Raw genomic sequence first — 58,290 nt, forward strand, 5'->3', positions numbered from 1 at the left:
TTAGTATCAGACAACAAATTTACTAATAATACAATCAAAAATTTAGACATAAATAAAAATCAATACAAAGACCCAAAAATCGGCCCCAATCAAGGAGGAATGTAAATATATTGGCGAACAGCATAAAAATTTATTCATTTTTCACTTCCTTTTTTTTTATAAAACACTAAACATGAAGATCCAAACGGAATTTTTGTCCTTCCAGTTTCCAAAAAGCGCGTGGAGAGACGCTAGGCCTTAAACCTTTCCCAACTAATGGGGATTAGAGAATCGTTAAGAAGGATTCAGTGGTATGAGGAGTCTCTAACCCATGCGCACGCGCCAAGAAGTCACTCTGCCCCACGCCCCACTCTCCCAATAATTGTCCTTCTACACCAACAACAAAAACCTCACGGCACGTCCTGAGCCACATCGTCCCTCCTTGGCCTCTCCTTCACTCCCCCCTTATCCCTCCTGCTATATAATAAATCAAACCCCAGGCTTCTGATTCATCTTCAACTTGCCCACGAAGAATTAGTTCTCGCTGCCCTTCAACTTCCATTGAAAGATTTTAAGTTCTGAAACTGGGTTTGGTTGGTTTGTTCGTTTGTTTGACGTTTTTAGTTGTTGCTTAGGTGGGGGGGTAAAACCCGGGCAAGCAAGTTGTAGACATCACGGCTATACACAGAGTAACGCGGCTTCAAACTCATGTCCGAACTGTACGACGCAAGGGTTGTGTGATTGAGAGCAACCCTTCGCCGCACGGCGGGCGTGGCGCTCTGCCTTCCGAAGGCGGCAGCCCTTCTGATCTCCTCTTTCTTGCCGGCGGCGGTCTCGCTTTTTCTTCTTTTTCTTTGTATTATTAGCCTAGCTCCGTAGATTATACATACGTAAGTTTAAACAAGTATTTTAGAATTAAGCTATTGCAAGCATTAATTAGATCTCAAGAGAAAAAAAAAAGAAAAAGAAAAAAGAAAAAACCTTCGTTGTTCTTGTTCTTTGTTTCTTTTGTTTTTTTTTTTGGGAAATTTCATGATGTTGAGGATCAAGAGGGTGCCGACGGTTGTTTCGAATTATCAGAAAGAGGAGACGGAGGAGGCTGCTGCTGCTGCTCGTCGTGTAAGCGGGTGCGGGAGGAATTGCTTGAACAAATGTTGCATTCAAGGTGCTTGTTTAAAATGCTTATACGAAATTTTGTTTATTGTTTTTGGTTTTTTTTTTCAAAATTTTTGACTTGTTTCGGGAGTAATTTTATCTGGGTTTTTGTTTAAAATAGGTGCAAAGCTTCCTTTATATGCTTTCAAGAGGGTGAACAAGTTTAAAACTGAAATGGGTGTGCATGGACACGAGGTTAGAGAGCCCGAGCCTCCCGTTGCATTTCTGGACTCGCTCGTTCTTGGGGAGGTAAATTTTGTTAAGCAAATGATAAAATGAAGATTGAATGTTGAGTTTATGTTGTGTGTCCTTGATAGCATTTGTTTACCTGTAACCAAGTATAAATTAGTTTCCAATCTCATTGTAGTGGGAGGACCGCGTACAGAGAGGACTATTTCGCTATGATGTTACTGCCTGTGAAACCAGGGTATCTTTTTGGTTCCTCTAAAAATTGAATGTTTATTTGATTTTGCATGTTGGTTTTCATTGAGATTTCTTTACTATACAAATGTTCGTTTAGGTCATTCCTGGTCAGTATGGTTTCATTGCTCAACTGAACGAGGGCCGCCACCTGAAGAAAAGGCCTACTGAGTTCCGTGTTGATAAGGTCCTCCAGCCTTTTGATGGGAACAAGTTCAACTTTACCAAAGTGGGGCAAGAAGAGGTGCTCTTCCAGTTTGAGGCAAGCGAAGATGGTGAAGTCCAGTTTCACCCAAGTGCCCCCATTGATGTTGAGAATTCTCCAAGTGTTGTTGCCATCAATGTATGTTCTTTGTTCTTAGTTTTTATAGCTAAGAGAGTATGTTAATGTTGAGCAAGAATTTAATTAAATTTTTTTTTTGGGCACAAAATAAAGCGAGCCTAGGAAGCTAGTTGAGCAAGGATGTATGCTAATAATTTATCTTTCCTGGTGTATATAATTTAACAGGTGAGTCCTATTGAGTACGGGCATGTGCTGTTGATCCCACGAGTTCTTGAGTGCTTGCCACAGAGGATTGACCGTGATAGCTTCTTGCTCGCACTTTACATGGCTGCAGAAGCTGGGAATCCATACTTCAGGTTGGGTTACAACAGCTTGGGTGCATTTGCTACCATCAACCACCTTCACTTCCAGGTTTATATCTACTTAAATTACTCAGCTAATTTTCTCAAATGCGGATTTTGCTTATGAATAGCTATCCGCAGTTACTTAACAGTGGGTAACTAAAATGCAACTCACTGATTTCAATTGCCACAGGCTTACTACATGGCCTTGCCTTTTCCAATTGAGAAGGCTCCTACCAAGAAGATAATCTCTACTGGCAGTGGTGTGAAGATCTCTGAGCTTTTAAACTATCCAGTCAGAGGCCTCGTCTTTGAAGGTGGAAACTCTCTGGAAGACTTATCCAACACAGTCTCGGATGCGTGCATTTGCCTTCAAGAGAACAACATTCCTTACAATGTTCTCATTGCTGATTGTGGAAAGCGCATATTTCTCTTACCACAGGTAGTAAATTTAGAATCACTGCCGAAGTTATTTTGTTTTTGCCATGTTGTGCATGGAAATATTTTTCCAGTTTCACTTTGATTTACAATTTGTTCAAAACGAACCAACAGTGCTATGCTGAGAAACAAGCTCTTGGGGAAGTGAGTTCAGAGCTTCTGGACACCCAAGTGAACCCTGCTGTGTGGGAGATTAGTGGGCATATGGTGTTAAAGAGGAAGAAGGACTATGAAGAGGCATCCGAGGAAAATGCTTGGAGGCTGCTTGCCGAAGTCTCTCTCTCTGAGGAGAGGTACCAAGAAGTAAATGCTCTCATCTTTGAAGCCATTGCGCGTGGTGATGATGCCAATGGAGGTGTTGCTGAGAGCGTAATTGGGGAGGCAGATGCGAAACCAAAGTCTGGCGGTGAAGTGGATGCAATTAATAAAAACTCTTGCCCTGCCATGGTGTCGGGGACTCCAGAATGCCTGGTTCTTCAGTAAGATCCCTGGCTTGGTGACCAGACCGGTTGTGTTTGTCTGGTTCATGTATGATAGCTTAAATAAGTGACTGTGTTATGGAGTGTGGCAGTAGCCTAAATAAGCAAACTTCGTTTGCGCTGCTTTGCGTTTAGTCTAATTTGCCGCCTATGGGCGCTGTGATGTATGTAAGATATTCTGTTTGCTGATGAGCCTCTCTGTTGATGCTCATGGAATTTATTTCTGTATAATTATATGCCGCAGCAGCGGCAGCAGGTATTGTGGCTTGATGATCCGCTATTGCTTCTACAAACTTGCATCAGCAATGACGTACTGACGGAATGCAAACAGAGAATCTATCTTTCTTATTCTACATGTCCCTTTAAATAATGGAAAACTTTTTGACCTGCCACGTCAAAAATTCCCAGAGCTACCAAATAGGACGAAGAAAAAGAAAAATGAATAATAAAAAATTTAATTAAAAAATTAGAAAAGAAAAGTGCTTCTGATGCTTCAACGGTGATCAATAATAATTATAAAATAATCTAGCGAATTGAGACGCCTCATGCACCAAACATTGCGTCCACACCCAAATAGTTAATTGCCGTTCCATAAATATATAGCGTTTATTTGAAATTCTCAAAAAAAAAAAAAATTTGAAAGTGTCAACTTCCAAGTCAAGACTTCTTTTATTTATAATTTTGATATCATTATTTATTTGTTTCAAAATAGGACATGAAATGTATATTTAAATTTTGAAGATTAAATTAAGGGGAAAAAAACACTTTTTTACAATGGCAATTCTAAATAATACTATAGTTTTCAGTTAAATCATTAATTTTATAAAGACAATCGTTTTCAGAATCTGATGGAATCTGGAAAAGGGAAAATGGACTTGTGTTAAAATATTTATAAACTATGCCCTTATTTGTGATTTGTAAAAATGAGAGGGAGCCAGATATTATTGTCTCAAACCATATCATGAGCTCCATCCATGTTCACGGTAGTTTCAAAACTTTTCGACAAAGGCTTGGAGACTCGGGTGTGCTTGGTACCATTGAAAATTTGTTGTTTTTTGTTTTATGAAAAGGAAAATGGAGAAAATTTGTTTGGTGAGCTTATTTTGGTAGAAAACTGTACAATGATTAAAAATAAAACAATTCCATTTTTTAATGTGTACAAAGAAAACAAGAGAACGCAATTATAACGTTCTCTGTTTTATTTCACTTTTACTCTCTGCCAAGAGTCCCAATATCTTAACTTTTATAACATAGTGTAACAAATTATGTGGGCCCATTTAATAAAGAAATAATTTAATAAATAAACTATTATAACAAATATTTAAAAATAATAGCAAGAGTTTATTCCTTAATTACTTAATATATTACCCATATTGTTCTAAATAAAAAGAAATATCATATAATTATTATACTAAATTATTACATTGTTCGACCAATATGCAGTTATTTAAAAACTATTACAAACTTTCATATATTAATGAAAATATATCAATAATAAAGTTACATTCTAACAGCTAATATAAATAAATATATGATAATTATGAAATAATTTAAGATTTTCTCAATTAATATTATATATTATCTTATAACTACAATTTATTTACATAATTAAAAGCTTTTAAGAAATTATTAAAATATCTTCGAACCTATATGTATTTATAATAATATATAATACATCATAATATAATAGCTAAATAGATAAATTATTTAATGATATAAAATATATATTTAAATTCATTGTATTATATTATTCTTTCATAATAGTTTCATTAAATAGTTCTCTAATCTCTCTCTCTTTTTGTCTTTATTTTTTTAGACAAGCAATCAAACACTTTTTTCATCTTTTTATTTTCAAGTATTGTTCTTAAAATAAAGGGTTATTATTATTTTACTACTTTAAAATTTTTCAAATATCAAATGACTACAACAAGTATTGTTTCATATCATTTTCTTACTATATCTTTATAAAAATATCATTTTATTACTTTTCCGTTACAACAAATATCATTTTACTATTTTTCCGTTACAACCGTTAGTTAACTCGTTAGTCGACCAGTTAGTTGACTAACAAAATACTAATTTTACCCTTCATGATTAAAAATATAAGTTTCATTAAAAAAAATAATAAGACAAATTTATTTTGTAAATAAGCTTCATTTTCATAATTCCAGCAAAAAGAATTATGTTGGTATTTTATATCCATTTTAATAAATATATTACAAATTTATTTTGTAAATAAGTTTCAAGTAATTTTTTTTAATCATAAAGGGTGAAATTGGTATTTTGTTAGTCAACTAACTGGTTAACTAACGGTTATAATGGAAAAGTAGTAAAATGATATTTTTATCAAGATATAGTAGGAAAATGATATGAGACAATACTTGTTGTAGTCATTTGATATTTGACAATTTTTGAAGTAATAAAATGATAATAACCCATAAATAAACTACCAAACATGTTTTTATTTTTAACAAAAACTAATCATTCTTATTTTATAGAACAAATTCAAAAACACCATTTAAAAAATGATACCAAACGCACCCTCAGCTTCCGCTCACTGTGAGTTTTCAAATCTCTCAACATACTTATGTGCAAATAATTGGGTTTCCATCTAGAACTTTACACCGTATGTTTGATTTACCTTTTGAATGTACGGAGTATGAATCAACCCTTGATTTGTTTTTAACCCATAATAATAATTATTATTATTTTTCGAGTTACCGGCAGATTAAGGGATCCCAGCGTTGATATTTGCCTCGGGTCAAACCCAGCTAACGGAAGCATAGGTCGTCGTTTTCGGCTCTTTTTTTTTTTGTTTCGTTTTGAAACGGCACCGTTTCTACTTCTATTTTTTTTCTTCTCTCTCTTTGTTTAACTTAACCCAGCTGCAGACCCCTTCCTTCTTCCACTTCGTTCTCTTCATCCACCGACAACCACATTTGTTTGCAAATCCTTCAGAACCCAGCCACTCCTTTGTTTGCCTCCTCTCCATTCTCAAGTCAAACACGCAACTTTATACTTTCCTGCACAGTAACATATATAGCTGCAAAGTCTCTTTGTTGTTGAAATGGATCAAGACATTAAAACATATGAGCACAAATTTTTTAGCACAAATTTTCAAGGACAATCTCCAAGTTCAAAGGAAGAAATTAATGGCAATGAAATAATCATGATGCGAGATATGATTCATATAAACACAACCCAGAAGCATGTATAAGTTTAATAACTTATACACATCAATCTACACTATGCTTCAAATTGAAGAAACCAGGGGCACCATTTTTCAATTCAGGTATATTGTTGTTTCTCTTCTCTTCGTTCACAGCAAATCAGAACAAAGAAAAAAAATTAAAAGCAGAAACAATGTGATGAAGAGAATGAAGAGAAGAGAACAAAGAGGAAGAAGCAAGGGGTCTACAGTTGGGTTAAGTTAAACGAAGAGAAAGAAGAAATCAGAACAAAGGAAAAGAAAATGGAAGCAGAAATGGTGTCGTTTCAAAACGAATAAAAAAAAATAACAGCCAAAATGACGACCTATGCTGCCGTGTCGGGGTTTAACCCGGGACAAACATCATTTTCCAAGGGATCCTTGTCTCTGAAATTTGAATTTTTTTTATAGATGGGTTAGCGAATGTTGGTTCTTACTAATATGTTTGATGAAATACCTGTGAGAAATTAGTCTTCTCATGTAAAACATTTACACTCTGTTTGGCCAGGAGGATGTTTGCAGGGAGGGAAATAGTGTGGAATTTTATAATGTTTTGAGTCCCAATAATAGCTTGACCTTTTCTATGTTCTTAACCGACGACTATTGCCAGAACCTACAACATCGGGTTGGAAATTTTTATTGCAAAATTGAGTATGAAAATTGAATTAATTAGAAAACTTTTTTGGTTGGAGTTTAGGATTTAGAGGCATGCTAGTGAGTGGATGTTTCCAATTTCTATGTTTTGAAAATTTAGAGAAGAATTTGTCGGCAAATAGACCAGATGCCAATACTAATATGTTGGAAAGTTCTTGTATTAATGTGTCACTATAAAATCATCTGCCATGTATATGCTCTTGAAAGACTAGTTTGGATATCTTATATATTAACCTCAAGGGTGATTTATGCATTAAAGATAGATTAGATATCATAGGTTTTGGATGTATTTCATTGTTTTGTTATGAGAATTGAGGTTTACCTATTGGTTGAATGCATACATTGACAATTGCTGACTGGAGCTATCTACTTTGGATAAGCAAAGGTAAACCTAATTTTCATAAAATCCACGCGCGTCAGTTAGAATGAGCCTGGATGGAACAAACATTTCTTGAAGCATCTAAAAATAATTCACCAATAAATAAATATAATATTTTCTTGATGCATCTTAATAGTTATTTATTTTTTTGCTACATGCTTACATGTGCCGCTACATATCAAGTGGAAACACTTACATGAGATCTCACTTATCAGATTCCATTGTGGAACACACCATTTTTTCTGAAGAATTCGCCATGCTCTATCTGATCCATCCATAATATCATGAAAAATGGATACAAATTTTTTACTGCTACTTAGTACCAGTAATAGGTCTGAAAAAGTATTTAAAAATACCAAATTTAGATATTTGTGCCCTGTCGAAGTAAGGAACCATGGCATATATGTTTGGAATCGATTCCATTTTGAGAGAGTTGAAAAAGCATTGTCTCATTGAAAGGTTCTAGACATCTGCCATTTCTCAACGCATTTCTTTAGACAAAAATTCTGTTTTTTCCTCTTTCTCTTTTTGGATAGTTGATAAGTGCATATTTTTCATATATTTTGCTATTAATTTCTCTATCTTTTTCTTGTTTTGGTCTTAAATATTCTAGTTATTTTAGTTAATTTTTAATTTAGTAACTTATATTTTATTGTGTTAATTTTTATCTTAGTTTTATTTATTTTGTTATTTTAGGTATATTTTGGAATTAAAGAGAAATTAAATCAGAGCATTTAAGAAGAGATCTGCTTGAAGGAATTAGAAAAGGGAAATAATTAGTGATTTTTGAAAACCAAGAAAACCGAAGCCAACAAAATTAATTCATGCATATTCAGAAGATTATGACCATCACGTGGAGATTAAAGAGGGAATTGAATTTAATTCAATTTGGCGACTTCATTTAATTGGAATCAAGAATCTTAAAGGGTAATAACATATGCAAGCATTAAAGTGGCTTTGGCTTGCTCATTGGTTAATATGGGAAGCAAATTGAACAATGAAGAAAAAGGAAGCCAAGCCATCACTTGAAAACAAAATTGGAAAACAAAGATTGCAAACCAAAAGTGGCCACGTGAAAGGAAAGAGAATAAAGCCTTTTGGCTTTAGGAAATCATTATTGGCTTATTAATTGAAGCATGAGGTGGCAGTTTTGAGCTTGGAATTTAATTCTCTCCAGGCAAGGATTTAAACAAAGCCACAATTGAAGCATTATAAATAGGATCAAGCGGAAGCAATAAAAAAAAAAAAGAAGAATTCGGGCAGCAAGAGACTTTGAGGGCAGGGCAAATCCAATTCGGCAAGAAGAAGAAAAAAAATCAGCAGCCGGAATTCAATTGAAGAAAAAGGCAGCCGCTTGAATTAATTTCCATGACTGGTTTTATCAATTTTCTTATTCCCAATTCAATTATGTTAGGCTAAATTTTTATTTGGTTGAGGGTGAATTCAAAACCCTAAACATGCTATGCAATTAAATTTAAATTCTATCATTCAATTTATTTAATTGATATTGTTTATGTTCTTCTATAATTAATGTTCATAGTTTATTCTTGTTTGATTTAAGTGGCCAATTAGATAGAACTTGAATAAATTTTATTGCTAGATTAAAATTCTTGATCCGTAATTGTCTTGATATTTTAATCATTAGTAGCAAGCTGGAATTAATGATTTCAATTGGAGAACATAACCTAGGTTAAATAATCCGAGCTTGTGTGTTTATTGCCTAGATCAATCTAATATCTTTCTTTGTTTAATGCTTCTATTATCTTAAATTTAAAGAGCTTATTTTAAATTATTTAATGGTTAGAGATTAGGTGAAGAGCTTATTTTACCTAACGACACACTAAGGAAAGATTGAGACTAACAGAGCTTATTGTTGTCTATGGTTGTTAGTTTCAATATAAATTGATAATAGAATTGATATATTATGTGCATGTTTGGTGGTGGCAAATGATCCTTTAACCAAAGTTTTCATCATTATTATTTCTTTCTCCTTTAATTAGAGTTTTTATTAAATTCTTGTTCGTAATTTTAATTTCTCTATTTCTTACTATTTAGTTAAAAATTCATAAACCCCTCTTTTATTTTTAATTGGTATTTTCTTTAGTTAGACTAATTTATATTATTATTACTATTACTATTATTTTATTTTAAATCTTGCTTTGGAGTTAATAATAAATATAACTAGCATAGTCTCTGTGGGATCGATCCTTACTCGTTCTGTACTAATTATTTATATTAGTGGTAAGGTTTTAAATTTGGTGCACCTTAACGACACTACCAATAGTAAATATTTCTAAGAACATGGAGTGTGAATCAAACCCATATTTGAATTGAAATTGAGATACTGATGCAAGTTCTTCTCGTCTGAATCAGATTGATTCATATCTGAAAGACATTGACAATGAAATATTTAGTTCTTTCAGCTGTATGAGAACTGAAACATTTATCCAATCCAATTCTAAAAATTTCTAAGAACATAGAGTGTGAATCAAACCCGTGTTTGAATTGAAATTGAGATACTGATGCAAGTTCTTCTCGTCTAAATTAGATTGATTCATATCTGAAAGACGTTGACAATGAAATATTTAGTTCTTTCAGCTGTATGTGAACTGAAACATTTATCCAATCCAATTCTAAAAATTTCTAAGAACATGGAGTGTGAATCAAACCCATGTTTGAATTGAAATTGAGATATTGATGCAAGTTCTTCTCGTCTAAATCAGATTGATTCATATCTGAAAGAGGTTGATGCGTAAATTAGCAAGCGCATTAGTCGGCACAAGTAATATAATGAAGAGTAGAGTGACATAGATTGTATATCCTATTAATTACTAAAATTATTCTAACCATAATTTATTTGAATAACCGAATAAATGAATTTAGAATAAAAATTAAATAAAATAAAATAAAATAACTAAAAACTAAATAAAGATGCAGACAGTAATAGAAATCACCAAGAAATTAAGACATTAGAACATCCGATTTCACCATAATCAATCCAATTTAATTCTCCATCTATTCTATTAAAGTTTATTACCCATGTTGACAGTGAATTTCTCTAATCTATTTAATATCTTCTCTCGAGTAATATCAAAAATATCCTTACATATTAACCCACTATATCTCTATATGAATTTCAATATGCAAAGATTCATTAAGTTATATGGAAACTCTTAGAAAAACTGCATGAATCACGTTGGCACATCTCTGTCTTTCGTTCAATTCATGACATCCATTACACAGAGCAAAAATACATAAATTTCCTCTCGGTCTCATTATGTATCCTCAAATCATTTAAATATTGGCCATATATTTAAAAGCATTAAGCACAATAATGAACTCTCAATCATGAAATAATAAACTAAAAATAATACAGATTTATGGAATTAAACTTTCATAGTTAGGCTGCATCATAGCCCTAGTAAAATAAATTAGTTCATAGAAATATAGAGAGAATCCATGAATTTAATTGGGAACATTCAAGTAAGATAATAGAAAAATAGAAAAGAAAGAGTAAACTCAGGAAGCTATCTCTCCAAATTGTTGCTCCCGGATTTGCAGCGGCAGCTTCACTTCTTTTTTTCTTTTCTTGCTCTCGGTTTTTTTCTCAGTTTCTCAATTTGTGCGGCTGCTCCCGTCCTCCTCCTCGGTTTTGCTTCTTTTTCATTTTATATTATTGCTCAACCCGCGAATCCTTAAATCAAAAGGATTTAAAACAAGGATCCCTCTATGTTACATTCATGTAACTTACAACCCTCTCATATAAATAGTAAGTAGTGTGGCGTTCATTCACTATTTAATATTCATGTGAGAGGGTTGTAAGTTACATGAATGTAACTTGACATTAGCCTTAAAACAAAACAAGCCTAGCCTACTTTTTAAGTCCATGCACGTGAATCCCACGTGAATCAATGGTCAATGTCCTTTTTAACTATTCACGTGAGTTGTAGTGTTGTACACATAAAAAGCCAATTATTGCCCTTTAAACATCCTTTTTCTTCTTTTCTTTTATTCTTCACAAGTGACAATTATTTCCATAAATTCTAATTTATTTCGTTTTTAAGCTCCCTTTTATTTTAATATTCCCAATATTCCTACAATAATAAAATATAAAAATAAAAATAAAAATTAATATAATAAAATATAATTTAACATAAAATTAAGTTAAATTTTTTTAAAAATAATAAATAAATTATGAGTACATCAAACGTTGACAATGAAATATTTAGTGCTTTCAACTGTATGCGAACTGAAACATTTATCCAATCCAATTCTATGAGTTATTGAGTACCTCTGATATGAGCCTGTCTTGTGTAGTTCCTATTGGTTTTGCCCCTTATTGAGAAAGAGCTAAAGCATTTCAAAAGAAAAACCTCCAGCTGTGCCATTTAACATCAATAGACTCCCTTCACACTGTTTTCTTCCTTAACATGGTTCACATTTAATGTGTTTAAGCAGTTTTTAATTTATTTTTTAGCAATATATTTAAATAAATAACATTGTTTTTATTTGTCTAATAATTGATCACTGCATATACATTGGTAAAACAATTATCCTCATTCCATTGTTGTTTAGCTACAAAACTTTTTTAAAATCTGAATTTCTGTGTAAAGTTCTTTTCATAAGCTTCTTTTTAATTTGCAGATTTGGAGAAAATGAAGAAAGGACTGCACCCTCAGATGCAATGGATATCCTATGTGACTCAGAGTGGCAGACTGATGCATGTTATGATGACAAAAATACACAATGTTGGCAAAGTTTACCATTTTAGGGCCAGGCGCCAAATGGCTCAGAGTATTGGACAAGTTGCCAAGTTCAGGCGACGTTATGAACAGCAGGCGGACGCAGAAAACAATGAAAAATGAGGCATCTAGAACACATAGAGAAGTTAGGTATCTGTTGTTGGATTTGAATTGCTTTTAAGAAATAAGCATAAACATTGTGCTCTAAATTCTGAAGCAAAGTTTGTTTTCTGCTCCCTTAAGGCTTCAATGTTAAGTGCACATTTCCATTTTGATGATTCGGGTGATGTCAACGATAGTTATAAAGTTTTTGTGCAATACCAATCGGCTAGTTTGATTGCATGTTTCATACTTACATTTGGGCTTGAGTTAGAATTGGTGGCATAATCCTCCTTTGCGCTGTGGTGTTTCTAGCATTTGGCATTGTATATGCAAGCAAGGGTGCATTATTACATTTTAACCCCCATTGCTTTGCAAACTTTTGTTGTTTATGCTACGTAATGCAAAACATTAATTAGTCTTTGTATTCACCATCTCAAGTACGGGTGTGAATTCGTGTAATGGTGTCGTATTCGTATCATGTCTATTCATATCGCATAAAATTTAAGCAAAAACGGATATGACTCGATTTATTAATCATGTTAAAACATCAAAATAAGGATACGATCCGTTTATTCATTGTGTTAATAGCGTTGACTTGTTAACATACTGAATACATAATTATTGAAAATCAATCTAAAAATAAAATATATGTCGATATTATTCTTAAAAATAGGTCATAAATAAATTAACATTACATAAATATGACATGAATAAATTTATAACATAATATGAGTATGACATAAAAAAATTAATTTAGCGTGTAGTATATATAATTTAATTTTTTTTCAATAATATTAATTAATATTCATGTCATAAATATAATTATTTTTAAGTGGTCTACCACGAATACAATACGATATTTATCGTATATGTCATGTCAACGCATTTTTTAATAATATCAATATTTGAAAAAAAAAATCCTCTATCGTATGATCTCTGTTCCAGTTGTTTCCTCTCGGGGTTTATAAAAGTAATGGGCCTCAGGTTTGCCCCATAGGAGGACCAATTCTTTCCAAGAAAAAAGCCCGTCCAATTTTAATTTCAAGGGATTTGATTGATCGCTGCCGACTTTATTTCTAATTTAGGATTTGTTACAGCTAAAGCACCTACATGCACGAAGCAAAGCATAAATCTCCTGCCTATCACGTAATTAGTAACAACACAAGACTGGAAATCATGAAGCTCCTGTAAGAAAAACATGAGGCTCCTTAATAGTAACTGAAAATCACTTTTCTTTTTCTATAATTTTTTTGTTGGTATAAATCTCATTTAGGACTCTTCTTACCTCTAATGCAAAGTTCAAATGATCCGGCTGGCCAATGCCCTAATAGCAACCATCTTGCAACTCTCACTCGTTGTAATAGTAGAAGCGACTTCAACACACAAAGTTGTGCAACAAAATGCCATTGGAAATGCCTCTACATCAACATCATCGCCATGGCTCAATAAAGTAGCAAACGGGGGCCGGCGGCCGAGGCCGTCCGGGTGCTGGAACAGGCAATGGATATGCAGACAAGGAGAAGCACCGGGGACCCAAATGAGATGCTGCAGAAACCGTTGCGTTGATGTGTTTTCTGATGTTAATAACTGTGGCTTATGTGGAATTCGATGTCGATTTTCTTGGCAATGTTGTCGTGGATTTTGTACCAACACAAATAGGGGCCCCTTTAACTGTGGAAGATGTGGGAATAGATGCCCTTGGGGTGTCAGGTGCATTTATGGTATGTGTGGATATGCTCAGCCATGGCCAAGACCAAGGCCAAGGCCACGGCCGCAGCCTCCGCATCCTTCTCAACCTAAACCACCTAGTCCTTGCCCGCCAAGGGGTGACCAGCCACCTAAACCACCTAGGCCTTGGCCGCCACGGGGTGATCAGCCACCTCCTATGGGTTGAAGTTCATCATATTTCTAGCTGGCTATATGGTTCTCATTTACAGTGAGCTATTAGCTGTATCATTGCCTCTTAGTTAATGTCTGTTTTGAGTCTTGCTGTTGGTGAAACTAGTCGTATATTTCTCTCACTTTATGTTTAGAGAGCGATCTTGTGTTTCAACTTTCATAAATACTAGTATTTTGGTGTTTCACTTTCATGCAATGCGAAGGTTAATTCAGTTTGTTTATAATTGGCTTTCCATGCATGGCGTAGACGCAAGCATACACGCATATAGGGTTTCCTCCATTGCATGAATAATCCCTCTATTTCCCTCCAAGTTTGATTCACGCTCTAGTTTAAATTCATTGTGGATTGCAGATATAGATTTCGTTTCATTTATCAAATTATCCTCTGCATTTTATTTTAACTCCTGCTAGCTCCACAAAACTTGCCCATTTATACATTACTTGGGGTAATTTTTATTTTTTTTATTTTAAAGAATTATGCAACCAAGTCATTAAACTGCCCCATAAATTTAAACATCATTAGGAAGCATCATAAAGACATAAACTAAGGGATATTGTTATTGTACGAATACAGTTTTAGGTTTAAAAATAAAATAAAAAAAGGGGCAACCAACTGCATCAACTTTGCAAAATGATACATTAGTTTTCTCTCCCAGGTTCGTAGTTTCAGAATGGAAAAATAGGTCGGAATTACTTGTACTTCTCTGCAAGTAAATGGAACTCAAGTTAGGTCAAGTATCCAGCAGTTGAGGCAAGACTTGTTCGATTGCAGTCGCCTATTATTAATAGACAGGAAAACTCGGATCCACATCATTTGCCCAAGACTCCAGGCCTCCAATAATATCTCTTGCAGAAGTGAAACCCAGCTTGTGAAGAGCTTGCACAGCTCTCTGTGAATCATTGCCTCTTCTGCATACTACATACAGGTTAGAACCTGAACTCGCATTTGATCCTCTGTGCTCTTCCTTTTCTTTCATTGCCGATGAAATCTCAGGCAACCTGGATTCCAAATCTGAGAGAGGGATGTTTATGGAGTTTGGAAGAGAAACAATCCTGAAGTGATGTGCTGGCCTGACATCAACTAATATATGAGCTTCTCCATTAACAACTTTTTCTTTGTACTCCTTGCTGCTTATTCTAGAATCTGCTGAGAGCAAATTCAATTTCAAGGGAAGCTGTATATAATTGGAATGTCAACGTATTAGATTTTAGCGATATAATAATATTGGCAGTTAAATTAGCAGAATGCAATACATACCGTAGACAGAGGTGACTGAGTGAACTTTTCATAATCAAAATTTCTGAAGTGGTCTTGGGTAAATGTTGAATTTTCTCCACAAGCTTCACATTGTGATGATCTGCCTCTAATCTTGACCTAAGCAATGATATAGAGACAAATATCGGCATGTAAATTAAATGTCAAGAAGGTTCAGTTTAACTATTACTTGAACAAAATGCGTTTAAGGTATTCACATCAGAAAGACAGAAACCATACAAATCTAAATCCATTTTGGTTTCACCAAATATGGTATATGCTAAATACAATTACTGAAGCTTGTAAATTGTTAAGAATATTAATCATGCTTTCCAAACTAGAGTTGACCAGTAACAAACTTTGAAAAATAAGTAAAATGAACATACAATTCGGATTCGTGCTGACAATGCATCAAACAGGAGCATCCGTCCTGACAGTGGTTCACCAACAGCACTTGCAACCTTAATGGCCTCTAAGGCTTGGAGACAGCCAATGATTCCAGGAACTGAAAACGAAAAATTAAAAGCATTAGTATTTCATAAAGCAAACGGCATTTCAAGAGCTTGAAAATTGGGCATTATGGTATTGAAATATAACTTCGGCTGTACCAAATGAATTACTAACCTACCTACTCCAAGGACTCCACTATCAGCGCATCTTTGGCATGCTGTAGTTGGTGGTGGGGTTGGAAATAGGCAACGATAGCAAGGACCTCCATTGTAATTGTAAACTGTGAGCTACAGTGCAAATTTTAACAATGCAGTTATGCTAGAAGCTCAGGTACTATACATGAGCCAAAACTAAAATCTCTACAAAATATCTTTTATATGTTTCTAGCTAGAAGAATAGCACAAAACTGCGGCTCAATTGCATACCTGCCCTTCCAGTCCCAGTGCAGCACCTGATACCAGAGGCTGCAGGCATAAACATGGATTAATAATTTTTCAAAGCAGGCAATGGCAGAATATCATATGTTTCTCACATGTTGAAACACATAAGACATTGCCTCAGCTGCAAGCCTCATTTAAAACGAAAAGCAGAAATGTAAACACAGTACACATGTTAGCCCAGTAACCTCGTTATCTGAAATTAAAATTGAATCTCTTAACAATTTTAAATGCATTTAGGGATGAACAGAATCTATGCGAACCAAAATATAACTTCATTGAACTCCAATTGCCCCACTTCAAAACATTATTTTGAAGTCAATTTATACATCCTTACACAATCATGCAAGACGATCAGCAAGTCACAGAGTCAACTTACCTTTCCCAACACCACACAACAATCACTGATCATGTAACGGCTTGGAGCATTATCGGTTGCATCTACAACTATCTCATATCTAAAATGTTACAACAGTTACGGAACTCTCGAGATTCCAGATGTACTGACCCCAGTGGTAAATGGAGGGAAATTTTATTTCACAGAGAGAATTATTCATTCAACTATTTCCGAAGGATACTGACTCAGTATTTCCAAAGCATTGGATGTGCGTAAAGCTTCTCTGTGCTCAATAATGTGAACAGTGGAGTTGATCCTGGAACACACATTCATATTAGATAAAATCAAGACAAAGCCAATACAACAGAATAAGCCCCACCAAACTCTCAAGTGAAGACAAAAATGAGTTCAGCCTTCAGAATAAGGTGAGCTAATGCAAAAAATGCAGAAAAGTAACATACGAACGACAAGTAGCAGCAGCAGATTTCACTTTTGATTGACCAATATATGGTTCGGTGTGGATAACCTGAAATATGCAAATAAAAAAGAAACTAATAAAAGAATATTTATAATCACAATCACAATCACCATAAGTAATTTTTCTTTTCTTTCTTTCTTTTTTTTTTTTGGGAAAATTCGAGATGACATTGTAGAAAGAGAGATGCAGAAAATAAAGCAATGTAGATATAATTTTTATAAGCATTGATCATCTGCCTACATGTGCCTGTTACAGGGGGAGTTAAAATGTTTTTGATGGTGAGAAAGACACTGAAGTGACACGCGTGTATGTATTCAAAGTCATAAGTAATAGCATCAGGTCAATGGTGATAGCAAATTGACAGAATTCTACAGATCAACAATAGTAGCAGGAATAGTGGAATACCATATATCATAGAAACAGTAAACACGAATTTCCTATTTTTACCTGCCTGTGCATGTTGTTAAGCTCAACTACATCATGATCCACAATACCCAATCGCCCTGAAGAACAATTCAACAAAAAAGTCAAGCTAATGAAACATTCAAAAGACATATATAAAACAGCAGCCATTTGATAATCACATAAACAAACCATTCAGCATAAATCAAAGTGGATGCAGTGGGGGGCTTTTTGCTCAGCAAAAGCCCTTCGGATAGTAAATAAGGCGTTGATATCGCCTATTCAAAAAAAATTTGATTGAAAAGAAACACTTGCAAGAAGAGCTACTTAGTAAAAACATTACCAAACACAATTTAAACCATATTCAGTGAACTCTTAAATCATCTTACCAACACCACAAGCTGCAAGATACAGCAGAGCCGGCGAACCCAAGCCCCCAGCTCCAATCACTAAAATCGAAGACTTGAGGAGATTCGATTGCCCTACAACAAGAAATAAATCCAAAATTTCAAATTTAATTCAATAAGATGCTAAAGGAATGAAATTCTGGAAACAATTGATTTAAAAAGTCAAACCTTCAACACCGAAAGAAGGAAGCAAGAGGTGGCGACTGTAACGGTAAATCATATCCGGTGATAGTCCATAATCAACGGCAGAGCTTGGACGATAAGAACCATTAGAAACGGTGTCGGTTTGGGGCTGACTAACAGTCGTGTCACGAAGCTGAGCTTCAAGAGCGGAGATTCGATAATCAATATCACTCTTAGCAGCCTTTAAGGTTTCAATTTCGCCGAGGACTCTTGCCACGTCAGTGCTACCTCCGTTTGTCTCCATATTCTGAACAACCGAAGACGTCCAGTGAAGACTGTGAAGTGGGGTCAGAGGTGAAGCGGCAATCAGAGGAACCCTAATTAGACAGAAAAGTGACAAATTCAAAGAATGATACCGGTGAGCTGGAAACAGGAGAAAAAAAAAACCTTAACACATCCTAATTTCAGACTCCTAACGCAAGATGGAAGAAAAAGACGAAATTACCCTTGAAGGAGATTCCAGACGTGTTCGATGTAATTGCTCTCACCAAATCACAACCCGCCAGGGATGATCCCTATCGTGAGACCAAAAACGGAATGGCAAATGAATAAACAGCCACGTGTCTCGTTGGCTCTCGGACTGATATGTCTATAAATATATCAATCCGAAGTCTGATCATTCCCTCTCGGCAAAGTTAAACCATCCATCCGATCAGTCGCAAGGGGCGTGGCTCACTCACAAATCCAATATTAACAATAAACGATGTCGTTAGTGTCGCAAATGAGAGGCTTCATCTTCCTTTACTTCAAATCTTCACGACCATCTTCTATCAAGCCTTTGACGGCATATCTCTACAAGCCCTTCAAGGTACGCGCATACGCATAGAACATAAATAATCGCAGTTGATTAGTTAACTATAAGATTAATTTTTGATCTTATTGTTTTTTTTTTTTTTTTTTTTTTTGGGTTCGTGTCTATTACGTTATTTTGACATAATTAAATAAATGAATACTGTGTCGTATCAGAGGTACGGTAGCGAAGGAGCAAGCAATAAAGATCAAAATATTAGTCTTCACCCCGAGAGGCATGGGAGAGCGCCGTCAATAGCTGAAGAGTTCGAGAGAGTTGCAGAGGAAAAGCTTCGAGCTGCGGGTCAAGGGGTTGGGAGTCAGACCAAGGACAAGGTTTACGATGGAGCCGAAGAATCCACCCGCGGTGGCTCCAATGTTGATTCTGTCAAAAACAGATTCGAGGAGCACGAACAAGGAGCTGACTACCGCGGGAAGGGAGATTGAGATGTTTAATAATTAGTTTCAGATTCTGTGATTTTGAATAAGTTGATGAAGTATGTGCAATTCATCAAAGATGTAAAATTCTTCTCCGTTTAGTTTCTTGTTTTGATGCTGAGTTTTGGTATGATCAAGTTGATGACATTGGGATAAAAATACAGTTCTATAATATTTATGTGGGTTCATAAAATTCATTCGTATTGGCTTTATAATATATCTGTGATTGAATCATAAAAATTGTTGCAAAGAAATAACCGAAGCTTCACGAATGTAATTTTCGAACAAGCATTTTATTATCAGAGTAATTTATGACAAATTTCTAAAACATGCCATGCTGTCTATATCGTCCTCATTCCTTTCCAAATGTGTAAAAGGATGAGAACCAAAAAATAGAATAAAATATGAACGTACACAATTGACTCCAGCACAAATCACAACTAGCGCGGGCCTATTAAAAAGTCCTGATAAATTTTGGCTCCGTGTCGGTGGTGCTTGAATAAATTATATTTTACTTCGTAAGAACCCGGGCCTAATAAACTCAGCAGTAGAGCGGAAAGAGCCCAATATGAACGGCAATAAGTTGGGTCTTTTTCCATCTCTCAAAATTCTTTATAAAACTCATTTCTTATTAAAATTACATGAACACCCGAAAATTAATTAATTATTTTTTATTTTAAATGCAAATTTGATTAATATATTCTTTCAACAAAATTTCTATTTCATGATTTTTTATTGATGTTTTAAAATTATAGCTAAAAAATATTTTGTAAAGAATATTATAAGAATTTTGAGTTATGGAATTATAAGTAATATAAAAAAATATGTATTTTATAATAAATAATTAAAAAAATTTAACGTGAAATTTGGTAAAAATATGGTTACTTTTTTTTTTTATAAAAATATTTTATAAATTAAACTGAGATTTTTTTTAAAGGGTGTTAAAATTCCGCCCAATGGGAGTACATGCTTGAGCCCAACAAAGGCCCACTAAAAACATACGGCAGTCAACAATCAAAACCTGGCTTGGCTTCTTCTCCTACTCCTGCTTCGTTTCCTCTCAATTTTTCTCACTTATCTAACAAACCGCCATCAATCAGCGGCCGCCGCCGCAAGCCGCTGGCAGCAGTCACTTGGTTGCCCAAATCGCCGGTTTTCTCACTCTTCGCAGTAAGTTTCTTTTATCTGAAATTAAAATTTACTCTCTGAAAGTTATTATCATTTTGAATTTTTATCGGCTTTAGCACCATTAATTGTATCGCTATCATTACTGAAAATATCGAAGAGCAGAGAAAAACATTTGCTTTTATATCTGATTGAAAGCTTCAATTTGTGGTGACAATTCTTTTTCTTACTGTATGTGATGTAGGGGACCTGCGTTTTGATTTTGTTTTCTATTGGAACTTACTATTATGAGCTCCATGTTCGCAGTAGTTTAAAAACTTTTCGACAAAGGCTTCGAAACTCAGTTCTCGGTCACTGTAAGTTTTCAACTCTCTCAATATACTGATGCGCAAATAATTGGGTTTCCATCTCGAACTTTACACGGTATGTTTGATTTACCTTTTGAATCTCATGATGGCCATTTTATTCTCTACAGAATTTTTGTTTTCTAAAAACTTGAGTATGAATGTACGGAGTACGAATCAACCCTTGATTTGTTTTTCACCCAGAATAATTATTATTATTATTATTATTTTTTTTTTTTTTTGAGTTACTAGCAGATAAAGGGGTCCTTGTCTCTGACATTTGAATATTTTTGATAGATGGGCTAGTGAATTTTGGTTATTACTAATGTGTTTGATGAAATACCTGTGAGAAATTAGTCTTATCATGTAACACATCTACAATCTGTTTGGCCAGGAAGATGTTTGCAGGGAGGGAAATAGTGAGGAATTTTATAATTTTTGAGACCCGGTAATAGCATAACCTTTTCTTAACTGAGGACTATTGCTGGAACCTACAGCATAGGATTGAAATTTTTATTGCAAAATTGAGTATGAAGATTGAATTGATTAGAAAACTTTTTACATTGGACTTTAGGATTTAGAGGCATGCCAGTGAGTAGATGTTTCCAATTTCAATGTTTTGAAATTTTAGTGAAGAATTTGTGAGCAAATAGACCAGATGCCAATACTAATATGTTGGAAAGTTCTTGTATTAATGTGTCACTATAAAATCATCTGCCATGTATATACTCTTGATAGGCCAGTTTGGATATCTTCTGTATTAACCTCAAGATTGATTTATGCATTAAAAATAGATTAGATATCATAGGTTTGGATGTATTCCATTGTTTTGTTATGAGAATTGAGGTTTACCTGTTGGCTGAATGTACAATTGTTGACTGTAGCTATCTACTTTGGATAAGCAAAGGTAAACCTAATTTTCATAAAATCCACGCGTGTCAGTTAGAATGAGACTGGATGGAACAAACATTTCATGAAGCATCTTAAAATTATTCACCAAGAAATAAACATAATATTGTCTTGATGCATCTTAGTAGTTATTTATTTTTCTGCTACATGCTTACATGTGCCGCCACAGATCACGTGGAAACTCTTACTCAAAATCTCACTTATCAGATTCCGTTGTGGAAGACACCATTTTTTCTGAAGAATTGGCCATGCTCTATCTAATCCATTCATAATATCATGAAAAATGGATACAAATTTTTGACTGCTACTTAGTACCAGTAATAGGTCTGAAAAAGTATTTAAAAATATCAAATTTAGATATTTGTACCCTGTCGAAGAAAGGAACCACGGCATATATGTTTGGAATCGATTCCATTTTGAGAGAGTTGAAAAAGCACTGTTTCGTTGAAAGGTTCTAGACATATGCCATTTCTTAACGCATTTCTTTAGGCAAAGAGTCAAAGACTCCATTTTTCCTCTTTCTCTTTTCGGATGGTAAATATTTCTTAGAATGTAGTGTGAATCAAACCCATATTTGAATTGAAATTGAGATACTGACGCAAGTTCTTCTTGTCTAAAATAGATCGATTCATATCCGAAAGAAGTTGACAATGAAATATTTAGTGCTTTCAGCCGAATGTGAACTGAAACATTTATCCAATCCAATTCTATGGGTTATTGAGTACCTCTGATATGAGCCTATGTCTTGTGTAGTTCCTATTGTTTTTGCCCCTTTTTGAGAAAGTGCTAAAGCATTTCAAAAGAAAAACCTCCAGCTGTGCCATTTAACATCAATAGACTCCCTTCACACTGTTTTCTTCTTTAACATGGTTCACATTTAATGTGTTTCAGCAGTTTTTAATTTATTTTTTAGCAATATATTTAAATAAATAACATTGTGTTTATTTATCTAATAATTGATCACTGCATATACATTGGTAAAACAATTATCCTCAATCCATTGTTGTTTAGCTACAAAACTTTTTTTAAAATCTGAATTTCTGTTTAAAGTTCTTTTCATAAGCTTCTTTCTAATTTGCAGATTTGGAGAAAATGAAGAAAGGACTGCACCCTCAGATGCAATGGATATCCTATGTGACTCAGAGTGGCAGACTGATGCATGTTATGATGACAAAAATACACAATGTTGGCAAAGTTTACCATTTTAGGGCCAGGCGCCAAATGGCTCAGAGTATTGGACAAGTTGCCAAGTTCAGGCGACGTTATGAACAGCAGTTGGATGCAGAAAACAATGAAAAATGAGGCATCTAGAACACATAGAGAAGTCAGTTATGTGTTGCTGGATTTGAATTCCTTTTAAGAAATAAGCATGAACATTGTGCTCTAAATTCTGAAGCGAAGTTTGTTTTTGTACTCCCTTGAGGCTTCAATATTAAGTACACATTTCCATTTTGATGATTCTAGTGATGTCAACGATAGAAACGGTGTCGTTTTGGGGCTGAGTAACATTCGTCTCGCGAAGCTGTGCTTCAAGAGCCGAGATCCGGTTCTCAATGTCACTCTTAGCAGCCTTTAAGGTTTCAATTTCGCCGAGGACTTTTGCTACGTCAGCATTACCTCCGTTTGTCACCATATTCTGAACAACCGGAGACGTCCAGCGAAGACTGTGAAGTGGAGTAAGAGGGAATGCGGCAATCAGAGGAACCATAATTATACCGAAAAGTGACAAATTCGAAGAATGATACCGTTGAACTGGAAACATGAAAAAAATAACCTTAACACCTCCTAATTTCAGACTCCTAACGCAATGATGGGGGGAAAAACAGAAAGACGAAATTACCCTTGAAGGAGATTCCAGACGTGTGCAATGTAATTGCTCTCACCAAATCACAACCCGCCAGGGTTGATCCCTTGTTTCCGAACGAAAATGAAATGGCAAATGCATAAACAGCCACGTGTCTGTTCACTCTCGGACTGATCTGAACTGCGCGGGTCCCCATGAAATATCCATAATCCATCCAAAGTCTCATCCTTTTCTTTGGGCAAAGTTAAACCATCCATCCGATCAGTCGCAAGGGGCGTACGCACAAATCCAATACTAACAATAAACGATGTCGTTAGTGTCGCAAATGAGAGGCTTCATCTTCCTTTACTTCAAATCTTCACGACCGTCTTCTAGCAAGCCTCTGACGGCATATCTCTACAAGCCCTTCAAGGTACGCACACACGCATGGAACATAAATGATCGCAGTTGATTAGTTAACGATCAGATTAATTTTTGATCTTATTGTTATTATTTTTTTTTTTTTTTGGGTTCGTGTCTATTACGTTATTTTGACATAATTAAATAAATGAATATTGTGTCATATCAGAGGTACGGTAGCGAAGGAGCAAGCAATAAAGATCAAAATATAAGTAGTCTTCATCCTGAGAGGCATGGGAGAGCGCCGTCAATAGCTGAAGAGTTCGAGAGAGTTGCAGAGGAAAAGCTTCGAGCTGCGGGTCAAGGTGTTGCAAGTCAGGCGAAGGACAAGGTTTATGATGGAGCCGAAGAATCCACCCGCGGTGGCTCCAATGTTGATTCTGTCAAAAACAGATTCGAGGGGCATGAACAAGGAGCTGATTACCGCGGGAGGGGAGATTGAGATGTTTAATAATTAGTTTCAGATTCTGTGATTTTGAATAAGTTGATGGAGTATGTGCAAGTCATCAAAAACGTAAAAGTCTTCTCTATTTCGTTTCTTGTTTTGATGGTGAGTTTTGGTATGATCAAGTTGATGACATTGGGATAAAATTACGGTTTTGTAATGTATTTGTGGGTTCATTAATTCATATTGGCTTTATAATATATCTGTGATTGCATCTTAAAAATTGTTGCAAAGAAATAACTGAAGCTATATGAATGTAATTTTCGAACAAGCGTTATTATCAGAGTAATTTTTGACAAATTTTCTAAAGCATGAAATGCTGATGCTGTCTACATCATCATCCGGATTCCTGATCAAATATGGAAAAGGATGAGAACCAAAAAATAGAATAAAATATGAACGCACAACTTTGACTCCAGCACTAATCACAACTAACGCGGGCCCTGTGGAAAGCTTCTCTCTCGGTCTCTGGTGCTTGAATAAATAAATTATATTGGGCCTAATTTACGCAGCCGTACAGCAGAAAGAGCCCAATACGAATGGCAATGAGTTGGTCTTTCCCAATCTCTCAAAAATTCTTTGTAAGACTCTTTTCTTATTAAAATTACTTAAACTTCTTTACAAAAAATATTACTTAAATGCCTAAAAATTAATTAATTTTATTTTAAATATTTAAATAAAATATTCTTTCAACAACATTTCTACGCCTATTCCATTTCATAATTTTTATTTGTATTTTAAAATTATAATTGAAAAATAATGTTTAAAAGAAAATTGTAAGAATTTTGAGTTATGGAAATATAAATAATATAACAAAATAGTAATTAATGATTTTATAATTTATATGTATTTGAATAATTAAAGAATTTTGAGGTGAAATTTGGTAAAAATATGGTTACTTTTTTTATAAATTAAACTGAAATTTTTTAGAAAATAAAAGTTATTAGGATTTTATAGGGTGTTAAAAATCCGCCCAATGGGGAGTGCATGCTTCAGCCCAAGAAAGGCCCACTAAAAACATACAGCAGTCAACAAACAAAACCTCGCTCGGCTTCTTCACTTATTCCTGCTTCGTTTCTTCTCAATTTTTCTCACTTATCTAACAAACCGCCATCAATCAGCGGCCGCCGCCGCAAGCCGCTCGTAGCAGTCACTTGGTTGCCCAAATCGCCGGTTTTCTCACTTTTCGCAGTAAGTTTTTTTCTGAAAAATTAAAATTTACTCTCTGAAAGTTATTATCATTTTGAATTTTTATCGGCTTAGCACCCTTAATTGTATCGCTATCATTACTGAAAATATCAAACAACAGAGAAAAACATTTTCTTTTATATCTGATTAAAAGCTTCAATTTGTGGTGACATTTCTTTTACTTACTGTATGTGACGTAGGGGACCTGCGTTTTGATTTTGTTTTCTATTGGAACTTACTTGACAATCCCAGAGCAATTTTTACAAACTTTCAAGATTATTAATTTGGTTTCATTGCATTTTGTGAATAAGTAAAATCAGAAACAACAGTAAATTCCTAGCTAATGTTTGTTCAGACATGTAGTTGGCTTCGCTTACATTCTATGTGTTCTTATGTTTTTTTTTTTTCGTTTTTATGTTAACGTTCTGTCGATTTCGTATCTCTAGGAAATAATAGTGGGAACAAGGCAGAAATGAATGCTTTCAAAGCTTTTAAAGCCTGTGTTCCAATTGAATGGAGTCCAAACTTGTATATAACCCTTGTGAGGGGGATGCCAGGCACGAGAAGGCTTCACAGACGCACTTTGGAGGCATTACGTCTCCGGAAATGTAACCGCACTGTTATGCGCTGGAACACTCCCACCGTCCGAGGAATGCTTCAGCAGGTATCAGGAAAAGCTCAAAGTGAATTTTTTTTTTTAATACATTTTCGCGCAAGGGTCTTTCTTTTATATTTGGGTTCTTTAGCTGCTTTCAAGTCAGCAGGTATCAGAAAAGGCTCAAAATGGTTATTTTTCTTTTTAACATTTTCGTGCAAGTTTCTCTGTTTTTGGGTTTATTTGGTGCTTACAAATACCATATATATAGGTAAAAAGGTTGGTTGTAATTGAGACAGAAGAGATGTATAAGGCTCGCAAAGAGAAGTTGGCCAACCACCGAGCTCTACGCCCCCCCATGGTCATTAATCATCTCCCAAGTTCTACAACTCAATCCACTTAGCTACCTTTGAAAATTTTCACAAGCTTGGATTTCCTCCTTTGTTTACGTAGTAATTCTGTTTCCTTTAAAATTGTTGCTTCCTATGATAGTCATATGCTTTGGTCAAATCTGGTTAATATGTCTAAACATTTTAGTGTGAGATGCAAGCTCTTTACGAATAACTGCTTATCTCTTCTATGGTGATGAATTTTATTTGTCTAGAAGGGAATGTTCCGGCTGTAACAAATAAAAGTAGTTTTTAGACATTAGGTTCCAAGTCTAATACATAATCCAACTGATGAGATGCTTGTCTGGATTGTTCAGCCACCACAAGATTTTTCAACTAAGCAATTTTCAGCCCCAATTGCTTGGGACTATGACATTTTCCTTTGAAGTGCTAGTGCAAGATCTAAGGTAGTTGTTTGCTAGATTTAGTTAATAAATAAGGTTTATGCATATTATTTAATCAATTTTGGCATATTTAGATTTCAAACCAAAAACAAAAAACAAATGCCACCTAGTTTCTCTTGGATGCCATTCAAGGTTTTCAGATTTTCATTTTGTTGTTTAGTTTTTCTCTTCTCATCAGTCACCTTTTTGGTACCTGTTTGAGTATGTTTATTACTTCCAGAACTTGATATCTTTGGTAAATAAACATGAAAAAAAAATATAGTCTATTTTATCGTTCTAGCACCTTCTGCTTGGTGATGAATATTCATGTTGATCAAGGATCTTGAACCTTCTTCTTTTTTTCCCTTCTCTCTCTCTCTCTTTTACTTGAATGTAGAATGCAAGTTGCAATATTTGTATCCAATCCTCCCTATTTCTAGTTTCATTTCTTACCGGTACCAAGTTTTCTGATACACTAAAGTTGAAAATTTGACAGAAAAAGTTTGTAAGGAAAAATTTGGGAGAAAAAACCAAAAATGGGGGCCTAGATTACCATACATTTACTGTAAAGTGCAGCTAAGCAAAAATCAGAAACTGAAGCAGGAATTAAGTCGGCCGGTTAATAATTTTTGTCTGATTGTACCTTACGAAAAATGTAAATTAGCAAGATCCAAAAAAGTTTGAAGGGCTGTAAAGGCTGATGTCACTTGGTCGAGCTTTTCTTGGATGTATTTTGACAAGCAATAATGCTAGGGCAACTGGTATCATATGATTCATATCCCATATGATGTTTCTGCGGATTTGTAATTGTGGCACCCCTTTTTATACGAAATTAATGAATTCACTGATGTGACATTTGCAAATCAACTACCCCTTCACTTGGTTTCCAAATTTTGGGGTACTGCTTAGAATCTAGCACTTTCGTTTGATGAATTTCTATGTCATCAATTTCCTCGTCTTCTGAAATCTATCTCATGGTGATCATTTTGATAACCTAGTTCAAGTTATAAACCGTGAGATCTTTTAGGTGTAGTAAGCAGTCATATTATAGATGACACTATTCTGGATATGGATATATACTACCGATACCGAACCCGGAAACTTGTCGTCCGAGCAAACACTTTCAAGTTTTGAGCGAATGGACCCAGAAAATTGCCATCCACGCGCAGAAGTAGAGTAAAATAACGATCTTGTAGTTTAATGGCACACACATTAATCAGTTGAAAACGTTAGGCCCCGAAAGATCATGTTTTCTTCAGCTTTGCATTTATATTCATATGTACTATCTTTTCTTTTAACTTTTTCACAGCATTAAAGCCCTGATATTTTTAAAAGCGGCATGCAATATGTGAAGTGTGTCTCATCGATTCTTGCCCAATTGTTCTACCTATTCAATGAAGCATTTGTGTGAGTGAAATCTTTTATCACATCTCAGCTTAAATAAATTCATTTACTTGTTTCTCCATAGCATTTCCTTCTGTTTTGTTTCATAATTTTATTAAATACGTCGAATATTGGTTGTTCCAATGGGTTAAAACCAATTTATTAATACTGAACATGTATTAGCTGGAAGCAATCAAGAGATTATCAGTATGCGAACCAAGGCTGTATAATCTACGTAATTTAGCAAAAACTCCGACTAGTGTTGCGGTATTATACGTGCAGGCCTCTGTCTGCACAAAGTTCGACCGTTCATCTCGAAACTGATCCTTCTCGTCGGGCCCACCGACGAGGGCCCCAACAACAACATTCGGGTTGGGATCAAGCCGTTTAAACCAATCATCATACCCCTGGGTGCACCCGATAAAACCCTGGTCCTGTTTGTAAGACACGGTAGAACCTCCTCTGTGGTGCATTCTTTGAGGGAACTTTGAACCATAGCCTACCAAGTAACTGACCGCCATTGGATTAGAGCCCAAGATGTAATCAACCTGTGATTTGGCAAAGTCAAAGAGTTCCCGGGGGGTCAACGTGCCGCGGTCGCACTTAAGCGTCTGATTTGTTGACTGAAGGTAATCACCGTAAACAGTGAGCAGAAACGCAGCCGTTGACACGTACTGCATGTTGTCCCATTGGCGGATGTACAGTAGGCCTCCCGGGGTGCGATCCACGTTGGTCTCATTGTTCTTGTTAAGGCACGCACAGAGATAAAATTCAGCTTTCGAACGGTATCGTTCAAGAACTTGCTCGTGTTCCTTGTGATTATTCACCATTGAAGCGATGATTTGAACGCCAGCGTACTTAACATCCCAGCTAAATTCAGTAATGGCCCAAGTGATCCCACCAAAACGATCGGCATTATCAAGCACGTACTTCAAATACGCCTCGTTGTCGGTTGCCTTGTATAGCCACACAGCCGCCCATAACAACTCGTCCATGTATCCACTAACCGACGGATAGTACCCCTTCACTACCTCTATACTACTGTCGTATTTCCCTCTGTACTTGTCACCAAACTCAAACAACTGCAAAACAAAATGCTTTTGTAATTTGTAATATAACCTGGAATTAATTAATTAATTAATTAATTAAAGCATGCTCTAAATTTGGTTACTAACTAAACTCTCTTGTTTTGGTGAGTATTGTACCTACCATATATATGTATATGCTTATGGTCACTATTAAGTCACTACTATTACAAGTTAACAACCTCATTAACTGACTTACCTGTTGCGCGTGGTGCAATAGTAGGTGAGAGTAATGTGGGTTTAGTTTCCTAAACACAATTGATGCTGCCGCCATTGCCGCTGCCGTCTCTCCGGCGACATCCGAGCCGGGGTTTCTCTCGTCTACTTTGTAAGCACGCCGCGACGTCGTCATGTCTTCCGGCCGCTGCCAACAGTAGTGATCGGTGTCTCCATCACCCACCTGGTAATTGTTTAACGCTGATTGAATCAGATAAAAAAAAAAAGGGGCCATTGTTGTACAAATTAACATTTTATATTTTTTTCCAAGGAACGATTTAATTTTACCTCAACCCATAATACATGAGGGTGAGTGTGAGCTTTGATGAAATAATCAGTTCCCCACTTGATGGCCTCGATTGCATGATGATACTCGCCAGCGTCGGAAATTTCTCCACCATACTGAATAACTCCCCAGGAGAGCATAGTTATAGTAAATGCCATTGGCAAACCAAACTTCACATTGTCACCAGCATCATAGTACCCTCCCACCAAGTCCACCTACACATAATTCCCATCAAAATATACGTATATATTATTCTTCATCGTATTTGTATTCATGTATACATTTGCCATCGCCTGTCTATGGGTGCATGTACGTGTTTATAACATTTATTAAGGAAATATATATGTGATGGGTTTATAGAGTGAATGGTCTTACTCCTTGTTCTAGGCCGTCGGTGAGGCCGGAGTGGTGGCGCCAGGTGACTCTTTGGTTGTGCGGCAACCGGCCGGAGCGTTGTGATTCGAAGTAGAGGAGACTCTTGGAGAGAGCATCGCCGTAGTTGAAGGAGTCATGACATTGTACTATTAGGGGTAAGGTCAGAGCCATCATGTAAAATAATAAACCAAATGAAATTTGGAAATATTTTGGTTGCTTCACCACCACGCACTGCTCTTGTCTTTTCTCCTCCATTTCTATTGATCTCTCCACTTCTATGGCTTCACTTACACCTCTATATTTATATTTGGTGTTTCAAAACGCAAGTAATTGAATAGATAGGCCTACCAAATATACTAAATTCAGGGTTTTGTAATTTTTTTTTTTTTAAAAAAAAAAAAAACAAGAACATTTAGTTTATAATGATCTTTGCGTGGTGAACTGCTTCTAAAGATCGAACTTGAAATATTATTATTTAAATCAACACTTTAGGACGTGTGGCAAAGAAGCCAGAATAACTGCTGAAAAAACTCATTCTTATTAGGTTAATTTAATGCGTGAATCACTTCTGAGTTGCACAAATATAATATGATTTGCTTAGGAATTATTCTTGGTTTAAGTTAAATTCGTTTGTTTATTTATTAAAAAAAAAATGAATAGTCAACAAAAATCCCACGTAGAGGTGGACCCACGATTCCTCGCCGTTTAATGAACGTAACATCTTTGGATGGCAATAACAAGTAATAATCTGACGGCTGGAGACAGTTTGAACCGGCTTCCACCGTTATCATTACTCTGTAAAGACAAAATCTAAAGAATAAGTGCTGATGTAATAGTAAATGTCTGTGCGCCATTTTTGGTTGAAATCCATCGTGTTTAGCAAATATGTATATTAAATTAAGTCAGACAAAAATTTGAATTAGTGTTTATGGGTTGTTTGTGGAAAGTTTTTTTAAATCTTATTTATGAACTCAATTCTGTCTAAACACTTAATCCACGGATTTTAATCCATTTATTCTATTCGGGCTTTGTTTTCATGTCTTGAACCCATTAAGAAATTGGGTGAAATAATCAAAGGTATTATCAGTTGGGTTTGAAAGTGCTCAAAGTGAGCTCATGCTGATGATCCAATCCAATAGGCTGGCGATTTCCACCCTGCATTTTATGTAACCACAACCCACCATAAATATTAGTAAAATCTTTGTTGTTTGTCTAAAATTTTAATGATTAATCGATTAAATCCTCTTTAATTTCTCTTTTATCACTTAGGTTTAATGTTTTCGTGGGCAATTTATGGTGCATTTGGGATTAACGTTGGACAGTTGTAGCTTAAAAACTACAGCACTAAAATATTTGATAAACACTGGTTACAGTAACTTGTAAGCTTTGCTAATATGATTTTTCATTTATATAATGAAAAACTTATTATATCTTTAACAATTTTGTCAAAATAATTATTTTAAATATATATTTACTACATATTATTAATTTTTATTTAATAGTTACAATTTTTTTCCTCAGCAGCTATAATTTTAAAGTTACAACATTTCAATCTCAAATAGGACCTTAGTCGTTTCACATAATAAAAGTAAAATTGTTAAATTAATTTTGTTCTAAGGCAAAAGATAAGTAGTCCTAGACGGTGAAACAATTCAGGTAACAAAAGATAAATTAAAAATTTAAGAAGGATTTAAGTGATTGATTACCAAACTACCAATTTATTTGAGTTTTAGACAAACTATGGGTAAAAGCTTGTTTAGTCCCTATATTATGAGGTTAATGTCCATTTAGTCCCTATATTTTTAAAAACACCTCAAAACATCCCTGCTACTAAATATTGACCCTTATGCCATTATTTTTTATTATTTTTAACTTGCTTTTACAATATTACATTTTTACAATAATGTTTCTTTTTTGGATATTAATAAAAAATTAAATTATCAAATTAAACTCAAAAATAAAATAAAAACAAAAAAGGTATATATTAATTTTTGTGGAAGCTCACGTATGTCTAAAAAATTAATATCTTAAAAAATTACATTATCAATTTTTTTAGAAAAATTAATATTTTATCTCAAGAGTGTGTTCCACAAAAATTAATATATATTATTTTATTTTATTTTATTTTTTGGTGTTAAACTGGTAATTTATTTTTTTCTTTTTAATAATGTCTAAAAAAATTATTATAATAGGGTTATTTTTTTCTTTTTAATAATATCTAAAAAATTATTATAATAGGGCAATATTATAAAAATAAGTTAAAAGGAACAAAAGATAATGGCAAAAGTGTCAATAATTTAATGGTAGGGATGATTTGAGGTATTTTTAAAAATATAGGGACTAAACGGATACTAACTTCAAAATATAGGGACTAAACGAGCTTTTACCCGACAAACTATCAAGCATCTTTTTTATAAATTGCCTTATTCGTGGTTAGTGGGTGTAATTGTATTAACAAATGGGGTGGAAATATACCCAATCCACTAAAACTTTGCTTTACCCAATACTGTAGTTTGGCCCAAAGGGACAAGGTTGGACCTTTCTTACTTCTTAGCTAACTCAAAGGCTAGGAGCTTGCAGTTGATTATTGACCATTGAGATTCTCAATTTGAATCGTTCACATCTTTCAAAATCTTTGGCGAAACAAATGCCCTTCTTTGCAAGCAATTGCCTAGGCTTCGTTTGATAAGTTGTGTAGAAGCTAGGCTTGTAAAATTAAAAGTTATTAAAATATTTGATAAACACTTTTCACTTTGCATGTTAAAATTGATTTTACTTTATAATTATTGAATGATAAGTTTATGCTATCCTTATTAATTTAACTTGGGAAAATATCCACCGTCCACCCGTTTTTTTTAACTTTTTCAATAATACACAATTTCTTCTTTTTTTGGCTGGAATCCACCTAAAGTTACATTTTGTTTCACTTTTCCATTTCCGTTTGGAATCCGTTAAGAAAACTAACGGAAACTTTAAAAAAATGACCATTTTACCCCTCAAAACGAAAATTACAATTTCACCTTAAAAATTATCAAAAATAATCAGATTAAATCTAATTATTTTTGCCATCGGTCAATAAAGAAATTAATTCCACAACCATCAAATGTAGGTTTTTTTTTTAATATGTCTGTAATTAGAATGCTGAATTATAACAGTAGTATTAAAAATAGCATAATCTCGCAAACCACCAATTGAATTTAAGATAAGTAGAGTTTTATTATTCATTGAGTTAGAATCTCTAGTAGTTAAGATTTTTTTTTAACTTCATTAACGTACCAATAATGATATTCATCATTAAATCTGATTATTTTTGGCATTTTTTAAGGTGAAATTGTAATTTTCGTTTTGGGGGTAAAATGATCATTTTTTTAAGTTTCCGTTAGTTTTCTTAACGGATTCCAAACGGAAGTGGAAAGTGAAACAAAATGTAACTTTAGGTGGATTCTAGCAAAAAAAAAAAAAAAAAGAATTGTGTATTTTTAAAAAAGTTAAAAAAAACGGGTGGACGGTGGATATTTTTCCATTTAACTTTAAAAAAATTTTAACTACCAAACACTTCTATCGGACAACTAATGCTTTCATTTTATGACAGTTAGTGACTTCAAAATCACAACATTCAATGCCAAACACAAGCTTAGTCCTCTAATTCCGCTCAATTGGTTCTATTACAAACAAAAAAAGGGGTAGAAATTTCATTCACTAGCCACAATCTCTATTTTCCTCGTTCATGGTATGGACACGCAAGGAAAGTTCGCACACAACAACATATGTGTCAGCATTAATTCTATAGCATCAAAATGCAAAAACTCCGGCCTATCATATCATAAAATCCTTCAGGCGAAGTCGGCCAACTCAAAGCAACAAAGCCATCCCCCTTTGCTGTGTTTTTGGTGAGCAGAAACCTGCCGACCTCCCTACTTCTGTTGACATTATAATAACTCATATTATATAAAATCATCGAAATTTCACACACACAGACACAGGTTGGGACCAAGAGCGCACACGTGCCTCTTCAACACAAAATTGACATTTATTTATTAATTATTAAATGAAGGATTGAATATCACTCAAGTGAAGGGATAAGGTCAAAAAATAATTCGAGGGTTTGTATTGTAGCTAGTCCAAAGAACACGCTTCAAGAAAACAAGTCAAGGTGGAGTTGGAAACATTTTTTTAAGCTTTTTTTTTTTAATTTAATTTAATATCTTCAAGGGCATTTAGTGGGGTGGTGAGTGTACCACTCTAATTTCTCAACTGAAACCTACCAACTATTGACGTATATAATAAGAGAAAGGGCAAAAGTACAGTAAAATATTTGAGCATTCCCCATAAAAAGTTTCTTAATTCTCTAGTTCTCCAAAGCACTTGTCTTAGGGAGTCGTGCTAGATTTTCATGAATCATTTACCCTTTGAGTGGAATTTAAGTCTCCATGCAACGCGTCGAACGTCATGTGTTCGTTTTAAATTTTCAATTTAGCTTCTTGCGAGCCCTAAATGCAACTCGTAGAAGTTAACTAACAAAATAAGCAACTTGCATTACTTAATACTCTTGATCATCCTGTTTTAGCTTCTTTATTTAGATGCATATGTTGAAAATTTAACAATATCTTGTGAATTTGTTCACCCATTTGAACCATTTTGCTGCTTAATTTTTCGTATTCCAAACAAACGAATTCAAAAACTACAACAGTGGTTCTGGGAAATAGAAAGATCATTTCCCATTATTTATTTATTATTTATTATTATTGAAAATGAAGGATAACATGGAAATCAATTTTTGATCACGTGAGACCCAGAATACACGTGACTCGTCTTTTCGGGGCAATTAATTAGTAAAAAAGCAGTGGCTAGCCTCGATTGCCATGACATTCTCTGATGATGACAAATATCAAACTGCAAAGAAACATGATGATGACTTTGAGACCACCCAAATGCATCCGTCCACAGAAACCAATCGTGTCAAAGTGTGTGTTTGTTCAATTTGTTGTTATTTTTCAAAGGAGCCGTTGAAGTTGGTGATGCCATTGATTCCTTGTTGATGTTTCTGCCCAAAAAAGGACAACTCTTATGTTTTGAAATTACCAAAGGGATGAGTTTTCTGCTACCAATTTGGATTCACATGCAACTTTGATTAAGTTATATATGCGTGCTTAATGCCATATATGATGCAGCACTAATAGATAGAATTTGTTAGATCATCCTCATAACTAAACTCGAAAATATAACATTCGAGTCAAGTTCTAAATTCTTGGGTCATGCGGAAGAAATTTTATTAGATAACGTATGTGTAAAAAGAAGAAATGAAAGAAACGTGATGCAACAAACGTAGATAAGTTTTTGTAATGACCTCTCTAATCTACAAATAGAACTTATGTATTGCTAAAATTTGGAAAAGCTTGCAACATTTAACAACTACTGACAACATAATGTTTTAGGTAATCTAAAATGATTTAGGTTGTGCATATGGTGTGGTGAAACAAAGATTTAATGTACAAATTTAATAGGGATGGTAAAATTCAAATTCGTATCTATAAATTTTTTTGCGGATCCAGATGCGGGTAATATCTGTGCGGATTGCGAGCGGATTTTTCACATATCCGAATCCACATAATAATAAATTTAAAAATAATTTTAAATTTAATAATTTACCTAATAATATTAAATAAAATTTAATTATAATTTAACAATCAACAATTCAACATAAAAAAGCGTACAACAACACCATAAATTCACAAATGATAATTTCACAACATAAATCAAACATAAAAAAAAAATCTAAGGTAAATGGATTCATTATAATATTCTCTAATTATTATTATTATTATTATTTGTTTAGTTTTTTAACATATTTTTCATAGTCAATAAAGATTATAGAGTTAATTATGCTTATAAATATTAAATAAATAATTTAATTTAAATTTAAATTTAATTAATTATAAAATAATGTGAATTCATATATTTAATTTTTCAGATACAATCTGTATTTTTTAACATATGAATTTAAATTTTTATGTATCCAGATCTTCTGAAGTTTATTTTATTCCCATCCATTAAATCTTTTTTTCTTCCCTAGCTAATGATGTGACAATATGTGAATTTAATATTTCCTAATAAATTGACGGGGAGAAACAAAAAAACAACGATGAATGCAGATTGACTTCATTCAATCAATCGCTCCTCTCATGAAGAGGCAACCAAAACGGATAGCAGTTCGATACCTTCAAGGCTAAGCCTCCAGTGTGAACCGACTGACAATTACACAGTACCTGATTTTTAACTATAAATAATGTGCCAATCAAATAGAACTAATATTCTAATAATTAGGCACGGAGCTAAAATTTAGGGTTTTTTTTTTTTTTTTTGTATAATTACGAGCTTAATGTGAGGCCCCGTTAACGAATTCCACTAATTTGCTTTAATAATTACAATCAAATCAGCGTAGCTGGCCAATCTCAACGTTCGAATCGGTAAATTCGTAAATTTCACCTCAAATCATCATTGCGTGTGGAAATATGTAAAAAGCTGCACAATGCACCGAAGCGACGTCCGCAATTCACCGCAAACGAACCATGACACGTGTACGGCAAACAACACACGCCATTTGGCGAAAATCCAACATGGAGGTCGAGATTTTCCGTTAGTATCGTTTGCCAAAATACTCTCCTCCAGAATCTAAAATGTAAATCTCCTTCAACAAAATACGAGCTTAATTAAATCTCAACCGCCCATAAATAACAATATTGTCGACGCATGAAAACAAAAAATAAGAGATCGTTAACAATTTTATCATCACCACGTGGACCCACCTCAACGTCTTCTTTCTTTCTCCATTTTCCCACTTACCCCACTCTCACGTTAATTCCTCTCTATAAAACCGCCATTAAACCACCAAATCCCAAAAGAAAAAAATCTACCCTCACCTCTATCAATGGCGACCCTTGCTGCATTCTCTTCCTTCTTCTTCTTCTTCCTCGTAACCTTCGCTTCTGCAGGTAACTTTTATGTTAACTCTTCATTGTTAATTTAGTATATGATTTTTTTCCAATATGATCCCCGTTATTGTCCCCTCAGTTTTACTAATGTTAGCATTACGGCCCCTGTCGAACAAAATTTTTTAATTTCCAATTGAGCATTAATATTTTGTTGCAGATACTGGCAAGGTAGGTATAAATTACGGCAGAGTTGCAAACAACTTACCGTCGCCGGAGAAAGTTGTGGAGCTGCTGAAATCTCAAGGAATCGGCCGAGTTAAAACATACGACACTGACTCAGCCGTACTCGCTGCACTCGCGAACTCGGACATAAGCGTCGTCGTTGCGTTCCCGAATGAGGAACTCTCCAAGGCCGCAGCTGACCAGTCATTTACTGACAACTGGGTCCAGGCCAATATCTCCAAGTACTACCCGGCAACGAAGATCGAGGCCGTCGCCGTGGGCAACGAAGTCTTCGCAGACCCGAAGAACACGACGCCGTTTCTCGTCCCCGCCATGAAGAACGTTTACAACTCCTTGGTTAAGTACAAGCTTGATTCTAACGTTAAAGTCTCCTCTCCTATTGCTTTAGGTGCGTTACAAAATTCGTACCCGCCATCTTCCGGGTCGTTCAAATCGGATCTCATCGAGCCCGCTTTGAAACCCATGTTGGAGTTTCTACGTAAGACGTCGTCGTATCTCATGGTTAATGCGTATCCTTTTTTCGCCTACTCTGCTAACGCGGATAAGATATCTTTAGACTACGCTCTGTTTAGGGATAATCCCGGTCAGGTGGATTCAGGTAACGGGCTGAAGTATAGTAACCTTTTTGACGCCCAACTCGACGCCGTTTTCGCTGCCATGTCAGCAATCAGTTATAACGACGTGAAGGTTGTGGTGACGGAGACTGGATGGCCGTCTATGGGTGACGAGAATGAGGCGGGTGCTGGTGCGGCCAATGCCGCGGCGTACAACGGGAATCTAGTACGTAGAGTCTTGTCTGGAAGTGGGACCCCCTTGAGACCAAAGGACCCACTTAACGTTTACCTCTTCGCTTTGTTCAATGAGAATCAAAAACAGGGTCCCACATCGGAAAGGAATTACGGGTTGTTTTATCCCAACGAACAGACGGTGTACGACTCGCCGTTTGTGTCAACTAGTGGGAACTCAAGCTCAACGCCGGCAGCCAATAAGAGCAAGACTCAAGTTCCGGTGAGCGGAGGAGGAGGTGGTGACGTGTCGCCCTCGGCGGCGGGACAGACTTGGTGCGTGGCTAACGCGAATGCTGGTGAGAAAAAGCTGCAAGCCGCAATTGATTATGCCTGTGGCGAGGGAGGCGCTGATTGCCGACCGATTCAAGAGGGCGCCACGTGTTACGATCCTAACACGTTAGAAGCCCATGCATCGTATGCCTTCAATAGTTATTATCAGAAGCAAGTGCGTAAGGCTGGATCTTGTGATTTTGGTGGTGCGGCCTACGTGGTCACGCAGGCTCCTAGTAAGTATCCAATCCCTTCTCCCAATTATAATTTGTTGTGTTAAATGTTAAATTAATTATTTGTTTTGATATATAGATTTGATTTTAAGCTTTATTATTATTATTATTATTATTATGGCTGAAAAAAAACTGGGTGTTTGCTGTTTGTGATGCAGAATATGGAAAATGCCAGTTCCCAACTGGCTATTGAGTGGGAAAAAAAATAGGGAGCATTAGCTGATTTGTGGTCGCGGCTTACGATTGGTGATGATTTTTTCTGATAGATTTAGAGGATTGGAACATTAATTTTTCTCCCTTGTATTTAAATTTTACGCTGAGTGGGTGGGGTTGTTATCAGTTGGTTTGACTCTAGTGTCAATATGATCAAATCCTTATTGTATTTATTCTAATGATCATGAATTTAGTCCATTATTTTATGTGGATACAGATCAGATTATGATGTTGCAGACTTTATGTTAATGTCATTCGGCATCTTTTTTGTTGTTTTATTTTCTTGGCTTGATATATATGTAATTTATATATGTTGAAAAAATAGCACGCAGATTATTATTTCAGTCATAATTTTGAGTCAAACTTATTTGGTATAATTTCTTTTGAAAGTAATTTAAAAGTAATGTATTTATATACTCAAAGTGGTGATGCTGAGATGAATAAAAAACTAACACTCAAAGTACACTTGTTGACTGTATCGAATAAAAGCAGGAGTTACAAAGAATATAATGATTTGTTAAAATTTAGAATTAGTTCCAGAATTTATTATTTGCAACTGCTAATTAAATTCAGAATTTATTTTGAGATTGTAACAGTTAATTAAATTCAAATATTAATAAGAAATTAAATCTAGAATAAAAAAAAACATGATTAATGGGCTGCAATTACACTTTTAATGAGATATTGAAAGTAGAGGTTACAAAATTTATGTAGTTAAAATTATGGATAAATTCATTAGATAATCTAAATTCCTCCACTATATCATGTATGCCTTTTTCATAAAGTTCGAACACAATGAAGTTTGATGTAAATAGGATAGTGGTGCAAAATAATTATTTGATCAACCCCAGAGTAGTACCCAAAAGTTCAAGTTTTATTTACTTAACCAACGTGTGTTTAGTTGAAAGATGCAACTTTTTTTTGTGTTGGATTCAATTTAGTCACACCCATAACACAAACATACGAACTTTACGAATACAAATCGTTGTAGATAATCATGTAAAGAGAATTGATGTTGTATTTTTGTAAAACGATGATCTTTTTTAGGCGCTCTGAGAACTTTCCAAGTTATGAGCTAGTGGCAGTGTGCAGAAGCCCAAAAAATAATTATCTTGTCAAAATGGCCCCGGCAAATTTCGGCAATGGTCTGGTCCGTTTGGCAAATATTAACAGAAGAACTTCTTTGTTCTCATTGAACACATAGCCTTTAGTCTGCTTACGGGAGGAAAGACAAGAACTGCAAATTCTATTCTTTTATAAATTTATTTTATACAAATTGATTTCTTTTATAATCTAATTTGTTAAACCTATTAACATTATCATGGTCTTTTAAATATATGAAGATGAATATTATGATAAAAATAAATAAAGTACTCTTGTTTATTGGCATTTTGCTTATATACTTTGGCATTTTGCTTTAACTGGGGATCCATAATGGCAACATGGATGTAAGACACCATCAGATCAACTTAAAAAATTCATTGCGAGATGAGTATTTTTAAATTGATGGGAAAAAGAAGGAGCATCAATGCGAGATTAATAAAGTTTTGCAAAGCAATTTATTCAATTAATTATTTTTATAACTTTTAATAAGTTCATGTTTCTTGATTTTCCGTTCTTGATATTTGGAGGAAGGAAGATAAAATTTGCAAACTAGAAGAAACAAAGAGGGTGGGAGGGAATTATTTGACTTTTGATAAACTAATTTTTAAGTTTAAAAATTATCGACACGTGTCAAAAAATAATTAGTTAGTGGTTCCACATCATCTGATGACATGGAACATCAGATGTATTGTAGAATTTGTTGGAGGTTGGTTGAAAGACGATAATATTTATTAATTTTTCAATTATCGGAACTCATGGTTATTTTATACAACCAATCTACTTATACCACATCAATTTGTACATACTTATTTATACAAAGTAGTTGTTACTCTATCATTACTCAATTGGAAGAGGAACCGAGGAAATATCTCAAGCTGCCCTCCTCACAGCCACTTCTAAGGCTGAGTGGCGAGTGGCTCTCTTACCGTTGGTAAAACAAATGGGCCTTTCATGCACTGGATCTAAAATGTTGGGGCTGGAGAAGAACATGACCAACTATACAATTTCCTTTTTGAAAAATAAAATAAAATAAAATTGATAGCTACAATTTCACGACATTTAAGGTCAATTGTGGTTATATTGTAGTAAAATTTATTTTTAAAAGTACTATAAATTTTAAAAATAATAGTATATATTAATAAATGTTACTATTAAATTGCAATTCGTATGATTTTAAATTTGCTACTGTCAAGTCTACGCTATTTTAATAAATACCAGCACCTTCCTATTAGGGTATTATCATTGAACAATAACTACGGTATGTAGATGATCCACAAAGTACAGGTGGCATGCGGCAATCATTTTCTTAATTAAATAAGGATTCCACTCCGAGATATCTCGTATGAACTCCTACAGTGCCATCAAAATTACTTGTACATGTACACAAGATACTTTCTTTCACCAACTATCAGCCACAAATAATATGATAAACAACACAAACATGGTTACATGAACCCCACTTTTTATATTTATAGTTAATTAAATTGTAAATATATTTTTCATAATAAAATTTATAATATTAGGAAATTTAGTTTTTTATTGTTTCAAAATTATTTTGATTTTATAAAAAAAAAATATATTAGCATTTAAGTTGATGATTTGTCTCCCATGAAATTTCCCCCAGAGTTTTATGAGGATATAAAAGGGGTGTGACAAGCAATACTCAATCATGGCCCCACGGCAACAGGGTTCCCCCAGAAAGGTTTTGGGCCGTGAGTCCAAGGATGTGGGTAAAAACTCCAACAACGTTTATCTTACCTAGAAAAGCCCAATAAAATTCTGCCAAAGAATTAATGACGTGTTTACTTGAGGGTTTAGGGAATGAGAATGAAAGAATATGAATGAAACTCATGTTTATTTGGTAAAATATAATTTGAGAATGAGAATAAAATGTGTGAGTCCCACACAATTTAGGAATAAAAAATGAGAATCTCATTCCTATGGAGGGATTGGGAATGAGGATTCTCATTTCTTTAACTGACTTTTGTATCCTCTAATTTTTTTCATTATTTTAGTTAATATTATTATTTAATTAATATCATTTTTATAATGATATTTATACATGTATCTAATTAATAAAAATTACATTATTTAATATTATGAGTATTTTGGTAAATTGATTCTCATTACTATTCTTCATTCTCATTTATTTTACCAAGTAAACACATCAATAACATTCCAGCACATTCACATTCTCAACCAATTTTTATTTCACCCCATTCTTTTTTCATGAAATAAACGCACCATAAGTCAATAACAGAAAGGAATCATTTCTTCTTAATGAACCCTCATCATTTTTATCACATCGTTATTATGGTCCTAAATGTATGAATACAATTCAAAATAAAACGACTTTGAAGTGTCAAATCCATCCAATGCCTCTCATAAAGTCATCAAAAATTTGGAACCACTCAGTAGTCTACCGTTTACTCCACAGTCAAATATGTAGATTGCAATATCCTGGGTTGATCGTACATTTATAATTATAAAAAACTATATATATATATATATATATATATATATATATATATATATATATATATATATATTTTCAATAAAAAAAAGCCATTCAACAACCAAGTTTAAAAAAATATTAGAGTGCGAGATAAAATCCCATTTTAGTTTATAACATAGCACATATAACAAAAGTATTTAAACTTTTTTTTTGTTTTTGTTTTTCCCTTTTGGAAACAAACCGTTTAAAGTTCAAACCGATTTATAACTTGTACATAACTTTCCTTAAAAAATTGATTGTACAGTCTACATGAACGATTATTTTGGTAAAATTAATTACTAAACTATAAACACAATGACTCTCACTATTAAGCGGAGCTATTCGGCCCCACTCTATTATCAATGAGACCCCTCAAAGGCTCAAATCTCTGTTTTAAATGAAATCATAAATTAAGGACAAAAGAATGTGTGAAAAAAAAATAGGGTGGCATTATTGAGACCCAATATAATTTTTTTCATGAATCCATCTACTTATTAGTATATTAATTATTAAAATTTGAAATTTTAATTTCTACACTATAAACCTACTAATTTTAATTTCGAAAGAGACCTTTCTCAAATTAACTTTAAAGTTTAAAGTTACCAAATTCCCAGCAGTCCGAAATAGGATTTTGATATTCACTTCAAATTATTTTTTTGCCCCTGGTTTTGTCATAGCTTACTAGCTTTTATCTTCCCAAATATAAAATTCGTGAGGCAACAGACCAAGAGAATGTGAAATTGTGAGGTTTTGTCATTAAATTTTGCTTTTATGTCCAATTATTATTATTATTATTATTGTTAACAACAGTATCCTATAATCACCATAAATTCATGATTGACAGCTTACTAAAATCAGTTAGTTAGTTGGTTGAAAATAAAAAGAAAAACATGTTCGGTAGAAGTTTAAAGTTCTTATAATAAACAAAATATTAAGAAGATAATAAATTAATAAATCTACTCCCATTCGAATCTGGACCCAAATAAGCAAATAAGTTTAAATTTAACAAGTAATAAACTCAAGTCAGTTTTATTTGACAGACAAGAATAAGTAAGGAATTTTTTGCCATACATGTGCAATTATAAACTGCAAAAACGAATGAAATGACGTCTAAATCAGAAACATTAAGACGATATGACTTCAGGGTGAGAGCGTATAAAATGATAGATCTTCTTCAAGATAAAACTGGACGACACTTTGTATATAGCATTCGTCGGCCTATACTACGTAGGATATGTCGTTTAATTTCGAATGAACTCACGGCATGTCGTAAAAGTTAAATACAGGCACACAACATATCTCTCGAGCAGCTAATTTTACCAAAATTTTATGAATTAAATAATATTGTATAAGATTAGATAAAACTCCAAACACATAAGAGAATGAGGATTGAAAAGTGAAAACTAATTCATTGTGGATCCACTGTGCCCTTAGGGCTCGTTTGGGATTGTTTTTGGAAAGTTTAAAAATAATTTTGAAAATTTAAAAATTTAAAAACTAATTTTAGTATTTAGTAAATAAAAAAAAATCAAAATCACTTTTATTAAAATTAGCTCCTCTCACAGTTGATTTTGAAAAGAAGTGAATATTTTAAATTCTGATTTTGATAATCAATTTTATTATTTAATACAATTCCATTAATATCCTTAAAATTATTACCTAAACCCAAAATTATCCTTATTCAAGCTGGAAACAAAATTAATAGTTTAATAAATTTTTATTATAATTCATCAATATAAATTTATTAATATCAATATAAATTTATTAATATCAATTTCTTGGTCAAATTATTATTAAATTTGTTTCACTATATTATAAATTTAATTATCAATTGTTGTAAGATAAAAAATAAAAAAAAAGTATATTATAAATTTTATTTTTAGCAAAAATTATTATAATACACAATTAAAAATATCATATGTACATGTTTTTATATGTATAACTAAATTTTATCATGCATTATATATATTTTAGTTATTTGTTTTCTCTCATCAGTTTAATAGTAAAATTTACCAAACGTTCATAATAACTTTCAAAACTCACAGTACTTTTGAAAACAAAATTTACCAAACATTTAACTGATTCTCTTCACAGTTGATTATTTATACAGTACAATTAACAACAATTATTTTAGAAGTTATAATATTCCTAAACTGGCCCTTAATCTTTTTTTCAGTGAAATGACTTGAATGAAATATGAGAACATATTAATGAAGGTATAATTCAAACTAGTTATATATTTTTTCTACATTTGTTGTAAGAGGACCTTTCCTTAAAAATTATTGTCCTTCGCATATTTCATCATTTAATTTCATAAGGATGGATTTATTTCATCAATTGTTTGAAATATTTTATAATTATTCTAAGTTCAAAATTACCAACTCATTAAAATTAGGGAAAAATTGTGGTGCAAAATTGGTACTGTGCTACAGTTGTAATCAGCCGTTAGATCCCAATAAATCCCACCCATCTAAGTGCATCCAACGACTGAATGCAACCGTGACACGGTACCATAGTTACAACGTATCCGGACCCTTAAAATTAATCAGTTATTTAATTGAAACAAAAAAAAGGGTCCCTTAGAAATTTAAAGTCTTATAATTAACAAAATATTAAGAAGATAATATGTTAGTTTTGAAAATAGGCATTTTGGGATTGAATTAGTTGTTAAAAATATGTTTTTATAAACACGTTTTCAGAACTAGTTTTAATAAAACTTTGAAAGGTCGGTTTTTGCCTGAATAACTTCCCCCCTTTTTTTTTTATCTTCTTTGGTATTGTTTTGATATAAATATTAAGAATTGAGTAAAAATTTCTAATGAATTTCTGTAAACTTCTTTTGAACACAGTATGTCAGTATATATTGGCCCCATTTTACCAATAATACGTTGTTTTGAAGAAAAAAGGTGTGTTGGGCAGCGAGTTGGAAATTTTAAAGCGTGTCTCTACATTCAAAACCAATTTTAATATATGTATTATAACACACCATAAAAAGCTGAGACGCTGTGCAATAATAAAACACACTAGCTAGGAATGCAAAAAAGAGTTGCGTAAACACGTTATTCACAAATCAATTTCCCTCAAGAAAGTCGCAATAAACCAGCGGCAGCAGGTAGCATCGCCTCAGCAAAAAGGAAAACGTGTGCGCTAGCTGCAGCCTGCTGCGTGCTGTTGTATTTTTCTAGAGCAAGCTAGCGTGTGATTTGGCTTAGTGCCACAGGAGTTGATGTTTGGTTGGGCGGTGCGTTACTACTTTACTTACCATTGCGTTATTATTTTGCGCACCAAATGCGTATTCTTCAAGAAACTTCTTCATTGTCTAATTTTTTATTTGTTAAAGGGCGTAAGATTTTTTTGGCACCCTTTGGTTTGGTTGCTCGAATCAATTTGATTGTTGCTGGCCCTCGTAGCTACTTATTTTGGAGCTTTCTTCTATCGTGACTGACTTGGATTGCGAGATGGTTATTTAACTAATGAATTCAATCGTGTCATTACCTACCTAGGATTTGGATTCAGGATTTACGTGTGTGTTAAAACTTAAATGTAAACCAAAGGGAGCAAAGGAAGCTTATTAATTGATTGTGAGATATGTCATTATCGTAGTAATTGATTGTAAGATAATGTCACAAGTTTCATCTATATAATATACCCCAAATATGATACGAATTGAGCAAGCAAATAGATTTTTATAAATTTAAAAATACCTAATTGTTTATTATTAAGCCGTGTCTATGGTGAAATTATTTCAATATAGAGCATTAATGATGTTATCAGACCATAATAATAAATACATATTTAATATTTATTTTTATAATCGTACGGCCATCAATGATACTCTATCATAAAGTGCTTACAAGATAACTATATATCTAATCCAAACACATTTCAAGTAAATTTTGGTGACATGGCATTATTGGTCAACCGCTAAAGGCTTATCCCGAATCTTACCGGACCAGCCTGACCCATGAATGTGACCCCACCATTGCACCCACCGCCACCTTCCTCAATCGCCTACACTGACCCCACCTTCTAAACCAAAGGGAGCTTATTTCTTTCCCAGTAAGGCAAATAGGCAAAATTATATTTATATATAAACTAAGTAATAATAATTATTGTTGAATTCCACCATCTTGGATTAAAAAAATAGTTTTGACACTCAATAATTATTTTACCGATTTATTTACTAAAAAATCATTAATAAGCTACCTTAATTTATCTAAAGTCATAATGTCATTTTTTCTTTTGTTCTGACAAAACTATCAACGTTTCTAAATACATTTAATCTCTTTTTGGTATTGAAGTATTATAGTTTTTAAGTTATAGTTATTGTTAAAAAAATTATAATTATGAAATAAAAGTTAATAATATACAGTAAATATAATTTTTAAAGAATAATTTTAACAAAATTAGTAAAAATATAATAAATTGTTCATTATGTAAGTGTAAAATTAAATTAATTAAGATACAACAGCTAGTATTTACTAGACACTTTACTGTAATAACTTTAAACTACAACTATCCAATTTTAATCCCCAACGGAACCTTAGTTCCTTTATATTAAGCTCCATAATAGAGGTTGATGGCAATAGTTTATTTATTATTAATTTCTTGCATTTGAAACTTTTTTATTTTATATTTATCTTTATTTGTTTTAAACATAGATTATATTCCTCAATTCTACTCTACGGGTACAATTTTAATTATGTAGGGCTATCTGCACTCGAATATATTTTTGGACACTTTAGTTTCAGTAAAAATTTATATTACTTAAATAACCTTGATATAATTTATTATTGAGGATAATAATATAATTTATGAAAATTTTATTACTCTTTAAACTCGTCTTGTACACGCTATTCCAAGTAGAAGAAATGAAATCTCAAATCTTTTCCTCTTCATCGTCCAATTTGAATCCATTTTTAAAACAAAATACTTAGCTCTAGGAAGTCATCGTGCTGGCTGCACACTCTTTATTCCAATGTAACTGAAAATTTTAATATGAAGAAATGAAGTTTTGTAGGGGAAGACAAATTTGAATAAAATGAACAAATTGCCATTTATGTAGAAAGATATCCAATACAAAGAAAAGTTAGCCAATGATTATAACATTCTTGCGCATCACGAGCTATTACTTAAAGAATAATGAAATATTTTATGAGTGTAAAAAGAGAACGATACTTAATATGGATTTAATAAATGATTATGGTGGTATGTAAAAGGACGTACAAGATAAAAATTACTTTTTAGAATTTATTAAATGTATATTAAGAATAATAAAGTGTTTAAAGTAAACTTTAGAATATAAATAGTGTCACACTGTCACTCTTTTAATTATTGTGTTTTATCTCAAAACTTTTAAACAAAATTGACATTAGATGATTATGTTCCACATTTTTAACGTCAAACGTATGATAACCTTGTTCAATTTAGAATCACGTATTCAATAGTTGGTGTCGCTATATGTTTCTAGATTAAATCCAGAACAATTGGGTGATATTAAATTTTTAATTAATTGCTACGAACTTTTTTATTTATGAAGAAATTTTCAAATTAATCGAGCTTGTAGCCGACTGATGAAGAAAACATATAATTCTATGCATCTCTCTCGCTGGTTCGCTAATCTTTAGTCTTGACTATGGACGATTTCTTAGCACTATATATTGTCTAAACAAAGGGATGACTCAATGACTTTTCATTTGAGTGAAAATAAAGCATATTTGTATATGCTTTTATTAATTACACGAAAATATTCTATTTGTTTAGGCATAGATTTTTAAATATTCACGTGCGAGTAGTTTTTCGAGTTATTGCGGGGTAGATTTCTTCACTGTACTGCTAACAATTTCTTATTTACCGGTAAATTAGAATAATTTTAAAATTTTATTAAAAAGTAATGCGATGAATTTGCGAGAATTTCTCTTTTTCGGATTTTTTTTTTTTTTTTTTTTGTTTTTCAAGAGAAGATGTAAAAGTAATTCAAATGTCTCTAAAAAGGGCCGAACCGGTCAAAAATTAGATTTAAAAAATTGGAAAAAAAAATAAGAGACGAGTAATGTTTGCGATGGTAGACGTGTCCTTTGCGTATGAAGTGACGCCGTATAAAAGGCAGAACAGCTGTCGGTTAGCGTGATCACGAGTCACGAGATGGTTCAGAAAGACCCACTGCCCGTGGATCCTGCATCTTGTCGACCCGCTGGCCGATCAGAGGTGACCGGGAAACCTGCTGCTGCCTGTAAAAGATGGGAAAACCTGTCCCAAGGAGTCAGAGACAGCAGCCTTGGTTATGGGGATGACAGATGTCTTACGTCTGCTTTATGTGTGGGCCCATGTTCACAATTTTAGAGACGCTTAGGCCATTTTATAAGAGGATTAGCTTTTTGATAGCTTTATTTTTAAATCTTAATTAACTTAGTTTTAATATTAATTTTAAGAGTGTAGAAAAACGAAATATAATCTTTTTTTTTAGTATTCTTATAAAGATAATTTATCTTAGACATTAAACTAATATTATTTTAAAATGTATAAAATAAAAGATTTGTGGTCTTTAGATATTATACTAATTTTGATTTATGATAATTTAATTTGAGAACGAAATATTTTACACCGAAAACATTTTTATACAAATTTTAAAACAAAAATTATATATAAATTACGAACCACTTTCTTTACATACATGAGTAAGTTGGCGTTCGAGTGCCACTTATTTTTGTGAGAAGATTTTCACTTCCAAATATTTAAAAATAAATTCGGTATACTATGAATTCGTTTATGCATATATTTACACCATATTTAAAATTTGTATATTTTATATTGTAAATATCGATCGTTTTGTTAAATAATATAAAAATGTACATAATAATAACGAATTGCTTAATATAATATTTGAAAAAATACATTTGTTTTTTTTTTATTTAAATTTTCTGTCTCTTATTTATTTTTATATTTTGATTTTTCCTAATTTTCTGTTTCTCTATTTCCTTTTTCTTTATGGTGGTTATTTTTCTTGTTGATTGTTGAACGTAGTTTATCTGCTCCTCTTGAGATCATCTGTGATTGTATATGTTGTCAACTCAAAGTTCAGATCGAAATTGTGTTATTGTTCGAATTGGGAGACTATGTCTGTATTAGAATTAATGGATGACTCTAATAGTGTTGAATCGAGATTCTGACGACCTGGTGGGTGTTACCAATGGCATGGGTTGAGGGCTCATCATTAGACTTGTTGGGAATACTTTGGAGGGTCGGTTATTGTTGTTGCGGTTTTTGTGGTTTTTTAGTTATTTTTTGTAGTAAGTATTGTGTTATTGGTGTATTGTATTATTTTTTTGTATTATTATTTTCCCTCCGTAAAATCTATCCTTATTTTTATTTTTATTTTTTTGAATGAGAAGTACCTTCATTTCAACTTAAAGAAGAAAATAAGTACAATAAGTGGGGAGGGTATGAACCCATCCAAACAAAAGTTTCGAGCATCTCTAGAGCTAGTTTAGCTAAAGAGTGGGCTATCGCATTACAAGATCTATTAGCATATTGGACACAAACTGAGCTAAAGCTCTTTAACATTTTCTGCACTTCTGAAATGGTCCACAAAATCTCGGATCTGCAGCCCCGATTGTTGTTAACTAACTTAACAATCTCTTGAGCATCTGATTCCACAATCAGAGACTTTATACAAGCATTCCTTGCAACCTGCAGCCCCCATTCGACTGCTTCTGCTTCTGCAAAACACACATCACCATAGAACTTGGAAACTTTGACTGCAGCTGCAATCACATTCCCATCTTCATCTCGAATTACAGCCCCTTAATAGGTAAAATTATTTTTCTCCTTTCATTTTGTATTATGTTTAGTTGAGGAGTTGTCCTAACTTAAGTTTCAGTTTTAAGTCTTATCTTAAGGAGTTGTCCTAACTTAAGTTTCAGTTTTAAGTCTTATCTTATATTATTATACTTAAACTTAATGTGGTCTGTGTATTTATGCCTGTGTGATGTTATATTGTTGGATATTCTTAGTCTTAATGAAAGACATAGTTTCCTATTAAAGAAAATAGTTGTGTTTCAAAAATTAAGATAATTTTATCATATTGGTAAAAAAATTTTAAAGTTAGTGAGTGGGTTCGGTGGGTTCCGGTCTGAGACAGCGGCGTGGTGGGGGCCCACGAAGCGAGGTCAATGAGATCTAATTCTAAATTTTAAATTCAACGCATGTTTTAATGGGTGCCTGTGATTTGGTCTTTTCGTTTTTTGGCATTTGTGTCCCCTCTTCGTTTCCACTTAAAATAAAAATTTACGCTTAAAAAAGAAAAACTAAAATTCTAATACTTGTTTCGTTGCAACGCTTTTAAATTTTTTTTTTTTCAAGAAACAAAAAGATCGTCATTTTTACCATTAATTTAAAATCAAAATTCTTCTATTCAATATTTAGCATTTTCTTTTTTTTTTTCACTTGATGTGAGCAAGTTTTGAATTGATTATTTAACTATCACGTTTTAAAATTTTACTCATTAACAACAGATAAAAAAATTGTGACAGCCAAGCAAAGATCGGTTAATACTTTAAATCTAAATTTAAAAAAAAAATAGTTTTAATTTCATTCAAATTTTTTATTTACCACCAAAAAATATTTTTCGCTTGTGTTGCTGACTTTGAAATAAACATAAGAATCAATACAATTCAGAATTCAAAAGTCATTTATTAAAACTTAGAGTCAAAACTATTTGGATAGTGGTGACTGGTGAGCAAAATGTGGGGAGAAAGGACATGAAATTTGTACATGATAATATTATAATAAATCGCCATATAGGATGCTTTGTGGATTAGGAAATAAATGTGGGATTAGGTGATTAATGTTTTTTGCTTTTTGTTAATGGACTTCAAATTAAGGTACCATTTAATTATCTTGGGTCTCAATCTTCTGCATCAAGTTGACATTTGCCATGATTACAATGTTGTAACTTGTAAGAGATCCACAAGAAAAAAAACCTTTTAATTACTTCACTTCTAATATAATTTCAATTTAACCTTTAAGTTCACACTTGCCATTATTACAACGTTGTAAGGGATGCAAAATTTAAAAAAAAAAAAAAAACCTTATAATTACTTCACTTTTAATATGATTTCAATTTAACCTTTAATATCTTAATTACTTTCTTTTATTTTGTTTCTTTTGACTAAATGAACAAGAACTCTAATAAACCAATTTAAAATATATTTACATCTAGCAACTTGTAAATTTTTCAAGGCTTAATTTATAATTTATCTTACATTTACCGTATTATGGTTAAATCAACTGACGAAGATTCTTGGAATAGATGGGGGTAAAAAGTCCCCAAGTGAGCGTATTTTGGGGGACTGTCAAGCACATCCTACAAGGATCAAGGTGGATCTCGTTGTTGCATACCTCAGGTCGGAGCAACGCACCATCGGACGTTCAACAGGCAATCTCACGATCGGGCATGAGTATCCAGAAATAACCTTCCATTGTCATGCCGATCATGTCGTGAAGCATCTTGTTCACCAGCCGGTCCAGCCCCCTGTCTAGTAAATATGTGGCACCCGCATTCCTGAGCCCCAAGGGCATTACTCTCAAACAGAATACCCCTTGCTCTGTCTTTAGCATGTGGGCGGGGGGCCGGTCCCTCCCATAGACCAGAACCTGAGAATTTTCAACTCGCTTATGAGAGCCGGGAGAGCATATCCAATTTATTTTTAATGATTAAAATTAGCGGAATTTATAAGAATGATTAACAAATTTCGATGGGCATCAAAAACAGCTGTATAGTGCCTTAAACAAAAAGGGTCTTTTCTTTTGATTAAAATCAAAAAAATGGGGTCAGCCAAATATGCATGCCCAACATTATTAGTAATGATGGACGGTGGTTATAGTTGGCATTTCAATTCATTATTTTCAGCTATTCCAAAAGAGAAAATATGAATAAAATAAAATCAACAAATCCCATAAGAAAAGGGCAAAAAAAAAAAAAGATGGGAAGAAATAAGTGGGAACATTTTTACTTTTTGGTGGAGGAAAATTCTATTCAATGTAAATTTTCTACGGGGTTATGGGGCTAATGACGAGATTAAAAAAATGGGTATATTATTTTATAATTTGTTTATGGAGAATAATTGAGAGCATATTCACTTAATTGGCTGCAATTTCAACTCATACATTGTCTTGTTCCCACGACATTTTCAAGTTGAACATTTTATTTGAGTATCTTTTTGTTTCACCGTGGTGTAATATTAAGTTGATTTAAGTAATTAGGTATTGGTACACTTATGATTACAAAGTTGTGAGTTTTATATGAATAGATTCGAAACAAGTTGAATGGTTTAGATTTATAAAATTTTCCAAAAAAAAAAAAAAAAAACATTCTCACCTAAAATGAGCATTAAATTTCCCATCTGAACTCGACAGGTACCGCGTAGCTAACCATCTTTAATCTATTCTTCAATTTTTATTTATTTATTTTATGGCCAATGAGAAGCCACTTTCAATTGGTAGTGGTCCTGCAACGAGCCACGCTGTGTGTTGCTACAAATTGTTTTCATTGAATCATGTTACTTCAATTTCAAGCCTGTAAATTGTACTTATTGGTGTTGACAAGTGATCATGATGGCGGTAAATTGTTTTGGCCTAATGGCACATGATTTACTATTAATTCACTGTTTCCATTCCATGTTGATTTTGGTTGGTTTGTTTTATAGTATACTCATGACACGGTCATCTTTTTCCAAAAGGGCCTCCAATTTATATGTTTAATGCTTCTAGCTCTTTACCATCTCTAATCAACAAGTTTATTTCATAAAATGTAATTTATTAAAACCATCCCCATCCTATGCTATAAATTAAATTATGTTCATTAAAGACAAGTAGAAATTGAGTTTAAAAAATTCTTAAAAATTAGCCTACTTGACTTGACTCTTATACTGAAAATAAGATGTTAAACGATCAATTATTTCTCACGCTAATCTTAAAAGAGAAAATTATTTAATTTGTATTTGCGCATGCGTGTGGAGATAGGTCAAAAGTGTGTGAAATGAAAAAAAATAATTTAATTACAAAATTTATTCAGGGTATTCATAAAAATGGTAAAAATAAAAAAAAATGTTAAAATAGACAATAAATTAGAACTCACCAAAATAAAAAGTCAAAAAATAGATTCACTTACTTCCAAGCAATTGTGTCCCTAACTTTGATGGTAGATTATTTCGGAGACTCACTAAGACTAAAAAAAAAAAAGTTGTTAAATTTGAAAAACAAAAAACATAACTTAGACAATGTAGAATTGTAGATTGTTACAAGAAATTTGTTTTTGCCAGATGTTTTAAGGCTTTAAGCAAAGACAATAAGTAGGGTGAAAATTTCAACAAATTTCAATTTCAATTACTTATCGAGAAAATGTTTGTACTGTATATGACATTTTAAGAAATTAAATCATCTAGTTAATAATTTTTTAATTTCAATTGTATATATATATATATATTCTCTATCCCCCACTAACAATGGAAGGGAGATAAAAAAAATGCTAAAATAATAGAATGAGGAAGAAGGAAGTGGCAAAATTAGAAAAGAAAGTATTTCGTCGCTCTAAAATTTGAAGAACAAGAGGGAAAAAAACCCAAATGAAAAAATGTAAAAGAAAAAGTGAAATAATTGGATAAAGTGGGGTAAAGTTCGATCTGGCTTGGATCCTTTGATAAAATACGAATAAAATCCTCACAACAATTTTATATAAACATGTTTTCCGCGTGTTTTAACCTTGCCGATTTCACACACAAAGGAGAGACCAGAGAGAATGAAAGGGTGAACCCAAAAACGAAAACAAAACTAGAGATAGCAAAATAATTTATCACAGTCTAAGTCTACATTCGGAGAGAAAAATGAGGAATTTTATAATTTTTAAGTAATATAGCTGATTTCAGGGATAAATAACATTTAGGTCCCTTGAATTTTTTATTTGAGGATATGGCTATAGTTTCTCTATTTACATCAAATCGGTCCCTGATCCTAAATTAAACGGCTAAAATAACCTTACTCGATGGAATCGAGCGTTCTTAACAGTAATGGTATTTCTGTCATTTCAGTTAGGTTTAGGATCTACTCCATCGAATAAATGAAGATCAAATCCATATATATAAAAAAAAAAAAAAAAATTCCCGGGCTCGGACGTTACTATTTACTAACCCATTTATTAAAAAAAAAAAAGAATTAAAAAAAATTGGCAATCGAGTAAGGCGTCGGTTTTTGTGTGTGGGGGCAAGAGAAGGTTAGAGAAATCGAGAAAGGGAAAACAAAAAAGAAAAGCCATTTCAGCCAGAGAAACTAAAAAGCAAAGACGAACCCCAAAAAAATTAAAAAATTATAAAAAATTAAAAAATGAAAATATATATTTAAAAAAAAAAAAAATCATTTTTGTGTAGAAGAGAAGGTGAGGTGCTGCCTGCTTTTGCCATCCAGTTCCCATCCCACCCACCTATCCCCTCTCCTTCCTTCCCTTCTCCTTCCATCCAACACATCAAAGTCACTCGTCTTAATTTCTTTCTTGAGAATCCCTTAATAATATTTCTCTCCAACGCGTTGAGGAGAAATTTATTCTGATTTTTTTTGATAAATTTTCAAACACAAACGTTTGTAAGTATAGTTTTATTTCATTCATTAATCATTTGTAAAGAGGGTTTCAAACTCTCACATACATATGAGGAGGGCGAGGGGAGCCGCGACAACAACCGCAGCCGCCAAACAACTTATAGAACCGAACGGATCTGCGGCAAGAACCGCCGCCGCAGCGGGGAAAGAGCCGAGATACAGAGGCGTCCGCAAGAGACCATGGGGACGTTTCGCGGCGGAGATCAGAGACCCCTGGAAGAAGACGCGCGTCTGGCTCGGCACCTTCGATTCCGCCGAGGACGCCGCGCGTGCCTACGACGCGGCGGCGCGTACCCTCCGTGGCCCCAAGGCCAAAACCAATTTCCCGATTCATAACACGAATGTTTCCTCTTATTATCCTAACAACAATAACGATCCGTTTTTGGATCAGAGATTATACGGCAGCGTTTTCCACGATATTCAAGATCAGCAAATTGTAAATCCGCAGAGACCGACGACAAGCAGTATGAGCAGCACCGTCGAGTCATTCAGCGGGCCCCGGCCGCCTCATCCGCCGCAAAGATCAGCGAATCTGACGGATGGTTCGCGTAGGTATCCACGGACGCCGCCGGTGGTGCCGGAGGACTGTCATAGCGATTGCGACTCTTCGTCTTCCGTTATTGATGATGATGGAGATATTGCGCTGTCTTCGTGCAGGAAGTCGTTGTTGCCGTTTGATCTTAACTTTCCACCGTTGGATGATGTCGATTTTAACGGTGATGATGATCTCCAGTGCACCGCTTTATGTCTCTGATGATGGTTGATCTTTGTCATTATTATTTTTTTTTCCTTTTTTTGTTTTTTCCCCTCTATTATTGTGCGGAAAAAAAAATTAAGATGAAATGATCTTAATTCTACGAGAATGATGATGATGATGGCATGTTGTTATTCGAATCCCAAAAAAAAAAAAACCAAAATTAATATATGATGATGATGATGATCTTGTTGTTTATTGGAACAAAATGGATTAGGGCTTGTGTTGTAAGGAGATCTGGGTTTCTCGTAACTAGCCGTTATTGATAACATGCTTTTATCTAAAAATTATCTGATTTCGTATCACATGATGCTCTCTGCTTAAAAGAAAATTACAAGTTTTCATCTGTTATTGTACTCTCCATGTATATGTATTGGTATTACAGATTGTTACCCTGAATCTTGTTGTTTGCATTGTGGTTCATGTTTGTATTTTGCTAATTTGGCAATTGGCATCTGGATATAAGCTTCGTTTCGGTTTGTTCTTTTGTTCATTTTGCAGAGCATAATATGTCTTGTGACTTATGAACTTCCTTCCGTGAAGAAATTCTTTACAGCCGCATAATGGTATCTTTGCATGAAACTGCTTTTGCTTTTTCATTGGTTCAATAGAGGTTCTCTTGTGACTTGTGAGGAATGATGGTTGAATTTTTTTTTTTTTTAAATACAAACAAGATCTATCCAATTATCCACAGTAGGAAAGTATATGAAATCAATCAGCATTTGAACTATGATTCATCATTCATACGTTGACCCAGGATTCTGAAAAATAAGTTAAAATTTGGAAATTAAAGATATTTCTTATGTATGTGTGTGTGTGTGTGTGTGTGATTAAGCTATGAATTAGGGTTAACATTATTTCGTCTTAACTTGTGATAAAATCTGCCGTTTTTGGTACGCATAAAAAGGCATGGACATTGTACTCATGGTACCACCAACAACACAGCTGTATTGTTGTTTATTCCTCTTTCAACTTTTTTGTCCCTTCTTTGAAATGAATGTGAAGTGAAGGTGCCTGAAAATCCTATCCCTAATCCTCTTGGCTTTGCTTTCGTGGCATTTTACTTTTTTATGCACTATTGGGCATTGGCCTGAGTGTGTGGCCGACTTTGTTCTTGTTCTTGTTTGGACCATATACTAAAACAAATCTATTGTTTTTAGAGATCAAAAGTAGTGGTCTGCGATTTGAATCTGTGGGCCCTTAGGCTTTTTAACTGATAATTTTTTCTTTTCTTTTTCTAGTGTGATATACATAATACCAAGAAAGATCACATTCATCCATATACCATGACTTGCAAACTTCAAATTGCTCTTCGGAGTCACTCAATTGAAAGCTACCTATTCAGCTTAATTTGAGTGTAGACTCATTCCCTTCCATGTCTTCTTCTCCTGCCCTCTGGGTAACTTGTGCTATTGAAAGAGTTATGACCAATTTAGTCGTCATTTAGATGCACTGACTTTTCACTTAAGAGGCGACTGCATTAACCACTATGTTACAAAGGCTTCGACGATGGCCACTGATTTTTAGTTATATAATTGATCATATATCACAGTGATGGCAATCCTGAACGTTTCAGAATTTCAGCATATTTAGCAATTAGTTGTCTGTGTTTTTTTGGAATTAATGTCCTTTCATTTTAAGGAAGTCAGACTAATCGGCGGTTTTCCGGTGGGAAATGGTTTATGGACGCACAGAACTAACCGGGTTCAAAATGTTTGTGGGTCGGTTCTCTTGGGCTTCCTTCAGAATGGACTGGACTTAATATGGTACAGAGTATGGGCTTAAAATGGGGAGGCAGTCCTAACAATGTCCAGTCCCTACTTTTTACTTCATCACATCATTATGCGCATTATTATTTATTTGATCTTTAGCTTAGGTTTTATTTGGTATAACTTTTAAATAGAGTTTATTTAAGTAGAAGTTTTTACAAGTAGAGCATTTACCAAACAAATTTAGTTGTTTTGTTGTCAATAAGAGCTTTTATTAAAAGTTGTAAAATTATTTTAATAGGTAAATTTTTTTAAAGTTATCTTTTGAAATAAATGAAATAAAATTGTCAAATAAGTAAATAATAATTTAAAATTTTTAACATTTTAAAAAAGTTATTCAATTTCCATTTGCACAAGTCTATAATTTGAATGCTTATTAGTAGAGACAAAATAACTTATTTTATCTCGAAAAACTTGTCAAAAAAAAGAAAACCAAACAACAACAAAAATTTTAAAAAAAAAATTATGAGATTAAATAAGAATTTATAACTATTGAACAAGTTAAACCAAATAAGTACTTGTATGAATACATGATATACATCACTCTACTCATATATGTGTAGAAGAATATATACCCTCAGCTAATTAAGTAGACGAGAGAAAAAACACTAGAATCCTAAAACAAGAACGCGCACAGATTGCCACGTGGCCGTGTGGCAGA

At 33.6% G+C, this 58,290-nt stretch overlaps 11 protein-coding genes across 12 annotated transcripts; 9 read left to right on the forward strand and 2 right to left on the reverse strand.

Moving 5' to 3' along the window:
• The first annotated feature begins 374 nt into the window (after positions 1 to 374).
• On the forward strand, positions 375 to 3,365 carry LOC102617187 (GDP-L-galactose phosphorylase 2). Its single transcript, XM_006474957.4, has 7 exons — positions 375 to 1,144; positions 1,256 to 1,383; positions 1,502 to 1,561; positions 1,655 to 1,897; positions 2,063 to 2,248; positions 2,372 to 2,620; positions 2,731 to 3,365. The coding sequence occupies exons 1-7, from the start codon at positions 1,012 to 1,014 to the stop codon at positions 3,097 to 3,099; spliced, it is 1,368 nt and encodes a 455-aa protein (XP_006475020.1). The 5' UTR covers positions 375 to 1,011; the 3' UTR covers positions 3,100 to 3,365.
• An 8,412-nt stretch (positions 3,366 to 11,777) lies between these two features.
• Positions 11,778 to 12,351, forward strand: LOC102616873 (hypothetical protein). Its single transcript, XM_052434178.1, has one exon. The coding sequence runs from the start codon at positions 11,992 to 11,994 to the stop codon at positions 12,199 to 12,201; it is 210 nt and encodes a 69-aa protein (XP_052290138.1). The 5' UTR covers positions 11,778 to 11,991; the 3' UTR covers positions 12,202 to 12,351.
• A 969-nt stretch (positions 12,352 to 13,320) lies between these two features.
• LOC112498003 (stigma-specific STIG1-like protein 4) lies at positions 13,321 to 14,181 on the forward strand. Its single transcript, XM_025097956.2, has one exon. The coding sequence runs from the start codon at positions 13,484 to 13,486 to the stop codon at positions 14,072 to 14,074; it is 591 nt and encodes a 196-aa protein (XP_024953724.1). The 5' UTR covers positions 13,321 to 13,483; the 3' UTR covers positions 14,075 to 14,181.
• Positions 14,182 to 14,567: 386 nt separating this feature from the next.
• Positions 14,568 to 18,414, reverse strand: LOC102616193 (adenylyltransferase and sulfurtransferase MOCS3). Of its 2 annotated transcripts, XM_006474953.4 has the most exons (11): positions 18,014 to 18,413; positions 17,828 to 17,920; positions 17,484 to 17,539; positions 17,020 to 17,084; positions 16,800 to 16,874; positions 16,601 to 16,679; positions 16,210 to 16,248; positions 15,963 to 16,071; positions 15,721 to 15,839; positions 15,338 to 15,454; positions 14,568 to 15,254 (listed from the first exon to the last, which is right to left on the reverse strand). In XM_006474953.4, the coding sequence occupies exons 1-11, from the start codon at positions 18,270 to 18,272 to the stop codon at positions 14,862 to 14,864; spliced, it is 1,404 nt and encodes a 467-aa protein (XP_006475016.1). In that variant the 5' UTR covers positions 18,273 to 18,413; the 3' UTR covers positions 14,568 to 14,861. The 2 variants fall into 2 exon arrangements, with proteins under 2 accessions (XP_006475016.1, XP_006475017.1); XM_006474954.4 differs by lacking the exon at positions 17,020 to 17,084 and having other exon boundaries at positions 17,488 to 17,539; positions 18,014 to 18,414.
• Positions 18,415 to 18,631: 217 nt separating this feature from the next.
• LOC107174214 (uncharacterized) lies at positions 18,632 to 19,448 on the forward strand. The gene is made up of 2 exons (XM_006474952.4): positions 18,632 to 18,836; positions 18,995 to 19,448. Exons 1-2 carry the CDS (start codon positions 18,732 to 18,734, stop codon positions 19,262 to 19,264), a joined length of 375 nt encoding a protein of 124 aa, XP_006475015.1. The 5' UTR covers positions 18,632 to 18,731; the 3' UTR covers positions 19,265 to 19,448.
• A 758-nt stretch (positions 19,449 to 20,206) lies between these two features.
• LOC102615901 (uncharacterized) lies at positions 20,207 to 23,091 on the forward strand. The gene is made up of 3 exons (XM_015529153.3): positions 20,207 to 20,425; positions 20,625 to 20,736; positions 22,715 to 23,091. Exons 1-3 carry the CDS (start codon positions 20,222 to 20,224, stop codon positions 22,933 to 22,935), a joined length of 537 nt encoding a protein of 178 aa, XP_015384639.1. The 5' UTR covers positions 20,207 to 20,221; the 3' UTR covers positions 22,936 to 23,091.
• Positions 23,092 to 23,544: 453 nt separating this feature from the next.
• On the forward strand, positions 23,545 to 24,481 carry LOC102614826 (hypothetical protein). The gene is made up of 2 exons (XM_006474950.4): positions 23,545 to 23,849; positions 24,006 to 24,481. Exons 1-2 carry the CDS (start codon positions 23,745 to 23,747, stop codon positions 24,276 to 24,278), a joined length of 378 nt encoding a protein of 125 aa, XP_006475013.1. The 5' UTR covers positions 23,545 to 23,744; the 3' UTR covers positions 24,279 to 24,481.
• An 822-nt stretch (positions 24,482 to 25,303) lies between these two features.
• Positions 25,304 to 26,710, forward strand: LOC102614536 (uncharacterized). The gene is made up of 3 exons (XM_006474947.4): positions 25,304 to 25,472; positions 25,916 to 26,133; positions 26,336 to 26,710. Exons 2-3 carry the CDS (start codon positions 25,942 to 25,944, stop codon positions 26,465 to 26,467), a joined length of 324 nt encoding a protein of 107 aa, XP_006475010.1. The 5' UTR covers positions 25,304 to 25,472; positions 25,916 to 25,941; the 3' UTR covers positions 26,468 to 26,710.
• Positions 26,711 to 28,287: 1,577 nt separating this feature from the next.
• On the reverse strand, positions 28,288 to 30,538 carry LOC102624020 (endoglucanase 11-like). Its single transcript, XM_006475064.3, has 4 exons — positions 30,182 to 30,538; positions 29,809 to 30,021; positions 29,504 to 29,704; positions 28,288 to 29,301 (listed from the first exon to the last, which is right to left on the reverse strand). Exons 1-4 carry the CDS (start codon positions 30,434 to 30,436, stop codon positions 28,399 to 28,401), a joined length of 1,572 nt encoding a protein of 523 aa, XP_006475127.2. The 5' UTR covers positions 30,437 to 30,538; the 3' UTR covers positions 28,288 to 28,398.
• Positions 30,539 to 37,004: 6,466 nt separating this feature from the next.
• On the forward strand, positions 37,005 to 39,138 carry LOC102614248 (glucan endo-1,3-beta-glucosidase 12). The gene is made up of 3 exons (XM_006474946.4): positions 37,005 to 37,173; positions 37,331 to 38,650; positions 38,806 to 39,138. Exons 1-3 carry the CDS (start codon positions 37,110 to 37,112, stop codon positions 38,838 to 38,840), a joined length of 1,419 nt encoding a protein of 472 aa, XP_006475009.1. The 5' UTR covers positions 37,005 to 37,109; the 3' UTR covers positions 38,841 to 39,138.
• A 15,708-nt stretch (positions 39,139 to 54,846) lies between these two features.
• Positions 54,847 to 56,047, forward strand: LOC102613950 (ethylene-responsive transcription factor 3). The gene has a single exon (XM_015529241.3). The coding sequence runs from the start codon at positions 55,156 to 55,158 to the stop codon at positions 55,858 to 55,860; it is 705 nt and encodes a 234-aa protein (XP_015384727.1). The 5' UTR covers positions 54,847 to 55,155; the 3' UTR covers positions 55,861 to 56,047.
• Positions 56,048 to 58,290: the final 2,243 nt, after the last annotated feature.

The sequence above is a fragment of the Citrus sinensis genome, chromosome 9 (genome assembly GCF_022201045.2).
Source record: "Citrus sinensis cultivar Valencia sweet orange chromosome 9, DVS_A1.0, whole genome shotgun sequence".
NCBI classification, from domain to species: domain Eukaryota; kingdom Viridiplantae; phylum Streptophyta; class Magnoliopsida; order Sapindales; family Rutaceae; genus Citrus; species Citrus sinensis.

What these genes read in the sequence shown, in the direction of transcription:
- LOC102617187 (XM_006474957.4), top strand. Translation starts at nt 1,012, where the DNA reads ATGATGTTGAGGATCAAGAGGGTGCCGACGGTTGTTTCGAATTATCAG. An exon ending in ACTCGCTCGTTCTTGGGGAG is followed by an intron (nt 1,384 to 1,501) that starts GTAAATTTTGTT and finishes ATCTCATTGTAG; the next exon opens with TGGGAGGACCGCGTACAGAG. An exon ending in TTACTGCCTGTGAAACCAGG is followed by an intron (nt 1,562 to 1,654) that starts GTATCTTTTTGG and finishes ATGTTCGTTTAG; the next exon opens with GTCATTCCTGGTCAGTATGG.
- LOC102616873 (XM_052434178.1), top strand. Translation starts at nt 11,992, where the DNA reads ATGAAGAAAGGACTGCACCCTCAGATGCAATGGATATCCTATGTGACT.
- LOC112498003 (XM_025097956.2), top strand. Translation starts at nt 13,484, where the DNA reads ATGATCCGGCTGGCCAATGCCCTAATAGCAACCATCTTGCAACTCTCA.
- LOC102616193 (XM_006474953.4), bottom strand. Translation starts at nt 18,272, where the DNA reads ATGGAGACAAACGGAGGTAGCACTGACGTGGCAAGAGTCCTCGGCGAA. An exon ending in GCTTTGGAAATACTGAGTCA is followed by an intron (nt 16,680 to 16,799) that starts GTATCCTTCGGA and finishes GTAACATTTTAG; the next exon opens with ATATGAGATAGTTGTAGATG. An exon ending in GTTGTGTGGTGTTGGGAAAG is followed by an intron (nt 16,249 to 16,600) that starts GTAAGTTGACTC and finishes TTATGCCTGCAG; the next exon opens with CCTCTGGTATCAGGTGCTGC.
- LOC107174214 (XM_006474952.4), top strand. Translation starts at nt 18,732, where the DNA reads ATGTCGTTAGTGTCGCAAATGAGAGGCTTCATCTTCCTTTACTTCAAA. An exon ending in ATCTCTACAAGCCCTTCAAG is followed by an intron (nt 18,837 to 18,994) that starts GTACGCGCATAC and finishes GTGTCGTATCAG; the next exon opens with AGGTACGGTAGCGAAGGAGC.
- LOC102615901 (XM_015529153.3), top strand. Translation starts at nt 20,222, where the DNA reads ATGCTTGAGCCCAACAAAGGCCCACTAAAAACATACGGCAGTCAACAA. An exon ending in CGGTTTTCTCACTCTTCGCA is followed by an intron (nt 20,426 to 20,624) that starts GTAAGTTTCTTT and finishes TATGTGATGTAG; the next exon opens with GGGACCTGCGTTTTGATTTT. An exon ending in AAACTCAGTTCTCGGTCACT is followed by an intron (nt 20,737 to 22,714) that starts GTAAGTTTTCAA and finishes TCTAATTTGCAG; the next exon opens with ATTTGGAGAAAATGAAGAAA.
- LOC102614826 (XM_006474950.4), top strand. Translation starts at nt 23,745, where the DNA reads ATGTCGTTAGTGTCGCAAATGAGAGGCTTCATCTTCCTTTACTTCAAA. An exon ending in ATCTCTACAAGCCCTTCAAG is followed by an intron (nt 23,850 to 24,005) that starts GTACGCACACAC and finishes GTGTCATATCAG; the next exon opens with AGGTACGGTAGCGAAGGAGC.
- LOC102614536 (XM_006474947.4), top strand. Translation starts at nt 25,942, where the DNA reads ATGAATGCTTTCAAAGCTTTTAAAGCCTGTGTTCCAATTGAATGGAGT. An exon ending in TCCGAGGAATGCTTCAGCAG is followed by an intron (nt 26,134 to 26,335) that starts GTATCAGGAAAA and finishes CCATATATATAG; the next exon opens with GTAAAAAGGTTGGTTGTAAT.
- LOC102624020 (XM_006475064.3), bottom strand. Translation starts at nt 30,436, where the DNA reads ATGGAGGAGAAAAGACAAGAGCAGTGCGTGGTGGTGAAGCAACCAAAA. An exon ending in CCGACGGCCTAGAACAAGGA is followed by an intron (nt 30,022 to 30,181) that starts GTAAGACCATTC and finishes AATTATGTGTAG; the next exon opens with GTGGACTTGGTGGGAGGGTA. An exon ending in TATTGCACCACGCGCAACAG is followed by an intron (nt 29,302 to 29,503) that starts GTAAGTCAGTTA and finishes TTTGTTTTGCAG; the next exon opens with TTGTTTGAGTTTGGTGACAA.
- LOC102614248 (XM_006474946.4), top strand. Translation starts at nt 37,110, where the DNA reads ATGGCGACCCTTGCTGCATTCTCTTCCTTCTTCTTCTTCTTCCTCGTA. An exon ending in CGTAACCTTCGCTTCTGCAG is followed by an intron (nt 37,174 to 37,330) that starts GTAACTTTTATG and finishes ATTTTGTTGCAG; the next exon opens with ATACTGGCAAGGTAGGTATA. An exon ending in CGTGGTCACGCAGGCTCCTA is followed by an intron (nt 38,651 to 38,805) that starts GTAAGTATCCAA and finishes TTTGTGATGCAG; the next exon opens with AATATGGAAAATGCCAGTTC.
- LOC102613950 (XM_015529241.3), top strand. Translation starts at nt 55,156, where the DNA reads ATGAGGAGGGCGAGGGGAGCCGCGACAACAACCGCAGCCGCCAAACAA.